The following is a 72,089-nucleotide window of genomic DNA, read 5'->3' on the forward strand; positions in this document are numbered from 1 at the left end:
CATGAGCATGGGTGATTTTTTTCCATCTGAGATCTTTTTCAATTTCTTTCTTCAGAAACTTGAAGTTCTTGTTATACAGATCTTTCACTTGTTTGGTAAGAGTCACACCAAGGTATTTTATATTATTTGTGACTATTGTAAAGGGTGTTGTTTCCCTAATTTCCTTCGAAGCCTGTTTATCCTTTGAGTAGAGGAAGGCTACTGATTTGTTTGAGTTAATTTTATATCCAACCACTTTGCTGAAATTTTTTTATCAGCTGTAGGAGCTCTCTGGTAGAATTTTTGGGGTCACTCATGTATACTATCATAATATCTGCAAATAGTGAAATTTTGACTTCTTCCTTTTCAATTTGTATCCCTTTGATTTCATTTTTGCCTAAGTGCTCTAGCTAGGACTTTGAGTGCTGTATAGGTAGGGAGAGAGTGGGCAGCCTTGTCTAGTCCCTGATTTTAATGGGATTGCTTTGAGTTTCTCCCAACTTAGGTTAATGTTGGCTATTGGTTTGTAGTATATTGCATTTATTATATTTAGGTATGCCCCTTAAATTTCTGATTTCTCCAATAGGTTTAACATTAATGAATGTTGTGTTTTGTCAAAGGCTTTTTCTCTATCTAATGAGATGATTGTGTGTGGTTTTTTTGAGTTTGTTTATATTTTGGATTACATTGATAGATTTCCATATATGAACCATCCCTGCATCCCTGGGATGAAGCCTACTTGATCATGGTGGATGATCATTTTCATATGTTCTTGGATTTGGTTTGCAAGTATTTTATTGAGTATATTTGAATTAATATTCATAAGGGAAATTGGTTTGTAATTCTTTCTTTGTTGGGTCTTTTTGTGGTCTAGATATTAGTGTAACTGTGGTTTCATAGAAAGAATTGGGTAGTGTTTCTTCTGTTTCTCTTTTGTGGAATAGTTTGAAGAGTATTGTTATTAGGTGTTCTTTAAAGATCTGATAGAATTCTGCACTAAACCTATTTGGTCCTGCACTTCTTTTGGTTGGGAGACTTTTAATGACTGCATCTATTTCTTTTGGTGTTATAGGGCTGTTTAGATGGTTTGTCTAATCCTGATTTAACTTTGGAACCTGGTATCTGTCTAGAAATTTATCCAGTTCAAAGGGGTTTTCTAGTTTTGTTGACTATAGACTTTTAAAGTAGGATCTGATTATTTTTTGAATTTCTTCGTTTTCTGTTGTTATTTGAATTTCTCCCCTTTCATTCATGATTTTGTTTGTTTTTTTTCCATTTTTTATTTTATATTTTATTTACATTTCATATGCCATCCCCTTTCCCCATTTCCCCTCCCTAGAAAACCCCTATCCCATGTCCCCTTTTCCTTTTTGCTTTTATACAATTTTCCTGATTTTGTTAATTTGGATACTGTTTCTGTGCCCTCTAATTAGTCTGCCTAAGGGTTTGTCTATCTTGTTGATTTTCTCAAAGAACCAGCTTCTGGTTTTGTTGATTCTTTGTACAGTTCTTTTTGTTTCTACTTGGTTGATTTCAACTCTGAATTTGATTATTTCCTGCCTTCTACTCCTCTTGGATGTATTTGTTTCTTTTTGTTCTAGAGTTTTCAGATGATCTTTTAAGCTGCTAGTTTATGCTCTCTCCAGTTTCTTTTTTGAGGCAGTCAGAGCTACTAGTTTTCCTCTTAGTACTGCTTTCATTGTGTTCCTTAAGTTTGGGTATGTTGTGCCTTCATTTTCATTGTGTTCCTTAAGTTTGGGTATGTTCTGCCTTCATTTTTATTGAATTCTAAAAATTCTCTTAATTCTCTATTTCTTCCCTGACCAAGTAATCATTGAGTAGATAGTTGTTCAGCTTCCATGTGTATGTAGGCTTTCTGTTGTTTTTCTTGCTGTTAAAGACCAGCCTTAATCCATGGTAGAATACATGGGATTAATTCAATGTTCTTATATCTGTTGAAGTTAGTTTTGTGTCCCAGTGTATGAACAATTTTTAAGAAGGTACCATGAGGTGCTGAGAAGAAGGTATATTCTTTTGTTTTAGGGTGAAATATTCTATAGATATCTGTTAAATCCATTTGGTTCATAACTTCTTTTAGTTTAACTGTGTTTTTGTTTCCATCTGTCCTTTGGTGAGAGTGGGGTGTTGAAATCTCCTTCTATTATTATGTGAGGTTCAGTGTGTGTTTTGAGTTTTTGTAGCATTTCATTTACAAATGTGGATGCCCTTTCATTTGGAGCATAGATGTTCAGAATTGAGAGTTCATTCTAGTGGCATTTTTCTTTGATATGTGTGTAGTGACCTTCCCCATCTTTTTTGATAAATTTTGGTTGAAAGTCTATTTTGTTGGATATTAAGATGGCAACTTTAGGTTGTTTCTTGGGACCATTTGCTTGGAAAATTTTTTAACATCCTTTTACTTTGAGGGAATGTCTGTTTTGACTCTGAGGTATGTTTTCTGTATGAAGCAAAATGCTGGATCCTGTTTACATATCCATTCTGTTAGCCTAAGTCTTGTTATTGGGGAATTGAGGTCATTGATGTTGAGAGATATTAGTGTCAAATAATCATTGCTTCTTGTTATTTTTGTTCTTAGAGTTGGAATTACAATTGTGTGTTTCTGTTCTTTTGGGTTTATTATGAAAAGATTGATTTCTTGCTTTTTCTTGGGTGTAATTTCCCATCCTTGTGTTGGATTTTTCCTCCTATTATCCTCTGTACGGATGGATTAGTAGAAAGATAGTATTTAAATTTGGTTTTGTCTTGGAAAACTTTGGCTACTCCAACTATGGTAATTGCGAGGTTTTCTGAGAATAGTAGCCTAGGCTGGCATTTTTTGATCTCTTCAGGTCTGTTTGACATCTGCCCTGCCTCGTCTGGCTTTTATAGTCTCTGGTGAGAGGTCTGGTGTAATTTTGATAGGTCTACCTTTATATGTTACTTGGCATTTTTCCCTTACTGCTTTTAATATTCTTTCTTTGTTTTGGTGTTTTGATTATTATGTGACTGGGGAGAATTTTTTTTTTTCTGGGCCCATCTGTTTGGTGTTCTATAGGCTTCTTGTATGTTCATGGGCATTTCTTTCTTAAGGTTAGGAAAGTTTTCTTCTATAATTATGTTGAAGATGATTGCTGGCTTTTTGAGTTGGGAATCTTTACCCTCTTCTATAACTGTTCTCAGGTTGGGTCTTTTCATTGTGTCCTGGATTTATTGAATATTTTAAGATAGGAGAATTTTGCTTTTTGTATTTTTCTTGACTGTTGTGTCTATGTCTTGAATATTCTGCCATTGAGATTCTCTCGTCTATCTCTTGTATTCTGCTTGCATCTCTGATTCCTGATCTCTCTGAGTTTTCTTTAATGATTCTACTTCCATTTTTAGATCCTGAACAGTTTTTTTTTCAGTTCCTTTACCTGTTTGACTTTGTTGCCCTGTGTTTCTTTAAGGGATTTATGTGTTTCCTCTTTAAGGGCTTCTACTTGGTTACTTGTGTTCTGCATTTCTTAAAGAGAGTTATTTATGTCCTTCTTAAAATCCTCTATCATCTTCATGAAATGATATTTTAGATCTGAATCTTGTTTTATAGGTGTATTTGGGTATCCAGGACTTGCTGTGGTGGGAGACCTGTGTTCTGATGCTGCCAAGTCAAATTGGGTTCTGTTGCTTATGTTCTTAAGCCTGCATCTTGCCATCTGGTTATCTCTGCTGTTATCTGGCCTCCCTGGCTCTGATTGGAGCCTGTCCTTCCTGTGATCCTGTGATTCTGGGGAGTCGAGCTGGGGGGGGGGTTTCAAGCTTCCACTGCTATGTGTGCTGTGTGGGATCAGATCTCTACTCCTGGCAGGCACAGGTGGGAGCTGGAAGGTGCCCTGGTATCTGGCTGGTCAGGAATCTGTTCCTCAGGGTCCCAGTGGTCCTCATATGCCAGGTCTCTGGGAAAAATTTAAGGTCTCACCTGTGAAGCTAAATATGTCTGAATACCTGGGGGGTAGAGCTGCAACCGGGGTTTGTGCTATGAGCAATCTGGTCCAGCACCTGGTCTCTGCCACCAGGTAGTACAGGTGGGAGCCTGAAGGTGCCGGGGTTTCCAGCTGGACAGGGAATCTGCCCAGAATCTCTGGGCAGGGTTTAAGGTCTTACCTGTGAAGATGGATGTGTCTGAATGCCTGGGGGGTTGAGCTGCAACTGGAGTGTGTGCTGTGAGGGATCGGGTCCATCGCCGGGTACTTAAGATACATTTTTATGTTTATGTTTTTTATTGGATATTTTATTTACATTTCAGATGTAATTGCCTTCCCCCCAACCCAGGAACCCCCTATCCCATCCCCCCTCCTCCTGCTTTTATGATGATATTCCCCCACGCTCCCACTCTCACCTCCCCACCCACAATTTCCCCCACACTGAGGCATCCAGCCTTCACTGGACCAAGGTTTTTCTCACCCACCTATGCCTGACACTGTCATCCTCTCCTACATATACAGCTGGAGCCATGGGTTGCTCCCTATGTGTTCCCCGGTTGGTGGTTTAGACCCTGGGATCTCTGGTTGGTTGGTATTGTTGTTCTCCTCATGGGGCCACAAACCCTTTCAGCTCCTTCAGTCTTGTCTCTCATTCCTCCATTGGGAACTCCATGATCATGTCAATGGTCAGCTGTGAGCTTCTGCCTCTGTATATTTCAGGTTCTGTCAGACCTCTAAGGAGACAGCTATACCAGACTCCTGTCACAATGCACTTCCTGGCATCCACATCAGTGTTTATCTTTGGTGAATGCACAAGGGATGGATACCTAGGTGGAGCAGTCTCTGGATGGCTCCTCTTTCAGTTTCTGTCCCACACTTTGTCTCCATATTTGCTCCCATGAGTATTTTGTTACCCCCTTCTAAGAAGGGCCAAAGCACCCACAGTTTGGTCTTCCTTGTTCATGAGCTTCATGTGGTTTGTGGTTTGTATATTGGTTATTACAAACTTTTGGGCTAATATCCAATTATCAGTGAGTAGATAACAAGTGTGTTCTTTTGTGATTGGGTTACCTCACTCAGGATGATATTTTCTAGTTCCATCCATTTACCTAAGAATTTCTCAAATTCGTTGTTTAATGGAATAGAATTGAAAAAATGAACCTACACACCTATGGTCACTTGATCTTTGACAAACTAGCTAAAACCATCCAATGGAAAAAGGACAGCATTTTCAACAAATGGTGCTGGTTCAACTGGAGGTCAGCATGTAGAAGAATGCAAATCGATCTATTCTTAGTTCCTTGTATAAAGCTTAAGTCCAAGTGGATAAAGGACTGTTGGGAGCCGATTTTTAACAGAAAGCAGCTAGAAAGCAGCTATCAACTTTGCAGCTATCTCGAACCATATACCTTGCTAGAGACTTGTTTTTCAACAGCCTACAACAGCTGAAGCACACTCTGACAAACATCTTGTTTATCCCACATAGCTTGTTTTGCTGTTTAGTGACCCCAGCTGCATAGTGCACATGGTAAAATGTCTTCACTTGTGTTCTCCTGCTTGTGCTTATAAATACCCAGGATTTCCTTGTAATAGACTATATAGGAGGTGAATATAGTCTATGGGAAACAGTAAATGAGACTTGACTACAGACCCTCTGGCTTGTCTCTATTCTTCGCATCTCTTCCTGTTCTTCCCCCTACTCTCTCTCTCTCTCTTGCTAGACCCTGACCTGCGGACAGGTGCAGCAGAGCAGTCCATTGTGGGGCAGAGTGGTCCTCAACATTTTGGCTCCCAAGTGTGGGGCAGGGCAGTCTCAACATTCTGACCCCCAGCGTGTGGCAGAGTGATCCTCAACAAAGGACCTTCACATAAAACCAGATATACAGAAACTAATAGAAGAGAAGGTGGGAAAGACCCTCGAATACCTAGGCACAGGGGAAAAGTTCCTGAATAGAACACCAGTGGCTTATGCTCTAAGATCAAGAACTGACAAATTGACCTCATCAAATTGCAAAGCTTCTGTAAGGTAAAGGGCACTGTCAAAAGGACAAAACAGCAACCAACAGATTGGGAAAATATCTTTACCAATTCTACATCCAATAGAGGGCTAATATCCAATATATACAAAGAACTCAAGAAATTAGACTCCAAACAACCAAATAACCCTATTAAAAATGGGATACAGAGCTAAAGAAAGAATTTTCAACTGAGGAAACTCAAATGGCCAAGAAGCACCTAAAGAAATGCTCAGCATCCTAAGTCATCAGGGAAATGCAAATCAAAACAACCCTGAGATTTCACCTCACACCAATCAGAATGGCCAAGATCAAAATCTCAGGTGATAGCAGATGCTGATGAGAATGTGGAGAAAGAGGAACACTCCTCTATTGTTCGTGGGATTGCAAGCTGGTACAACCACTCTGAAAATCAGTCTGGTGGTTTCTCAGAAAATTGGACATTGCATTACCTGTGGACCCAGCTATACCACTCCTGGGTATATGCCCAGAAGATGCTCTAACATATAACAAGAACACATATTCCACTATGTTCATAGCAGCCTTATTTATAATAGCCAGAAGCTGGAAAGAGCCCAGATGTCCTTTAAGAGAGGAATAGATACAGAAAATGTGGTACATTTATACAATGGAATATTATCCAGCTCTATTTGTTTCTTATGCCTTTTATTAAGTTCTTTCCCTTCTATTTTTTGTTGTTGTTGTTGTTGTTGTTGCATCCTCTTCCAGTGTATGTATGTGTGTGTGTTTTCTTGGTATATTATCTTTTATCAATTAGAAATATGTTTTTTTTCTAATGAGACAAAAAGTGGTGAATACAGTTGGGAAAGGAGTTTGTGAAGAACTGAAAGGAACAGGGAGGGAAAACTCATAATCTGTCTTCAACAAAAGAAAAACACATTGGAATTCATTTTGTATAGTATACATTTTGAACAAATATATGTTAAGAATGTTCTGTAACAGTACCATACAAAACAGTTTAAACTGTTTTTTTTTTTTCCCTAAACCTGTTGTGCTGGAATTGAGGATAAACACTGAGGTAATTATTTCTGAGATGTTGTCTTTTTGTAATTAAATAATTGACATTTATAATTTATTTCATCCAATAGTATCATATCACAAACTTGTCTCAAGATTCCAATGGGCTAGTTACCAAAAGTTACCATGTTTTGATAATTTAACAAATTCAAAAGAATAAATATTCATGATGCTTGTTTTTAGATGGAAATGGAATTAAGATTAATTTCAAAAAGCACTATCATAGGGAATGTAAGTACCTAAAAATAACAAAATTATACCAATTCCTCTCTCTTATTTCTAGAAGCATTGTTCTCTCATCATCATCAACAAATTATTTTCTGAGGGATCAACTGGAAATACATATCATAACCTTTTAATTCTTTCAGTATTGAGGCTTTCGTGCAGAGCCTGGCTTATATTAGGCAAATGTCCGGTTGGTTATTCATGTACATACCCATCCCTTATTGGTCTTTGTTGTGGTGGTTGTTCAGTTAGGCTAGGTTAGGTCTGGATTTTGATGCCTTCAAATTCTGTATATAGATAGGAGTCTCTGACCTATATCATTTCCCTATTAAGTTTGGAAAAAATATTCCTTAAAGTTGTTAAAAGTTTGGTTCATACACTGTGACACAATGAAATATAAGAAATGTTAATAAATGGAGCCTAATATAAGATCTTCATGTCATAAGAGATTTGCTCTCATAGGAAATTCTGTGACCTGGAGTCTTTTCTTTCCTTTTTGCTCATTCTGGGTGTTCAGACATGATCTACAGATGGAAGCAACCACACTGCACAGACTTTGAACAATGTGATGGTAGGGGGAGCGGGTGGAAAATGTTCTATACTTGTATGCTTTAGTCTCTCTTTTCTGGTGATCATGAACTTACCCTCATGCACTTATCAAATGTTCATATATGAGCTGAATGGTGAAAATAACTGGTTGACTATTCCTCTCCTCCAGATGATTAAATTCTAAATAAGAAAAATAACCCTGTCTCGAAAAACAAAAAAAAAAAAAAAAAAAAAAAAAAAAAAAGAAAAGAAAAGAAAAAAAGAAAAAAAAAAGAAAGAAAAAAGAAATGAAAAGAAAAAAAGAAAAATAAACAGAAAATATTTATTTAGGCACAAGGAGATGTAGTTTCTTGTGAAGGTTAGACTTAGGAAAAATATTGTGTATATTTCCAAATGTTTACAGTTTCTCCCCATGCAGAAGCACTTAGGTATACTTTTCCCATTATTTGCTGCAAAAACCTGGAGCTTCTAGAGGGCAAGCCTCATAGACTTGTGCTGGATTTCATCAGACAGCAACTCAAGTCCTTTAATTCTAGATGAAATTTTCCAATCCTGGAACTGCTTCCTGGAGAGAGTTGTTTTTGTAGGTGTCTAGCCTGGTTCTCTGCATTCATCTAGCAGCCTATCCAAGTTGGAGGGCGATGTTTTCCTGTAACTACACTTTTGTAGTAGAATCTGAAAACATACTTGATTGGTTTAGCTCATGAAGTTTTGCATTTTGGGGAGTGAGTGGTGAGACCTAAGTTCTAAGCCAAAATTCTCAGTTAAATTTTTAAAACTAGATTTTCCGCCCTTCAAAATTGCATAAAAATCTCAGATTATATTTTAAATACTAAAAATATCAAAAGCTAATAATTTTTTTACTTTACAACTTTATTTTTTAACTTTTTTGTATAGTATTATATATTCTTTGATTTTCATATTGGTTAAAAAAATTTATTTTTGTAATATGTTTTTAATTGAAATAGAATTAGATCACATTCAGGGGATACTTCCATCTCTCCAACTCCTCACAGATAACCCCTTCCTTAAACCTCTTCCATATTCCCCATATCCCCCTAATTCTCAAACTGATAGACTTCATTTGATTATTATGGATATATATATATATATATGTATATATATATGTATATGTATATATATGTGTGTGTGTATGTTTCTGTAGTATATGTATGCACTAATACAGCTTTCTGAGTCCACTTTTGTTGGTGGTAGGTATATGGTTTGAAGGCTGACCACTCTGCCATAGACTATTAATGAAGGACTTGTGTCAGAGAAGGACTAACTTTTCTTCTTCTAGCAGTGATTATTTCTTTTCTAGAGGTAAAATGTGTCCTATTTTAAAACATCCTTATGGGATTAGTCCTTAAAAGGTACGATCTGTTTACAGCTGCTTCAATTAAATTCAGGTTTTAAACCTTCACCTTTCTAAGATTATTTGTTCTTAGTGCTGGGCCTGGTGAAGAAGGATACTAGGACTTCATGGTTATTTTATCATAACTCTCTTTTTGTTCAGGATGTAAAATATCTGTTTCTGCAAAGGATTTCTGTTCATAGAATAACTCTTCTCTTCTTTGGTAATTCATGCCAATTCACTGGTGAAGTCTGTTAGTATTTCCAAACTTATAGTCCTATGAGGTCTTTCAAATATTCTAACTATACTTTGGTCTAATATTCTTTAATCCTATGTGGTTTATGTATAGCATGAAGGTAAATTTAAGCATAACATTCTGAAAGAAAGGGATGTTATGTATTAGGACAGCTTTCTTATATTGCTTGTGCTTTCTGTGTAAAATATTCACCTGGGAGATACTGTAGCACTGTGATCAAGAGCAACTTTTCAGAAAACATACCCTCTGCATGGATGTTTTTACATTTTTAATATCAGATGAGATGCTTGCTACTTTTAAAGAAAGCCGTGTAGTAGTTCTATGAAATTGAATTTCTAAAGTGTTTGGAAGAGTGTATGATATATGCAGGGTAGTCTGTGTTTTTTGTTATTAGCAAAACAATGGTATTATCATAGTTCAGCTGTTAATAAATCACTGATAAATTATTATATATTGTTCTTGGATCTTGAAAGATAATAATTTAACAACTATTTATTATCATTAGACACTATATGCTGGGCAAGTTCTATAAGCAATTATGCAGTAAATTGATTATTTTAAAAGATACACAATTTCCTTGAAGAAATTATGTGGGTATCTGTTAATTGTTCCAATAGAGTAAGAAATAATTCCACAGAAGGAAAAACATTGACGTTTAGAAAGTAGGCCTATTCAGGGATTTGAATGGAAAGAATGAGCATGAACCGAAAAGTGAAAACAAGAAAGAAGGGCAAACTAGAGATTGAGGCATGGGAGTATCTGGTATTTTAAAGGAACAATGAAAAGACATATTATCTATATTGAAGAACACAGAAGAAGAAAGGAAAAACAATAGCAAGGAAGTATCTGTTGAAGACATATTTTGTAGAATTTTAGTGCTATGCAAATAAATTTTTAATATCTTGCAAATGAAGTTTATGCTTATTTAAAAAAAAAAACTTGCCCAATGTGTATGGGAGTCTGGACATTAGGATCATTCCAGTACCAGGAGGAAGAAAGAAGAAAGAAAGGAAGGAAGGGAAGGAATTAGAAAGGGAGGGGGAGGAAGAAGACAGTGGGAGAGGGAGGAAGGAAAAATAATTATGCCGATATAAAAACAATACATTATTAAATGAGATCACCCCGTGGATTCTTGAAGGCACTGGGAACACATTCAGCACACTATATTTCCCTTGCTGCTTTCCATATATTCACAAGTTAATACTTTGGCCTCTATAACTCAAGCTACCATTTTCTCTTCAAAGGGAGTAAGCCCAAGCATGGTGGTGCTATTGTTTGAACTCTATATTTTTTACCCAGGGATAAGCTTTTGGGTTCTGTTTCTTTGTTTTATTGCTGGGTCAATTTGGGGCAGGGAAGTACTTCAATTTGATTGACTGATTATATAGAAAGATAGATTGGGCAGGAGGCTGTAAACCAGACTGATTCTATAAAATCATCCCACTGTCCTTACATATTTTAAACAAACATCTTTATGGTTGGTATTTGTTCTAGAACTTCAGTATTTGATAGAGTTTTAAACATTTTCATTATCTCTCTTTATAGATGCATATTTTTCACTTTATATATGCTTTCCAACTTTTTTCTTTAAAATTATTAGATAAGTACTTGGAGATAACAAACATCCATTAAATATTTCATACAAAACATTACATTTCATTGTCAGTGGAATATTTAAGTCTGCCTTCTTTTCTCCCTTCCTTCCTTTCCTTTCTCTCTTTCTAATTTACTTTTTCCCATCCTCCTTTCCTTATCTTGGCTTCTTGGAGCAAATAATTACATATACTCCAAAATATAAAAACGCACAGGGATAATTGGTATCAGGAAAATACCAGGTAAGTTATGGCCTCTTAGGAAACTAGCTCTCAGGGCGGCTGCAGACCTTTGTGGTTTCCATGAAGAATTGCTGCTGAGCTGATTCATCTGTATGCACCACTAAAAATATTTTTACCATTGATTTTCCTGCAGCATTGATCTACCACCTGACGCCATCAATAATGAGGTTTGTCGGCTGATTTCTCAGCCTGTCTGGAATTTTTCTTATGCTTTATTTTCCCCTCTTCTGTAAGAAGAGGGACTGTTACTTCAGTAGGAAAATTCTCTTACCTTGAACATGGGAGTTTGCAGCCTACCTCTGAGTCTTCCTCCCAGGCCTGCTTCTTCTTTTTGTCTCTCTTCTCACTTTGTTATTTGTTAGAAACTCTTTCATAGTCTTGAGAATTGTGGTGTTCTTTTTTAAGTTTCGTATGCTTTGGCACACAAATTAAATGGAACAATTATCTGTGGTAAGCTACTTTCCTGAGGCTAGAAGAATGCTTTTTCTTTGCTGCTGATAAAAATCCAAAGGCATCGAAAAAGCTGATTCAACTAAGTCCTCAGTGCAAAACCAGTCTGTAAACTTACATGCTCACTTACTGAAGTTATCTTATGTTTGGCCCGAATATGAGAATTTTTTGAAACACAAACCTACTCCACTGCGTTTATAAAGCAAGACTATAGAGTGAAAGCAGAGAGGGGCAAGCCAGTACTCCCAGGTCACTTGTAAAATAAAATGTGTATGCACAGAGCCTTCTGTCAAGGCCCTGATCCTGGACAAAATTATAACCCAAAGTTTGGTGAAGCACTTACAGGGATGTGTATATTCATTATTATTTATGAACTTAACCAAGTATTGCTCACTCTACACAGAACAGATGTAAACAGCCATTTTTTTCTGGATTCAGAATATTGAAATATGACAGGTCATGGAAAAATTCTCACTGATGATTAGGACAGAATTCCTAAAGAAACAATATAAGAAACCAATGAATTTATGTATATCTGGTTTTTTTTTTACTTTTATATGTTTTTAGGAATTTACAAACATCATAAGTTACATCCATTGAAGACTATATATATATATATATATATATATATATATATATATATATATATATGTGTGTGTGTGTGTGTGTGTGTATAATCTTCCTAGTATTTCATCCTTTCATTTAGAATATACATGGCCTTCTATCATAATTAAGTACATGAATTATGTAATTTCTAGACAATACATTTAGTTCATTATTTTGGTTGGTTATAAATGTTACAACATTTATTTGAACTTGGGATATTTTTAGTACTCAGAGAACTTCATACTATGCATCCTTCCTACGCAATGTGTTATTGCATAGGAATGACACATATAACATCATGTGTTATTAACACACATACTTATATGTTATTGTTGTGTAGCTTAGTATTCATATGGGAATCCTAACAGTGAAAGCCAGGGCTGTCTCTGACTCTTTTTTTGTTATTAGATATTTTATTTATTTACATTTCAAATATTATCCTTTTCCTCATTTCCCCTCCAGAAACCCCCATCCTATCTCCTCTCCTCCTGCTTCTATGAGGGTGCTTCCCCACTCACACACTCATTCTCACCTCACCACCCTGGCATTCCCTACACTGGGGTATCGAGCCTTCAGAGGACCAAGGGCCTCTTCTACCATTGATACCAGACAAGGCTATCCTCTGCTACATATACTGCTGGAGTCATTGATATCTCCATGTGTACTCTTTGGTTGGTGGTTTAGTCTCTGGGAGCTCTGGGTTTCTGGTTGGTTGATATTGTTGTTCTTCCTATGGTGTTGCAAACCAATTCAGCTCCTTCATTCTTTTCTCTAACTCTTTTCTTCTTACATGGTTGCCTTAATATAAGGAGACATGCCTATTCTTATTGAAACTTGATATGCTATGTTTGTTTGCTAAACCTGGGAAGCCTGCCCTTTCTCACTGGAATGGAAGGAGTATTAGATAGGAGAGAGGGTTGAGGGAGGACAGGGAGAGAGAACAGAAGGGGAAATTTCAGTTAGAATGTAATATATGACAGAAGAATACACTTTTAAAAAGAGTCAGAGACAGCCCTGGCTTTCACTGTTAGGATTCCCATATGAATACTAAGCTATACAACAACAACATATAAGTATGTGTGTTAATAACACATGATGTTATATGTGTCATTCCTATGCAATAACACATTGAGTAGGAAGGATGCATAGTATGAAGTTCTCTGAGTACTAAAAATAAAGTTCAAATAAATGTTGTAACATTTATAACCAACCAAAATAATAAACTAAATGTATTGTCTAGAAATTACATAATTCATGTACTTAATTATATATATATATGTATGTCTATCAATAGATTATGCACAATAAAATTTGATACATATATACAGCAGACTATCACTCAACTATAAACAAAGATGAAATCATGAGGAAGGGGAAAGGAATTGTGGAATCCTGGTCTCTTCATTGTGAGATGACTGTTGCACCCATGACTCAGAGCAACTGTGCTTACCTGTCCAAAATTTGCATAAAACAAAGCCTGCAAAAAATCTCAGCATAGTAGAGACAGATAATCTCTAGGTTTTCATCATTTACTGGTATAAATTCACCAATTTGCAGTGGATAGTTGTTGGGAAGATATTCTTTTTGGAGGGTGTGGCCTCAGAATGGTCCCAACTATGTACTCATAGCATTACTAACCAGACATGAGTTGTCAAAAAAAAATCAAAATAAATAAGCTTTTAAAATAGATAGGGTAAATACAATTATAGTTCATTGTATGCATGTATAAAATTTAATAATAATAATAGTAATAGCAATAAATAATAATAATAATAATAATAATAATAATAATAATAATCTTCCTGTCCATATCAATATGTTCTTTGATATTACAATTTTTATGGTCTTCTTTATGCAGCCATTTTTATAGGGACTGTTTCAAGGAAGACTTTTTAGTACTCTAGGCCTTATAGTCTTTGTGTCACTCTTTCAAGAAGTTACCTGAGCAATAATGCATGGGCTGAAATATAGATGTTTCACTGGGGCTGGATTTCTCAACATTTGTTAATATCCATGTATATGTCTATTTGTGTTTTTCTGTGATCCCCTGACCAGACAGGAACTAACGGTCAACTACTGATAGTGTAAAAAAGAGAATTATCTTCTCCAAATGATGTGTCCCATTTTTGATTGTCTGCTGCAAAGTAGTATACCTTGAAATTATTTGTTTAACACCAATATAAACAGACTCAGAGACTCAACATATATATATGTATATACATAAATATGTATATATGTGATATAATCATATTTCAATTAAAAACCACAAAACAATTTAAAATTTAAAGTATAATTTTCTTTCTATGCATTGTTCTCCAATTCTACATTATGATAGAATCTTGGAATCTTGGAATTAGCTATAGTAGACACAGTCATACCTTAAAAATCACAAAATACTACAAACAGGGCTTTGATTCATGTTTATTTTCAAAGGTTGTAATGTTAATGTGATATGTATTAGCATATCACTAGGTCAACATATAGGGTGTATCAAGAAGACTAAAACTACCATGCAGAAAACATGAGACAATAAAATAAGGCATTAAGTTAAAAAAAAAAAATAAAGGAGACCACTAACTACTAACAAAATAAGACACAGTTGAGCCCAAGGCCTCACACATGTAAAATACACATTTTGTTACTAAGGCATATCTCCAGGGTGCAACAAATGCATACGGCTAGTTCATGTGTTTCATAATTGGTCCCAGAAGTGACTTGAATTTCTTGAACATGCAGAGTGTAATGGAGTAAAGGTTGTTGAAAAGAAACAACAACAAAAAGGAATGATGTAACAGTAATGTAGCCACTGGGCAGGGCAATGCTGTTGTGGAGCCAAAAATGTTAACAAAGTAGAATTCTACGCATATGAAGAATGTTTCAGAACAAAACTACAAGTGACATGGAACAGGGTTATAGAAATTTCTTAATAACATAATACCATTTCTGCATGCAGATATGATGGTATGTAATCCACTCAAGTTATCTTAGACATATCAGAAGTAGAGAAGAGTATGGCAGGAGTTGAGGTAGAAAACTAAGCTAACAATATGGTTGGAGGAGAGAGCTAACATGAGTTTGATTGAATAACTTGGGAAGTTCTTGTGTTCAAGAGTAATTTTCAGAGTATGGGAGGTGCCATGGGGAAATAAAATGCTTGTGTAGTATAGATAGGCCTGAGGCTTACTCCCTGGTAATACAAAACAAAACAAACTCCAAAATTTTGTGAAGGTCCCTTGCAATGTGTTTAGGTGTTATTGTGCCGTGAGATTTTGTTAGTATAACAAGGCATTAAAATAAAGAAGAAGAAATTAGTGTAAACTTTTTAATGGTTTACCTAATAATCCTAGTTTAACATTTTATAGAATTTCCAATAAACCATTGGATAATTGTGCTAATAGGTTGAGTACAGTTGCAGAAAGTTGCTTTATTGTTTTTCCCAATCTGCTTTTATACAGTTTTAATTACATTCAAGTATTAAGGTCAGTTGTAGGTTGAGGAACTAGCAATACAATAGATGCAAATCATCAAGAAACAAGCAAGACAATAAACACAAATAGTTAAAGAACAAGCAAGGCAATAAACAAAGTCCCATGATAACTCCCGTGATCACTGTTGCTAAGGGTTTACCAGAGTGACCAAAATATCTGAGCCAACTTCCCTGTCCTAGTCCAAAGTCATTTTCATGCCTAAAATTACTTCTTTGTTCTAGCCTTATATCAGATTCCTTCCTGAAGCTCACTTCCTTGTCTTTGGCCCATGTAATATTCCTGCCAAGCAGCCCATTTCCTTGTCCTTGGCCCATGTCAGATTCTTGCCAAGCAGCCCCAAAAGCTCTTCACATCTCCCCCTTTTTTATTTCATAAACAAGACTGAGCCTGTCTTAGGTCATTCTGACAAGGATGCCTTCTTTACCCATCATGGAATATGCATTATCAACAGCAATCAATGCACTTCTGTCTTAGGTTGGTAAGGCTCTGTGCAGAATCTTACCCATCCTTGGCTTGCCAGGCTGTTAAATTAATAACTCTGTCTGGGGGTCCATTTTCAGGTTCAAGCCATGTATTTGGCTGCCAACATGTTGATGTTGTTAAAGACAATCTTTCACACGATTGACAGGAATAAAAGTATTCCCAGTACATTGACAGGAATAAAAGTATTCCCAGGACATTGCTTTCTAGTTCCTCCATATTTGGGCTTACCACAGAGCAGTATGTCTGTCTTTTACATGCTAAAAAGCACCTACAGCAATACTGCTTTGTTTTTTTCAAGTTTAGCTGTATTTTTAAACTCCTGGAATTACATTGTTTTTTTCTAGAATCTAGCTTCTATCACTCCCCTTACAACAAACCCCCTAGATGTCATTATCATTTATACCTTTAGAAAGGTATCATATTGAGCTCTATAAAGAATTCGCTCTCAATTTTGCTGTTTTAAAATGCAAATAGCTGATATACTAATGTTAAAAACCATGATTGCATCTTCTCATAGGTGTTTTTCATCCATTATTTTCTGCCAATGTTTTAAAAGTACACATTAAGCTTATATTTCTTTAAGATGTGTTTTTAAACTGCAGATGGCATAACTGAACATGTGTTTATACCAATAAAATACCCAAACTCTGTTATTGAAATACACTCCTATCAAAATCTCTGATGTTACCTTAGAGAGAAAAATCTTCCAGTACTCTAACATCAGGCTTTTCTTTTTCTATGTTCCCCTATTTGCTAAAAATAAATATATCAGTGGTTTTAATGAGGGTTGATGTCTTAAAGGATTGATCTGGTTAGGTCAATGGATAGAACAGTGATATCCATTCATCAAAAAGCATTTCATACACAAAATTGTGTAAACATGGCCTAGGTAGGGAGTAACATAAAGAGAAGGGAGAAGTAGGCACTGGGCACAGTGGTGCTAGCCTTTAATTCTAAGAGCTTAGGAGACAAAGGCTTAGCACTTAGATTTCAAGGCTAACCCATGCAATGTAAAACGGAGAGGGAAGAAGGGGAGGAAAAGAGAGGAGATGAGAATTTTTAGGAGAAAGGGAGATGATGTGAATGGGAGAAAAAGGAAAGGAGCAAGGCAGGAAGGAAGAGTGAGGAGAGAAGTGGATAATTACATTAATGCACACACACACACACACACACACACACACACACACACATCACTTTCTCTACTCAAATTATATGTTAATATTCATTACCTGAATTAAGCGTTTGCACATTGTTATTATTGTCTCATTATTAAAAAATAAATTCCTGTAATCTTTTGTGATCCGTATCTGCAATGGTTACTAATTTTGTAAACTACCAGAAAACAGAAGTAGACATTTCTGGGGTTCAAGAGATGGTTCTGTTGTTAAGAGTACGTGCTGCTCTTACAGAGAAAGTAGGTTTATTTCCCAGTATTGTAGTAACTTAAGACAATTGGTGACTTCAGGTCCAAGCTATCAGCATTGCTTATGAGCACCAGGCATGGGTGAAGTATACTTACATACATGCATATAAGTATACTTACATATTCTTATGAAGTAAAAACAGACACATCTTTTTTAAAATGTTACAATTTTAAAGTGAATGATGAGTCTGCATGAGTGCTTAGGAAACCCTGGGCTTCACTAAAGGGTCAAATACAAGGAGGTTGGAAAATGAATAGAAGGACAGTTGATATGGGTTTTACAAAACATTAAAACTATGTCTCTTTAGCCATGAATAGTTTTCCAAAGCATCATATCTGTTTCTCTTAGCCATGAACTTTAGCTTGGGATTTGTCTTATTCTGTTATCCTTTGAAAGATACATAACATTTCTGATCTGTGAAGTAAAAGTGACAATTCCTGTTTTAATTTTGAGAAGGATTTTAGGAGATATTTGATTAAAAAGCTTGTCAATACTTGAGGCATTGAGCAGCTCTCTCCAGGTCTCTGCCAAAAGAAAATTGTTTGCTTTGTTATTATTTGCATTTCTTTCATTTTTAGGACTTAAACCTAGCAGTCTACCACTGTGACACTTTGAATTGAATTTTGAATTTTATTTCAGTCAGGGTCTCAGTTGTAATCCTCCTGCTTCAACCTCTGATGTGGCTGAGATTACAGATCTTCATCACATGCTCGAAGCACCATCATCTCTCTATTTGTAAATGTAACTTTTATTTCTCAGATGAAGTAATGAGATAAGAGCCATACCCAAGCTGAGCCCAGAGCATTTTCTTCTGTGTTATAACTATCCCTAGGCCTAGATCTGGAAGATTCTACCCTCTATACAATCTAATATCCAACCTAACTGATCCAGTCCGGCTTCTCTCAGCTGAAATGCTCTGTGTGTCCTCTTACTAACTTTGGTAATATGTTCTAATCTTCTGGCTCCTCATTCTCTGGCTTGTTCTGTCTTTATCTGTGTGTAGCATGTTGCAACCTGTCTTTGCAAAACTGTCCCACTGATACTACCATACAAACATACCAAGCACTGCCACCACACTACTTCTCTCTCCCTCTCCTTCCCCTCCCTCCCCATCTCTCTCTGCTCTCTTTCTTTGCCTAGTGAGAGGTAGACATATTCTATCTGACTCATTCTGTCAAATCTTTCTCTAATTCCAAATTCCATACTTTATCTGCAACTCAATTAAATGTCATTTTCCAGCATAGCTGCTTCCTTCTACAAACTAATCTTACCTCCATTGTTAAGGATAAAAGTCATGTACTAAGAGCACGTCTGTATTCCAGCCAGAAGGATGGAAGATCTGTCATTCGTGCCAGATCACACAGACTGAGAAGGTCTTTGGATGTGATCCCTTGCCAGAGCAGCCATGCTGCTGGATTAAAATTTCTCTACAAATATGGTAAAAGGTTAGATTTCCAATACATTGTCAAGCTTCAGTTTCTTAAACTTGAAATAGTAGTATTTAAATTTAAGTCTGTTTAAAGCATATAAGAGAGTTAGAAATGTCTACACAGGAAACAATAAACTATAATGGAAAAGGTTAAGTTTAAAAATGAGTCTCTTTATATTCAATATGTGAGAGGCAGCATATTAAAAATGCTAATGGTTTTTTGTTTGAATAATCTTCTGCTTTGTCTTTTTCTTTTAGAAAAATATTCTATTAACTTCATGGAATGATTAAACTATAGGTTTTTAGTTTTAAATCTTAGATTATTTTGAAATTGTAAAATGGTTTGCTGCCTTAATATTATCTCTCTTAAACTTAATAACTTGAAAACCTAATAACTATTATTGATTTTACTAAAATATCTTACTTTCCTGCCTGCTATTATTGTTTTCTGCAAGATTAAAATCTTAATGGGGCATAATAAAATATACTCTTTCCTCTTGTTCCAAAGGCCTCTAAAATATTCACTATATATTGTTGGTCAGTTTGTGTAATGTTATTAGAGATGCCTATGCCATGCTGGTTCCAAGGGCCAAGCTGATGGTTACAACCAGAAGCAGATGTCCTTCTGTGCGTCTGCTGAGGACTATGGTGGTGTCCATGACCCATATAACAGTAGAGGGCTGTCTTGATGTTCATTTATTACTTACCTGGAGGACATGCTAAAAGTCAGTGACACATGCTGATGAGAGATCATGTAGCTGTCTGTGTTCATGCTGTTGTCAGAAATAAGGTATAAGTCCATTATCCTTGCTCTTTCTGACTGTAAAGGGCAAGGAAGTTACTTTTGCCATGGTATTGATGATACAGACTTGCAGTTGAGAAGGAGACATAGAAGGCTCCTATGACAATCCCTACCCTATCCACAAAGTAACAGTCTTAACAGAAAGCTATAGAAGAGAACTCTTGAAAATTGTTATAAGGATGGTCAAGTGTAGCTCTCCACAATTGATAGTTTTGGCAGGGGTGTGGGTAAGATGGAATCAGTTTTCATTAAGGAGATGGCCACTGGGACAATACTCCAGTGACTACATGAACAACAAAAATTAGGCTTTCCTCCTCTTCCTCTGCTTCCTCCTCCTCCTCCTCCTCCTCCTCCTCCTCCTCCTCCTCCTCCTCCTCCTCTTCCACCTCCTCTTCTATGTCCCAAGTGTGAGTTAGAAGCATACCTGAGAAGGACTTAAGATGTGAAATTCCCAAAATAATCAATATAAATATTTAAAATAACATGGCTCCATTGTGTATATATGGACAATATATAATATATATTCCTTCATTGTCATTAAATAAATGGATATTCCCAAATGCAGTATTTTAAAAAGAAAAGGGCTGTTTTTTTTTCTACAAGTAAAAATGAACAAGAATAAAAGGCAATTGAGTACGTTTTTTTTTTAATTTGTGAAGAATTTATATTATAGCTTTGCTTAAAGACTGTTAGTTTGTGTTTATGGTGTTTAGAAAGTCTGATATGCTTTTACTGGAAATAGTCTCGTAAAAAAGTACCCAATTGATTATGTCCTTTGCCTTTTAGCTTCAGTGGGTGCCATTTATCAATTCTTGATCTTAGAGCCATTGGAGTTCTGTTTAGGAGATATACCTCACCTCCATGCCAATGAATTTATGAACTTATACTATACAATCTTTAAAGGGTTTTATTTTCTAAAATTTTTATTTTGAGTGTGTATTGGTACACTGATATACATGCATGTATATCCTTGACTGGGTCATGGAACCATGCCATTTGTTTGAACCTCTTTCTGACTGCTTTTGTGAGGACACTGTTAGATGAGCTCAATATCAGACTGATGAAAATAGATTGTCCTCCCTGACAGGAGTAGGCCATCTAACAAGCCAGAGCAAAACAGAATTATTAGTTTCATTTTAGGTCAAAGCCAACTCCTCCAGGCCTCACTACTCTTACTCATAACACCTTTTGTTTGTTTGTTTCTTTCTTTTTTATGTAATGTCTTCAGATTTGAATGGAGTTACCATTTATATTTAATCTTGAGGATATCATTCTCTAGAGAAGAACTAATACTACTAAATCTTTGCATCTTAGGTCTTAGATCCTGGACTGGAAATAGACCATCACCTTCCAGGCTTTGGGCTTGTAGATGGTAGATTATGAGACTTACCAGCCTCTCAATTGTGTGACAGAGTTCCTTATGTAAAATTTCTTCATATGTATGAATAAGTACACAACTCTGTCTAATTTCTATTGTCATATGTTATTTTTTTTAATTCATCTCTAATTTCTTACCCTTCTTATGTATCATCTGAACAACTTCCATCATTATATTTCTTTATGATAGACATCTTTAAGCCTTTTCTATACTTCAAAATTTTCTGTGGCTTCTCATCCATTTCAGGATAAAGCACTGTTGCCAACATTAAGAACCCTAATGATACAAATAATATGTGCTGAGGAAGTTTCTTCTAAAAAAACCTAAATACAATTAGTTTTCTGAACCAGATCTCCTTGGACCCTTTTCCCATCCTGGGGTGCCCTTTCTCCCACTGTGCCCTTGTCAACCTTCCTTTATACTGAGCTAACTCTTATTTTTAATACTTGATTCATGCTGCATTTCTTCATGGAAACGTTTTTGTTTCTTCCCATTTCTCCTGTGTAATATCAGAGCAACATAAGGCTCTGATTTTTACATTTATATCTTCAAGCAAACTGACAAAATCCTCTAGACAAGTAATTTCATTAAATAATTTCACTGATGGCAAACACAGAACACACAGCGGTCATTCTCCAAAGGTCTGTTCAATCTGTGAGTGAACAATTGTTATCTATATTAAATATCGTCACCTTTCTAAACAAATGCTTTAATGCTTAACATAGAAAAGCCATTCAGAAATTTATTTAATTCTGAATTAAATTATCTACTTTGGAATTTATATTCACTGTGGTGATGTGAATATGCTTGGTCCAGGATGTGGCCTTGTTGGAGGAAGTGTGTAACTGTAGGGGTGGACTTTGAGGTTCCTATGCCCATGTGGAAGAGAGCTTACTTCTGGCTGCCTATAGAAGCTAGTCCTCTTTTGCTGCCTGTGGATCAAGACATAGAACTCTTGGCTAGCCCAGTGCCATGTACACCAGCATGCTGCCATATTTCGCACTATGATGACAGTGTACTGCACTTCTGAAATTTTAAGCCAGCCCCAATTAAATGTTTGTTCTTATAAGAGTTGCTGCCTTGGTCACAGTGTCCCTTCACAGAATGAATCCCTAGACATTCACCATTCTGGTTCTATTCTATGCCTTCAGCAATTCATGATTTTATACTCTTGCTTTCTGGCCTCAGAGTTATTTCAATTAATAGTAGGTAAAAATAAATGATTGGAAGATAGAAGTGAATGGTGTTGGAATCTTATTCCATGGCACTGTTTTTGTCAAGCCTTGAATTGTCAAGTAAATACATTATACTTCAAAAGTTCTTTGAAGAACCTTTTCAAAAGTCTGACATTTATTTCCCTTGCCTTTTGTGACAAAGGTGGCAATAGCTCCTCATTGCTACCCTGAGGACACTTGATATCCTATTTCTGGCTTTATTTAGGTTCGTCCACACTTTCTTTTTAATACATTTTTCTTGAAAATAATTCTTATACAATATATTCTGATCCAAGTTCCTCTCTCAACTTACTCTAGATCCCCCCTACATAATTTTGTAATGATCATATTTTTATTGGTAGCCTATAGAACAAAAAATGATTTTTCTCCAACTCCATATCTGACACATAGCTAATATTCAAAATACATGAAAACTCAAGGAACTAGACATCAGCAAGCCAAATAATACAATTTTAAGTGGTGTACAGCTCTAAACAGAGAATTTTCAACAGAGGAATCTCAATGGCTGAGAAACACTTAAATAAATGTTCAATATCTTTAGTCATCAGGGAAACACAAAAATCAAAACTATTTTGAGATTTCATCTTACACCTATCAAAAAGGCTCAGATCAAAAACACAACTGGCAGATCATGCTAGTGAAGATGTATAGCAATGAAAGCATTTTTTCCTTTCTGATGGGAGTGCAAACTTATACAGTTACTATGCAAATCAATATGGAGGCTCCTCAAAAATTTGGAGTTTAATTACCTCAAGACCCAACTACAACACTCTTGGATATATACCCAAAGGACATCCTAAACTACCGTGAGAACACCTGTGTTCTTAGCGGCTTTATTATAATAGCTAGCAATTGGAATCAAGCTAGATGTCTCTCAACTGAAAAAAAAAAATTGATAAAAAAAAAATGTATGGTACATTTACAAAATGGTATATTACTGAGCTGTTAAAAAGAATGACATGAAATTTGCAGGCAACTAAATAGAACTAGAAATAATCCTCCTGAGTAGGTATACCAGACACAGAGACAAATATGATATGTACTCACTTATAAGTGGAAATTAGATTGTACTTATTCTGAGAGAGGCTAACTAACAAAGAGGCTCAACCAGAGATGATCTCCCTGGGAAGGGGAAATAGAATAGATTTTGTGTGTGGACTGGGAGAATCTGGGGCATGGGAACAAGGTGCAAGGGATGGAGTAGAGGAAGAGAGTACTGGAGAGATGACTGGAATTGGGGGACATTTGTAGGTGATATAGAAACCTAATTCAGGGAAACTCCCTGGAAAACATTAAAGCGATCCTTGTAACATTTCCTAATAATGAGTGATACAATGCCCAAAATGGCCATCTTCTATAACCAGACAAAAATTCCAGCAGTATGTCTGGGACATCAGTCAAGCCATAAAACCTTCTACCTACCATCTGTCCTGCCTGCAAGATGCGCTGGAGTAATAGTCATTCAGAACTTATGGGAGTGGCCAGCCAATGATTTGTCCAACTTGATCTGATGCCTGACACTGTATAGATGGCCAGAAACCAGAAGCTGGGCAGTTCAGAGACCCAGGATAGAATGAAAAACAACTGTTAAAACAAAAACATGACAAAAAAAAAAAAAAAAAAAAACCCTCAATGAATTGATACCTAATGATACTTTGCTATACTCATGATGGGTACCTAATCTATAGTTATCAGAGAGCCATTGTCCAGCAAATGAGGGGAGCAGATGCAGGGACCACAAACAAACACTAAGAGAATAAGGGGAGGAAGTATCAGGGAGATAGAGGATGCCACAAATACATGGCTGACAGAATCAACTAAACAATGCTCTTAGAGACTGAAGTGATAATTACTGACCCTTTATGGGTCTGAGGTAGGTCCTCTGCAAATATGGTATAGTTGTATAGCTTGATGTTCTTACAGTATCCCTAAGAGTGGGAGTAGAGGTTATCTCTGATGCTTTTGCCTGCACGAGGGACCCCTTTCTTCATACTCATTTGCCTTGTTCATTATTGATTTAGGATTTGGGACTACTTTATTGTAATTTATTATGCCATGTTCAGTTGATATTCCTGGGGGGCTTGCTTTTTTGTTGTTGGTTTGGTTTAGTTGTTATTGATGGTTTTGAGTTTTTGTTGTTTTTAGGTTTTTGTTTTGTCTTGCGTGTCTTTGGAAGGAAAACAGAAAGAGTTGGTTCATTGGATCTTGGGGAGAGGGAAGGTGGGTCTGGAGAGTCGGAGACAGGAAGAAGTGGAGGTAAGAGAAACTGATCTCAATATAACTTATATAAAGAAAAAAAAATTAAAATATTAAAATAAAGACAGTACTAGGTGCCCCTTCCAGTAATATAGTGAATGCTATGAAGCTTTCTCTCACTCCTTTATATTTTTGTTACAAATCAAACTTTATATTACAATAATGACACAATTTAGATTTTAGGCTAGGATTAATGAAATGCCTGGGCCATGCTAGTAACATTATAGTAGGCAACAATATCATGAAAGACCTAGCACTGTTTTAAGATGATTAAAAGCATCTTTCATCTTTCAAAAGCTTCTCAGTTTAAAAGCTAGATTAAGTTTAAGTGGGGATAGAAACTGCCAATCATGTGTGAGAACATGAGGTTAGTTAGGGCATTGAAGATAAGAAGAGTGGTTAAATTTGTTATCTCATAAAATTCTTTCTGGGAAAACAATAGAAACATGGAAAAGTTCAGAATGCCTCATTGATTTTGTTAATTTGAAAGTTTAGATTACTTGTTCTCTAAAAATTACTCATGATTTCAAAAACTGCTACTAAGAAAATAGAATATTACCTCAATTAACTATGGATCATGTATGCTAGATTGTCTTTGATTCTTTTTTACGTGAAATTTACTCTTTGGTGTTTTATCTTTAAGACGTTCTTGATAGAATTAGATACAAATATGTCTCACTACTCATAGTGAGCTCCTGTGATCCGAAGTGTGTAGCCAAATCTCTTTAGAAATGGGTTGTTTTTAACCAAAATTCTTGCTTTCTAGATAAAGAAAAATAAAATATTATATGTCTCTATGAGAAAAAAAAAAGATCCCTTTAGCTGTAAAATGTGATTCTTTTTTCTAGAAATTTTAAAAGAACTTAGCACATTTAATAATTTTCAAGTCAATTATACTCAAATCGTTACATCCTTGTGGAAAATCACTATGATACTGTATGTATCATATACATGGACTATTCTAGACAGTCCATATGTGGAATAAATTACAAGACATATTTACTAAAAGGGCCAGATAGTAATATATTAGACCTGAGAGCTATACATACAGTATTTGCAATTCTTACTACATTTGACTTCATGACTTAAGATAGCAACCATAGACAATGAAGTAGAATAGTTGTGACTGTGTTTACTAAACTTTTATTTATAAACACATCAAGTAGTTGTATTTGATTTCATAGGTCATCCTTTTTATACTCAGATCAAGATGATGGTTTTGTCTGTTTTTAGATACCAAATGCACTATCCTTTACTTACTAAATTCTGGACAGAAATGTTGTCTTTCCTGGGATAACTTCTTAAGGTATTGTGCTAATGAAACTCACTTGCACAATTTTTTTTTTCAGAATTTCTTCTTCATTTACAATCAAGTTCTGTTGGGATACATAATTAAATAATAAAAGATGTGTCCTGGCCAGCGAATCTCTACTCCCAACAGCTGCAGCTCTCTGGCAGCAAACCAGCAAGGGAGGGCCAGCAGGGAGGACTGCTGTCCCTCTTCCCCGATCTCTAGCACTCAGGTCTGTCCCTACTGTCCAGAGAACAGCATGGAAGCAAAAAAATAAAGTGCAAAGTAAATGTGACAAACAAAAAGTAAATGTGTGGTGCTTCAGACACCCAGACCCCGCGCTCAGACCACGTGCATGAGTGAGCAAGACAGTGAATGCTTCACCAGCCTTCATCATGACCAGCTCCTAGGAAGGTGTCTCTTATCAAACACTACTTTGCATGCAAAGGCAGTGGCTGGACTCACCACTCTCTGCCCCTCCCCTCAGTAAGCACTCAGCCACCTGCTGTGCACTTGCCGGAATGCTGGGTAAAGATGTGCTTCTCACCTTTGATGCAAATTCTACCAGACAGGGAAAGGTTGGCACGGCCCTTTCCTCTCACACACAAAGCTATGCGGAAGTGCTGGCAGGAAGGGAGCTCAGAGTTTTGAAGGCGGCTGAAGATGCAGGTTTCAGCAGCAAGACCAGACACACCAGCTCTGAAAACAGCTCCACCGATCCTTTGCCACGGGAGGACAGGCCCTGATTTGGTTTCCACTGACCCAATGCCTACAGTGAGCCCCCTGGGTAAGTGACCCTACAGAAAGGGGGCATGCATCGGGCTACAACAGACTTTGGAAAGACAGGAAAAGCACAGGGGACCCAATACCCGGTGTGTGGGGTTGTCGTTGGCACTGTGTCCAGTGGGGAGACCCAGCAGGGACCCTGTGCTCCCCATGAGGTATGGAAGGTCAGAGTTAGTAGTATTTCCCACTCAAATGCACTCAAGAATCCGAACCTTTGCTAGGGACATACAGAGTCGGTTTGGTTCAGTGTTGGTTCTTCTCAGCCATTAGACTTTAAGTCAAAGTTCTCAGGAAAGCTACGGCACCACATTGCTTCAGCTCTTCTCTGGGAGGACACATCACTCTCCAAGACGGGCTGTGGGGTCCCACGCTGCACCTCAGGGTGCAGCATCAGGGCTGTGCCCACAGCATAGCTCTGCTTCCTTTGTCCACACTGACAACATGTAAGCCCGAGGGGGCCCACGCCACCGCATTGATAGAAGAGCTGTGCTGTCCTGAAAGAACCTTCTCCACTTTGCCTGTGAGCACACTCCAGACATAAAGAGAACCCTCAGCTGAGCCTGCTGCCACGTAACTGCCATCAGGGCTGAAGACAACCCGGGTCCAGTCAGAGCCACATTTGAATCCAGGTGCACTGAATGTCTGCTTGACAGCATTTGTCTGGAGGTCAATGACTTTTAGCAGGTCATCACGGGAGCAGCTCAGGAGCTCAGTTTTCTCAGGGTTTAAGTCCAGAGCAGTGATCGTCCCTAATAGTTCCATCTCTCGGACCACACTCTCTGATCGGATATCCCCGAAATGAATTTTCTTGTCAAAATGTCCACTCATTACACATTGCTCGGTGCAAACAATGTCACTGCAGCTGGATCCTGCAAACACTGTTTTTATACAGACTTTGCTGCGGAGATCCCAGAGTTTGAGGGTCCGGTCGTGACTTCCTGCGACTATCTGTGCATTGTCCACAGGAATTTGGCAGAGAGGACTTTCCCGCTGTGGCCTCAGCCATTAGACTTTAAGTGTGTGCCTTAATCGATAGTCATCCACAGTCCAGATCCGGCCTGCAAAATCATTTGAAGCTGCTAATAGGTAAGCTCCAGCACTATCAAATTCAATGCTTGTCATTCCTGCATTACTGCCAGACAGGGAACCCTTGAATTCACATTTATCTCAGAATGCTTCCCAAAGTTTAACCCTGCGGTTCATGCCTCCAGTGGCCAGTAACCGAGAGCCTGGACTGAACTGCACTGCATTGACCTCTCTGTCATGTGCATCAAAGACATATGAGGCAGTAGTTGGGACTCTCACATCTTTACCAGAAGCAGGATGAGTGTCCATAACATCCTGGGGGACTGGGATGGAAGAGACAGAGCGTCTCCCAAAGATATTAGTGACAGAATCCAGAAGGCCTCCAGCAGGCTGCGAGAGTCGCTTAGTAGCTGCTCTGCTGATGGCTCGCACGGGAGAAGTCTCTTCTGTGTGATCTGAGGTCTCATCCACAATGACTTCAATGTCATCATCCTGTTCAACAGGTAGAGGTTCCTTTGCTGCTTCTGCAAGCTCCTTCTGCAGCCATGCTTGACGCCTCCTGGAGTCCTTCTCATTCTCCGCATTGAGGCGATTAGCTTCTTGGGCCTTGGATGTGAGGGCGATCTGGCTGCGACATCTGTCACCCCTTTGATCGCCAGGGTTGATTCGGCTGATCTGGCTGGCTAGGCGGGTGTCCCCTTCCTCCCTCACCGCTCCATGTGTGTCCCTCCCGAAGCTGCGCGCTAGGTCGAAGAGGACGATCTTCCCCAACAGAGGAGGACCGGTCTTTGGTCAAGAGTATACGAGTAGCTGCGCTCCCCTGCTAGAACCTCCAAACAAGCTTCTTGGGCCTTCTCAGCCATCCATCTGGTGACCAGTTTCTGGTTCTCTTCACTAGTTTTCTTTGGCTTCTCTTTTATGGTAGTAAAAGTAATCTGCAGGGCATCATACTCATCCTTCAGGGTCTGGTTGGCTACCTCAAGGTCCTGTAGTTTGGTGCGCAGGTCCAGGCAGTCTGTCTCCTGGTCAGAGATGGTCTGTAAACACTCTGCAATCTTTGCTTCATTCATCTGTATTTCCTTGTCCTTCTGCTGCATTTGGTTATCCAGGTCAATCACCAACTGAGCTAACTCCCCACGCTTCTTGTGCAGTTCAGTCAGCTCTTCCTGGTGTTTCATCTTCAGCTGGGCCATTTCTTGTAGCTGACTATCATTCAATGAACTGTCATGTCCAGGACTTATTTCATATCTATTTGGTATGTCATGCTTTTCAGCTTGTAGTTTCTGGGTCAATACTGAATGAAGATCTGACTTTTCTAGCAACTTAGGCAACTTGGTATCTCCTGCTTCCCTGTCGTCCTCTCCTTTGTTGTCTTCCTTCTCCACTGTCTTCCTCCAGTCCTCAAAATTTTTGTTAAAATTTAAGTAACCAGAATTTTGTTTGTTTGTTTCCACACGTTTTTTCTTTTATTGAATGTTTTATTTACATTTCAGATGCCATCCCCTTTCCCCATTTCCCCTCCCTAGAAAACCCCTATCCATACCCCCTTCTCCTTTTTGCTTTTATACAATTTTTTTTTTAATGTTAACCAATGGCTTTATAAATTTGGTAATGCTCAATATCAATCAGAAGTGTAACCTAATACCCAACTTAGATATATCAACTATCTTTGACTGGAGGAGACATGTGAACATTTGCCTCCATGTCTGCCCCCCCCCTTTCTCTCTCATCACCTAGTTCCTCCTCTCCTTCTCCTCCTCCTCTCCTTACTCCTCCTCTCCTTACTCCTCCCACCTTAGCTCCTCCTACATATCACCCTTCCTGTTAAAATAAAACTTTTCTCTCAAAATACAGTTAGAGCATAACTATAGTAATTTATGTCAGTAAGGTGCAAGATGGACCTAATACCCAGTCCATCATTTTGTTGACTAAGCAGAACCTCTGTCATCTCTCCTAAATAAAAGACTTAGTTCTGAACCTGGCTTTTTTTCTTGGCTTTAGAATGAATGTCAGCTGAAAACCATCCTCTCAAATCTTTTCTCTGAAAGTAAATAGCCAGGATTGGCTGTGAGACTATAAGTTTTCAACCCCATCAGAAATCCAGAATGACTGAGTTGACTGAAATTATGGGAAGCACAAAGCATAGCTTCTAAAACACAATCAATTTATAGAGACCGCTGGACACATGGCCAGTCCCTATACTGCAGAACGTTGGAGCATCCGATCTTCAGCCTTCTGGCCCAGGATCATCTGACAGACCGAGTGATGTAGAATTATTAAGGGCTGATTACTCTGTATTGGCAGATATAATCAGTTGACTATTCTGCAAGTGTGTCCTTTTCTGGACAGTGATTTTTCTGTAGATGGAAAGAGACAATTCTTGCCTAGTGGCTGACTCACCACAATTGGAATAACTCCAAAGATGCTCAATTTCTTCTTAGAATCCACGACAGGAAGCTGTCAGGAGCAGACAGGTCTCTAATCAAAATGAACATTAATACAGAAATGTTTGTAACGTCAATTCTGTGGATTTCTGATGTTTTGAAACCCAACTATTTATGTAAGGCAATCTGGACTGTTGTTTGTTAACTCCTCTCAGCTATTTCTAAAGAAAATATAGAAAACACCCTAACAATAAACTCAAAGCCATGAATTTGATATAGGCCCTTAACTCACAGGCTAACCATCTCAAATAAGTTAAGAAAGTTAAAGAAGGACTAGGTCTAAGCCTTGTATTCCTAAATGTGTTATACAGGCACAATACCTATGATAGTAACAATATTCATCTCACTTTTATATTAATAAGAAGCTCTTACCAATGAAAACCTTAAATTTGAAATCAAAGTAAATTTTGTACCATTTAAGAAATTATAACTTCATCTTAATAACAATTATACATATTTCTACCAGTAGGTTATGGCTATACAATAAATCCTGATGTTGGGAAATTTGAAAGCAGGAAGGCAAAAATGGGAGGATGGTGGGAGCACACCCTCATAGAAACTCCCAGAATTATATGGATTAGATGTGACAGAGGCAGGCTGCCAGAAGACTAGATTCCAGAATTCAAACAAACAATTATCTTGATATTAAAATTTGCTTTGAGAATTGTATATTGCAGAATACATAGCCTTGGTGTATGTATTCTCATCAGGCAAGCTGAGCAGACCTGCTCGAACCTCTGATGTCCTGGAATTCCAGCTGGATGCAGTGAAGACACAGTGTCAGAGGCTTATCAATTTACTCTCCCCCCCCCCTTCTAATATCTCAACACCCATAATCAGCTTGAAGAAGTTAATGAAGAGTCAGCACCCCTATTCCCTGGGCTTGGGGACTGAAGTGGTTAATATTGGGCTGTCTTTCTAGGGAAAAGTAGTGGTTTTGTTGGAACAGGGAGGATTAGCTAGGATTTATTGTAACCAGAATTTTTTAAAGATATGATATAAGGCTGTTTTGGTGGATATCTTCATTTACCTTTTTTATTTTTCTTCAACACTTTCTACATACTTTACACTGAGAGGAGTCAGTACCTGTTTTATTGTTCCTCTGTCCATTTGCCTAAGAGAAGTTTGCTCAAGTCTTTTTTTCAAATATTATGAGTATATAATACATGTATTTTGAATAAACAAATAGAGTAAACATGTTAAAACTGCATAACACTTTCTCCAGGATCAATGCCTTCACTCTTTTTTTTGGTCTCTAATTGTCAAATTCAGTCACCTGCTAAGTACTACCATCAGCATACTAGTAAATGCATTATCACTTCATACATGAAAACTAACTTAAATGCAACTGATGCTTGAATATGCACATTCATTTTTTTCTCTTTTTCTCATTTTATTTAATATATAATTTTTAAATGTTTCTGTTTTATAATTCTTAAGTGTATTTCCTTTTAAAAGGGAAATAACATAACCATCTGCTACCACTTCAAATTGCATTTTGTTTGAAATAATAATTTATTATTTAAAATAATAGTTGATATGTATGTATGGCTTTTGTATTTCAAAATATTAACCTTTCACTGAATTGATTCAGAGCATATAATATGACTTTGAAGTATTTTGAAAACCTGGCTATGGAAAATCAATTGAATTATTTTTGTTGTCTGGTAATGTTGCTTCATTTTTCAAAGACCAAGATTATCCTGTGAACCCTGCCAATGAATAGAGTTAGTAGAAACTATAAGCCTCACAGAGGAATCATTAATAAGAAAGAATCAAAAACAAAGGAAAGTAAGTGGGTTAATTATGGCAAATAAGATTTCAACATCTGTTTAGGCTATCAGGAGAATACAAAGGGGAATTTCAGAGAAATTAATTTCTAAACCTACATTAATAAACCCACATAAAGATAAAATTCTGTTTCAGAATGTAAGAATTTATTATATATTATTTTTATTTAAATACAGGCACAAAGATGGATAATAATTAGTTCATAGCTTTTTGTTGTTGTTGTTGTTGTTGTTGTTGTTGTTAAAGATGAGGTACAATGGCTTACCTAAGCCCTCTTACCATAACAGACATTTTAGGATCCAGTCAGACATTATATCGTTATTACTCCTAGAAGCCAAAAATAACCCCCCCCCCCGATTGTCTAAATCATTAAACACAAAATAGGTCCTTTAGGTATAACAATTCTTTATTTATAATTTGTATATCATATGAAATTTTCTCTTCCTTTTATTTTTAAATTTTAAGAAATATCTGTAGTCATAGTGTCAAGGTCAAGATTAGTCTTTATGATTTCTACTCCTTAGTTTGTTTTGACATTTTTTTTGTGGTTGGTTATTAGAGTGCTTTTCTTTTCAGTGTTCTGTAGATATATTACTGTGTCATGGACATTGATTTGATCTATTCATATTTATTTGCTATACAATAAAAGTATAACAGGTCTTTAATTTTACCAATCCTATACTTCCTAAGTTGTTTATTCTTTGTTTTTTTTCTTTTAAATCCTTTGATAGCCTTCCATGTCAACAAGATGAGACTCAGTTTCTCTATATAATGTAGAAAGCCTTCACAACCTCATTTATCTTTGGCCTCCTGTTGTGTCTTCATATCTAACTGTTATGAACTGATTCACACTAAAACCTTTTAGTTTCCTGAACTTCTCATAGTGTCTACATATCTCTGGTTTCTTTTCAATTTTCAAAGTATAATTTTCTAAATGAATTTATTAAATTAGAAATATAGAGCAAAATAAATTGTAAAAGCAAACACCAAGTCTTGCAATGAGTTTATTTTTTGCTGGCAAATATAATGTTAAAGCAATAATAACAATAATGGTAATGAATGGATGAAATATGTTTTGAAATCTATATGTTTTATATCTATACCAAATCCATACATGAATATATTGCTTCATGTGTTTACCTTTTAGTCCTAAATGAGAAAATATGTAGAAACTACTGTCTTAGGAATTTTTAAGAACAGAATATAGTGAAGTATATTTATTATGATGGGCAATAAATTTCTTAAAATTACTCCTTCTAGGAGAAATTTTGTTTCCTTTGATCAACATTTGTCCAACTCTTCCACTCTGCACAGCCCTTGATAACCACCATTCTCTTTTTAACCGCTATGTGTTTAAATTAAATTCTCTATCAAATCACCATGGACTAAGACTGGACTTGAATAACAACAAAAACAATAGAAAGCCCACATATTTGTGGAAGCTGAACAACCCTCTACTCAATGATAATTTGGTCAGGGAAGGAATAAAGAAATAAATTAAGGACTTTATAGAATTCGGTGCAAATGAAGACACTGCATACCCAAAATTATGGGACACAATGAAAGAAGTGTTAAAAGGAAAATTCATAGCACACAGAGTCTTCATTAAAAAATTAGAGAGATCCCATGCAAGCAACTTAACAGCTTGAAAGGTCTAGGAGAGAAAGAAGCAAACACACTCAAAAGGAATAGATGGCAGGAAATTATCATCAAACTCAGGGCAGAAATCAGCCAGTTAGAAAACTCATAATGTAATATATTTATTTTTGGCCTCCTCTTGTGTCTTCATATCTAAACTGTAATGAATTGATTCACACTAAGACCTTTTAGTTTCCTGAACTTCTCATAGTATCTACATAGCTCTGGGCTCTTTTCAATTTTCAAAGCATATTTTTCCAAATGAATCTATTAAATTAGAACTATAAAGTAAAACAAATTGTAAAAGCAAATACCAAGCCCTGAGTTTGTTTTCTGAGTTGTATATAAACAAACTCAAGGAAAAGTGTCACATGATCATCTCATTAGATGGTGAAAAAAACCTTTGACAAAATATAACACCTCTTCATGTTGAAAGTCTTGGAGAGATCAGGAATTTATGGCATATACCTAAACATAAAAAAGTAATATATAGCAAACCTATGGCCAACAACAAATTAGATAGAAACATGACAAGGCTGCCTATTCTCTATTTATTCAATACAGTCCTTGAAGTTCTAGCTAGAGTAATTAGAAAACAAAGATCAAAGTGATACAAATTAGAACGGAAGATATCAAAGTATCAATATTTGTGGATGATATGATAGTATATTATGCAACCCCCAAATTTTTGCCAGATAATTCCTCCAGCAAATAAACTATTTCAGCAATGTGATAGAGTATAAAATTAAACAAATCAGGCAACAGCTTTAAGAACAGCCCCAGCAGCAGTTTTTTTTTGGGGATCTACATGTAGTTTTTTCTGCACTTCTACATAGATGCCAGGGGCCTTCATGTAGCCCATGTATGCTCTTTTGTTGGTGATTCAGTCTCTGAGAGCCTTCAGTGGTCCATGTTATTTGACTCTGTTGGTCTTCCTGTGGAGCTCCTATTCATTTCAATGCCTTCAATTTTTCTCCCAAATCTTCCACAAGGGTTCCCTAAGTCTATCCAGTGTTTGGCTTTGGGTGTCTGAAACTGTTTCACTCAGCTCTCTTAGAGGACAATTATGCTAAGCTTTCATTTGTACGAATAATTATGTATCATTAATAGTGTCAGGGAGTGGTGCTTGCTCATGAGATGGTTCTCAAGTTGGGCCACTTACTGGTTGGCCATTCCTTTAGAGTCTTCACCATATTTGTCCCTGTATTTCTTTTAGTTGGGACAAATTTGGGGTCTAAAATTTTGTGGGTGGGTTGGTGTCCTTATGGCTCAACTGGGGGTCCTGCCTGATTACTGGGGGTGGCCACTTCAAGTTCCATATCCGCACTGTCACACAGGTTGACTCAAGGAGCCTCCCTCATCTCTGGTCTCTGGGACTTTCTAGAGATTCCCCCCACACCCCCACACCCCAGCAGCTGCAGATTTCTATTCATTCTCTTGGCCCTATGACTCTCTTTCCTGTCTTTATTTACACCTGATACTGACCCTCCCATTCTCCTTCCCATCCACTCTCATCCCCTCTCTTGCCCTGTTCCCTCTCTCCCTTTGCCTCCTATGACTATTTTATTCCCCTTTCTGAATGAGATTTAAGCATTGGGCCCTCCCATGGGCCTCCTTCCTTCTTGTTTAGCTCCTTGGGGTCTCTGGAGTGATTATGAATATCCTGTATATTATGGTTAATATCCACTTATCAGTGAGTACATACCATACATGTCGTTTTTGGTCTGGGTTTCCTCATTGAGTGTGATATTTTCTAATTCCACCTATTTACCTGTAAAATTCAAGATGTTTTGATTGTAATAGCTGAATAGTCTTCCAGTGTGTAAATGAACCACATTTTCTGTATCCATTCTTTGGTTGAGTGACATCTGGATTGTTTCTAGTTTCTGACTATTATGAATTAATGTATTTTGCATTTTAACTCCTTTGTATATGTGGTTTTAAATATTTTCTACCATTCCACAAAGCTGTCTTTGTATTTTTGTTCCTTTTACTGTGCAGAAGCTTCACTTTTCAGTCATATTTATGCTTTATTACCTGTTTTACGTTCCTATAACAATTGATTCCTAATCTAATACCAGGTAGCTTGTCTTCTATCATGGTAATGTGAAATTTTCAGGTAATATATTTATCTAGGTGTAATACTCTGCCCTCAGTTTCATATATATTATGAAATGAGTATTCCTTTCACTTGTTAACATGTGGCTAACTAGTTGTCTCTAAGTATGTAGTAAATACAATCATTTCTTCAATTGCATATTTATGGAATGGATTTTTATAAAATACCTAAGTAATAACAAATGTATGAATTTATTTCTGGTCTTTATTCTTAGTTTATGTAGCTGTTTCTAGATGGGCATTATGCTTATCTGATTTTTATGGATTTGATGTATATTTTGTTGTCAGATATCTTCCATTTTGCCTGTGTTTTTGGTTTTTTTTTTTTTTTTTCAAATGTTTTAAATATTCAGGGCATGTTTGTGCTTCATACAAATTAAAGAATTTTATATTTCTCTGAAAAATTGGTGGTCAAATTTGGTGAAATATATATTGACTATGTAAATCTCTAGGTAAATTCTTCTAATTATAATTACAAAATGTCTTTATTTCTTTGTCCGCTTTAAAATCTGACCTCTCTAATGCAATTAACTGCCCTGCAATATCATTCCACCTCTTAGTATATTAACCACAAAATCATATTTAAGTAGATTAATCCTGGAGAGATGAATTCTGCCTATACAACTTGGACCTAAAAATGTTGGCTGAGACTGGACCGTAAGAAACACTTAGGAAAACTGAATGCTCATGTACAGGAATCAGACTATATGATCTTGGTACAATGATGCTTTATTAGTTACGTTAGCATTGCTGTGGCTGTAATACATAACATAAAGTTAGGAGAACCTTTACTTTCCTCATGGTTTCATCCTGTGTTAGTCCACCATTGGAGGGCGAGGCATAATGAAGCAGCTCATCCTGGGAAGAGTGTGGCGAAGGTTGTTCATTTTACAGCACACTAGGAAACCAAGAACAAGACCTAACCAGGGCCAGAGCTGCAGTTGGAATCTTGCTTTTACCAACCTAATATCTCCAGCAAGGACTTACCTAAATCTGGGTCTTCCCTCCCCAGCTTTACTAGACAACACTTTCAGCTGGAGGTTAGCTTTCAAAATGAGTGTGGGAGATATTTTAAAAACAAAACATCATCATCAACAAAAACAACCAAACAATAACAAGACAGACGTCATGTGTATGTCATATTTCTTCAAGAGAAGGATTATTTCAATTGAGTCGGAAAAAAAGTATTGTAAATATTAGTGTGATCAAAAGACACTTTAAAGCCTTAGAAAAGTCATAAAACGTGTTTTGCATAATTTTCCTTAAGGTTGAGTCAAGTAGTTTCTAAATCACCAACATATTTAGTTGAAGCATTTTCTCAAACATGCTAATGCTGTGATCCCTTATTTATGTTCTTCATGTTGTAGTGACACACAACGATTATTTTTGTTGCTATTTCATAACTATAATTTTGTTAATGTTATAAATTACAACCTAAATATTTTTTGGAGATAGAAGTTTGCCAAAGGGATCACGATTCAGTAGTTGAGAACTTCTGCCTAAAGACTTCTTGATTAAATTGTAATACTGTCAATTTTTAATACTTTTTCTGAGTTCCAGAGCTCTCTAAATAGTGCTTCCTTTAGTTGGGTTATGAAGCATAAACAGGAACCTCCCAGTTTTGGTTAGAAGCAATGTGTTGTCACAGGTTGGCACTCATACATGTTTATAGTTCCATCCCAGCAAAAGGCCCTCATCTTTTCCATTTTAAACAGCAGTAGAGATGAATGAAAGGTTTATTAAGAATAAATTTTCTTTATTCTTTAGCCACTTAAGAGAGTTGTTCCTATCAGTTTACAGTAATTCTAAGCATTAGTCTTTGTTAAACACTATAAACATCAACATTTCATTTTTCATTTATTTTTAATACATTCATTTATTTTTAAACTATTTCTCATTTTATTTCTATGTACTAATTTAAAACCATGAGTGGTTCTAGTACTTTCATCATCATTAAGTCAAAGTACATTATCAAACGTCTATAACAACATTGGTTTAACTTAAGGAACCCTATGTCATATCAGAACATTTACAATTACCAGAAATTTATAGGTTTATACTAATCAAGAACAAACAGTAAGAGGTGACATTTGATATAGCAAGAATTCTCTGCCACTGCTTCCCTTCCTTAAAAAAGATCTTTCCAAACATTGTATTGTATTTACAATTTTTAAAAATTAATTTGGCGCTTTACATAGACGAGTTTTGAATGAAGCCTAGTGGTTGTGCTTGTCATGGTGCCCAGAAAGATGCTTCTATTTTGCCAAAAATGTTCTGCCACTAATGTGAAGCCTGTTGACAAACTGCTGTTTATATGTTGTCCCTGTGAAGCCAAGTCAATTGTTTCACTGTGGGAATCTGGCTCAGTACCAGGCACTGTCTGTGTCATTACAGACAGACGAGCTTAGAAAGGGAAGGAAAAAAACAAACTTCATTCTATCTTATTTGGCCCTTTATTTAATCAAAGTTTCAATAATATGAAAAGGACTGGTGACCAGAGGATCTTGTAAGATGCAATTTTGAAGAATTAGACAAATGCTTGAATTTTAGTTTCTTTAATTGTTAACTAAGAGGTAAATGTAAGTGAGGGTTAGGTACATATTAGCTTACAAATTTTATGTTTAATATTACCCGTTATGATTTTAAAATATAAAGTATTTTTATCATTAAAAATTAGCAAAGTAGTAGGGATGTAAGTTATATTTTTTTCTTAAATTGGTGGTGGTTTCTTGGGGAAATTTTGCCTTCTAGAAGTCATTTGGTAATGTCAGAAGGCATGCCTTCTTTCACAGTTGAGGAAAATGCTATAGCATGCAGGTGGTGAACATCAGTGATCCTGTTTGTACATAACGTAGCTCCACAGTATTGGCTGACCTAGCCACAGATGACAGGTTACTGCTGCTGAGAAACTACCTCTCATTGTAAATGGTTGTGGGTCATGAATTATGCACACAAGACAAGTCAAAAATCATTAATACTTATAGAGTCTAGAGATTTTGATGGGAAATTAAGGAGGCACTAAGCTAATGAATGATAATGTAGTAACTGCAGTAGTTGCAGAAGAAAAATTAAAGGCAGAAAAGGTCTTTTTTTTTTTACGAACAATCAAGATAACAGAAAGAATGAAGATGTGAAAGGAAACAAAGAAAAATTAGTACAAATACAAACCACAACTATTATATAAAGAAAATATTCCTATTAGTGATAAAAATATTTGTAAAAACCTTGATTTAAAAGGCAAAAGAGTCTCTCTCTCTCTCTCTCTCTCTCTCTCTCTCTCTCTCTCTGTGTGTGTGTGTGTGTGTGTGTGTGTGTGTGTGGTGTATACTTACATGCATGCATGCCTATGTGTGTGTGCACGCGCTTTTGTATAATTAATATTGGGTAACGTAAAAATAGCTTTTACTTGCCATATGTAATTGTTGTCTCAGAGGCTTCCTGGTGGATAATTGTTCTAGTTCTTTCTGAACTCTGGCTGGCAGGTTCAATTCAACTGTTCTGGCTCAAATTTCTCTCCAAGCTGACTGATTCAATCTGGCTTCTCTCAGCTTCTCAATGGACTGCTCTGCTTGGCTTCAAACTAACTCTGGCAATCAATCTGTTCTAGTCTTCTGGCTCGTTCATATTCTCTGGCTTCAACTGCACTGCACTCTCTGCCTGGACTCCCAACTGACCTAAACTCACTCTCTCTCTCTCTCTCTCTCTCTCTCTCTCTCTCTCTCTCTCTCTCTCTGTCTCTCTCTCTCTCTCTCTCCCCTTTCTCTCTGTCTGTCTGTCTGTCTTGGTCTCTGTGATGTTTTTAAATAGTTTCTTTCCTGTGCTGTTCATGTGACAGTTGAGCATATACTATCTCTGATTAATTCTGTCAAATCCTTCTGTGATTCATCACCTTGTCTGCCCCTTAACTAGATGTCACTTTCAAACATGGCTGTTTCCTTCTACAAACTAATTTTACCTTAAAGATGTGTAATCAGTTCATTTATGTATTCCAACCAGAGGGAATAAAGGTATTTTGTATGTCTACATTCCAGCTGGGTCATACAGTCCTAGGTCTTTGAATGTGATACCTTGCTAGAGCAACTGTACCACTGGATTAAAACTTCTCTACAGAGTAATACAGGATTTAAGACCAACATATAATCAGATCTAAAAGAATCATTGTAAATCACTCAAAAAACCAATTCACATAAGTAAAATAAAAATAAGTTGTCCATGAATAATCAAAGAACCTTGAAATGTACATTTGAGATCTTGAAAAAAGTAGGAGAGAGGGACAAATCAGCTAACATAATCTATCAAATATTCTCTTGTTAAAATACTATAGATCACTTACCAAATCCATAGAATATTTAACACCAAGAATGAGCTTCAACTTAAGAACTGTGAACTGAGGGCACTCCTACATCAATGTGGGCTCATTGCTTTGAAATAAATGTGCTACTCTGTCAGTTTTGATAATAAGACTAAACCTGAGAGGTATATAAAAATACCATACCCTCCAGTGAATTCTGCTATTAAAATAAAACTATTCTAAAAGACATTTTATTTTTAAAAAAGGAAACTTCAATAAGATCTCATCTCTGAAACAATATCAATGATTTAAAGTATATAATTTATTTTGAAATATGTAATTCATCATAGATATTAAATAATGTCACAATAGTTTTTTTAGTATTAAATAGATGTATTCGTCATACTACAAATTCAGTGGGTCTATAGTCAGTATTTCTATTAGAAATTCATACTCAAGTATTGGTTGTAGAACACCAGGAGAAGTGACATCTAAAATTCACTCAAATACCCTTATCTGCCATTAATGCTGTAGACTTTGCTCATTATTCCAGTTTTTACTTATAATAAACACAGCTTGTGAATTAGCATTCTGTTAGCTAGTCATTCTCATTGATGAAATTAGTGGTGGTTGGAATAGATGGATAAGCTAAAATATATACAGGATATTTCTCATGCATAAGCAACATATAAAAAGCTAATGTTATCACACCTCCACACCTTTACAAATGTACACTTGGATAGCAGATGAAGTGAGCAGAATTCTGCAATGACCTTTGGTCATATATTTATTTGTAATATATTAAATAAGACAGCTGAAATGTCAGCTATATATAAAGTTTTGTACGTAGACATGATGAGTAGTAATCATGTGTGAATGAAAAGATCACCAGCATCATATGACCAATTGTGGTGATAATTTACAAAAATAAATAATAAATTCCATTTATCTTGAACCCAACAAACACTATGTGTACAATTTTTATAAGTCCATAATATAAGATTTGAGAAAGCATTAACCACTAAGTATATCAAAAAGGAATTCTCAACAAACGTAAGGGACTTAAGTTTTATGAGCCATGTTTTCCTGTACAAATACAAGCATAAAATGTTTAATGCACAAAATGAATGGAAAAAATCAAAACCACTAAACTCATGGTTAAAATTAATTCACTAGTTAAAAGAAAATTTTTTAAATATCATGGAATTATATTTAAAATCAAATTCAAAATCTCTGCCTATCAAAACTTGCAACTTAAGTAGTGTAAAAATATTTACATGTAGATAGACAATAAATTTCTTAAAATATTAAATAGATTCAGATGAATTTTATAATATTGTTGTATTCTCATTAGGATGAGAATAATTAGGGAGTTTTAGCATTATTTTATTTATCTGTGAGTTTATAACTTAAAAGCAAATTAAAGGAAGGATTAATTATATTTTAAGTGACTTTTTAGTGGCATGTCATATATCTTTTGTGTTCTTCATTTCAAAATGCCCAGTAGTAAAATGTATTAAAGTATCAGTATAAATCATTTTTACCTAGGTACTTTGCTGTAGCAGGAGACATTGAAATTTGTATTGAATTATTCTTGAAAAAATAAAAATTAAGACTATAAATATTTTATGACACAAATGTGATTTCTGTAAAACAAGATTCCTGTCCTTAAGTGAGATTTACTTAAATCAGAAAATATAGTTATAGTTTTTGTTTACCAGCTGAGAAATCTAGTCAAATGTTCAGATTTTATATACACATTTAATATTTGACATTTTTCATTGACAATTGAATCATCTTAAATGAAAACCAATACTAGGTAAGATTTACTGATGTTATAGACAAAGCAACATTATAATTCACATGCAATAGTGATTCTTTTAATCATCATGAGCTGCTTAAGTGTTTGTGGATTTGAAGGAGTGTATTCAGGGTAAACAAATAAGCAATTAAAACAAAGTAGGCAGCTTGGATTCCATAGACATTCCAAGAGTCTTCAAATGGTTTGCCCCTCACAAGTACACTGAAGAGTGAAATTTATTCATCTAAGTTAAAAATGTCCTTAAAATTAAATAAAAATGATAATAGAACTCTCCAAGGGAAATAAAGCATATTTCACTTATTTCAAAGCAATAATGATGAAGTTATAAGATGCTTTATGCTCATTTTGTTCATTTTTAAAAATAAGAAAATCTGGACTGATGAGTTGCCTTAGCAGATACAGGCATCTGAGGCCAAGTCTTAGTACCTAAATTTTACTCCCCAGAGCTACATGGTGGGAATGGAGACCCTGCTCCTGAAAGCTATCCTCCAACTCCCAGTAGCATCTGGCCTGTGAAAACAGAAACTACACACAGAAGTAATCAACACACCAATAAGTAAATTAATATAACCAAAATAGTAAATTGTATGGTATATAAGTGTCAAATAGTTATAAAATTATGATGATTAAAGTCAATAAATAACTCTTCCTAGCTGATAAAATGACTTAATATAATTGATATAAATAAATAGGCCATGTCTGTTTTAAAGCTTTAATTGTGTATGTGTTTGTGTGTGCATTGGTATGTGTGCGTGTATGTGAGTATGTGAATGTGAGTTTGTATGTGTATGTGTTTGTATGTATTTGTATTTGTGTGTATGTGAGTGTGTGATTATGTTTGTGTGTGGATGTAAATGTGTTTGCAGGTTTGTGTGTATATTTGCATATGTGCATGCAGGTGAGTGTTTGTATGAGTGTGTATTTGTGTGTATCTGTGTTTGTATGTGAGTGTGCTTGTGTGAGTATGCTTGTATGTATATATTAGTATGTGTCTTTTGTAAATTTGTGTGTGTATGCAAATATGTGTGTTACTGTATATGTGCATTTGCATGTATGTGTGTGTATATGTGAGTGTTTTTATGACAGTGTGTTTTTTTGTGTATGTGTGTATGCGCATGTATGTGAATGGGTATATGTGAGTGTTTGTATGTGTGTGTGTTTATAGTTGTGTGCGTTTGTGTGTGTGTGTCTGTACAGGGACTACATATGTCAGATAGTATGTGTGTAAAGGTCAGAGGAAATATGCAGTAACTGGTTTTTTTCCCTCTACCATGCTAGTTTGTAAGATAGAACTGAGTCACAAAGTTTGGCAGAGTACTAATTTTCTTTCTGTTTCTGTGACTTAAAAAAAGAAAATAAGCTCTTTCCTGTGGCAGGGGGCAATTCAAGAAAGAAAGGGTTCATTCTGACTTCCAGTCTTTCCAGAGGGATAGAGTCTCATGGGTGGGAAAACATGGTGGTAGAAATGTGGGATGATCTCTTCAAATTCCTTTCCAAGTTCAGAAGCAGAGAGCCACCAGGAGGTGGGGTTTGGCTGGAAAATCACAAAGTTCATCCCAGTTGGACATACTTTCTTCAAAGCTCCACCTCCTAGTGTCTCCACAATCTTTCCTAACCTGCTGCCAGGTGGGGACCAGGCTCTGAAACACAGGAGGCTTTGCAGGACATTTCATATTCAAATCACAACAGAGAGCAAGTTCTCTTACCTTATGCCATTTCAAGAGTTCCTAATACATAGCTTTTTAAAAATGAACTTTTCAGTATTTAGCCTTCTGTATGTTTATTAAATAAAACTGTAAGAAGAGAACAAAACAGTGTCATGAGTTGATAGGGTAGATGTTTGTTTGTATTTGTTTAACAGGCAATTTTGGCATTTACTAAATTGTCTTTTTAATGTAAACATTACTTCAGAGTAAGTGTCCAAAGCATAGGCAGTAAAAAACCCATGCTTTCTTTTTCCACTCCAAGTACAGATTTGAAGACAAATTGGACACACCATTAAATATTTATTAAAAACCAACCAACAAACACCAAAACAAACCAAGACAATGGTTGGTTATTTTATGTGAAACTACTTACTTTATAAGTAGAAGACATAATCAACAAGGAAGCTCTGAAGGCTTCAGAAAAGTAGTGGTATTTCACAAATTTTCCTGCCAGAGATGCATGTTACTCAGTAGGGATTAACTCTGCAAACAGTAATCCATTCACCCCTGCTACTTATGAGACTATTATAATGCTGTAAGAACTTCCTAATGATGTCTTTTAAATAAAATTAATTATTTGTAATTACTTTATAAATATTCAGTTTCTCCACTTTATTCCAGGGGCATCAATTTTCACTATCAACTATAATTTTAATCCACTCTTATTTTTTCCTTAAAATATTCTCTAGAATTTGATTTTAAAGTAGTTTCTCCTGGTATATTTTTTCTTCACACTCTTATTTATCCTTTATACATATTTATTATTTTCACTCCCTTAATTATAATTGCTATATGAATTTATATAACCAGAATATAGATTTTCATATAAATTAAGACTATAGAAACTTAGTACTATTTTTTTATTTGAAAGGCAAAATTCAAAGATCTGAATGTAGGTTGCAATGACATAGACTATTACTCTGGAATAATCTTAATATTTATCTTAATACTGAACACAATTATTCTTAATATGATTTTAAGATGATGATGTAGCTGCTCAGATCGTTTAGTTAAAAATAGTGGTATAATTGTGTTGTGTCTTCTGAGTACAGGCCACCCTGAAAAATTTCCTTGAAATGGTGGCTATACTCCCAGGGTGCACGAGGGTAGTGAGTTAATGGAAGGAGATGCAAAGAAAAAGGAAATTAGGAAGACTTCTTATTTTTCTTCAACCCATTTTCTAAACAGAGCCTTTCTAACTCAGTTCCCAGATCTTGTGTGGTACATTATTCGCAAAGTGGATGAGGAGAGATAGATCAGTAGAAATCTGAGGACAAGGTGAAAAATGAATAGGGGGCTAATGTAACCTGGGAGGAAAGCTTGCTGGTGAAGAATGTCTGACAGGATTATAGAAAGAGACTAGAAAATGGCCAATGGGGAAGAAGTTTCTGGATTTTTTTGACACCTTAATAAATTTGAATTGTGGGTTCCTTCTAATGTTGTTTGAGAAATCTTCAAACATCAAACATCCTGTTCAATTATTATTTTGAGTTGAGATTCAATATTTATTAGTTACTGGTGAAATCATACTTCAGTGACCAATGTAAACTTTAATACCCTCTGAACAGTCATGAATTCACATGTCATATGAATAAAACACAAATAACTAGATATAAATAAAGCCTCTTGTACATATATGTATATGATTAAAAATTGAAATTTGGAATCTATTCTGTTCAAATGAATGGATCAAGCTTAAAACTACATAGGATTATGTTCTAATTAGCATTGTCTACTTGATACAGTCTAGCATCATCAGGAAGGAAAGTCTTGACTGAGGAATTTTCTGAATCAAATTGCATCTCTATAGGAGAAGTCTATTGATTATTAGTTGATGGAGAATAGACAAGTCCACTGTAGAAAGTATCCATGGTCAGGCAGTCCTATATACGCAAAAGCTAACCGAACAGGAGTTGGTGAGTGAGTCAGAGAGTAAGCAGAATAGTTTTTCCATGTCTTCTGCTCCAGGTTCTTGCCTTAAATTTTCTCTTTTTTTCCTCAAGGACAGATTAACACCTGGAAGTTTAAGCCAAACAAAACTATTCCCATCCAAATTGCTTTAGATAAGATGAGGCAGTCCTTGGTCCAGTGAAGGCTGGATACCCCAGTGTGGGGCGAATCCTGGGTGGAGAAGGGAGAGTAGGAGGATGGGTGGGGGGCATATCCTCGTAGAAGCAGGAGGAGGAGGGATGGGATCTGAAATGTAAATAAAATATCCAACAAAATTAAAAAAAAAAGAGTGTTTAGTTCTATCAAAAGAAAGAAAGCTATAACCACATTTAAAGAATACAGTAACAGGGCAGTGGTGGTGCCTGCCTTTAATCCCAGCGCTTGGGAGACAGAGGCAGGTGGATTTCTGAGTTCAAGATCAGCCTAGTCTACAGCATGAGTTCCAGGACAGCCACGTTTACACAGAGAAACCCTGTCTCCAAAAACAAAAACAAAAACAAAACAAAACAAAAATACAGTCTATAGAAAGAGTTGTATGGCCAGGTTTTCTTATTGTGACCCTAGACATTAACTAATGATTTGTGATTTATTTATAGGCAGAAAGCTGTGTTGGTTATATTGTTGCATGTGGTTATTACAAATGTCTTTGTAGTTAGCATCTTTGAACATACTTATAATATTTAAAATTTAATTGGTAAAAGCTATAATCTTATCTTTTGTTTTGTATGTTAACAAAGTTACAAGTAACTCTGAGATTATGTGAAGAAAGAAAAGGGTCTTTCAGTCTTTATTTTTAATAAAGATACTTGAGAAATATTTTGGAGCTAAATTTTATTTATTCTGTGTTTAAAATATATATTATATTAAGAGATGTAATTTTTGAATGGTTGCATATTACACATATTTGCAATGGTTACATGTTACCACATATTTGTATACTTGTTTCAGGACTGATAGTTTACTCTAGTTTCATTCTTGGTCATTAATTTTTTTTTCAAATAAAAATGTCAGATGTCCTATTATTAGGCAAGAAAGGGAGAGATCAACTTAGAGAGTGTTGTTAAATAAACAGTGTTATTTATAGAGATAAGTAATAGGGAGGTTTTAATGAAACCTGAAGAAACTCTGTTAGCTCTAAGACCTATTAAAAGCAACTTGATTTTAATTCGAGGAAGCCACGAAGTGCCAAATTGTATTTTCACAATGATCCATTCAGTAACGCACTCATAAAGACTGTAAGCATCTGATGGAGCATTTTGCAGACATACTTAAATGGAGCAAAGAAAAAGACATGTGCTTTGTTTTATTTGATCTCCAGTTCACAAGGTAGTGAGGTTGATGGTTAATGTTTAAGTTTTGTTCATAAATCATTAGTATACTTTATAGTTAATAGATATATTGCATCTATTTGCTTTGGTAATTAAATAACAGTTGGATAGAGCAGTGCTCTCCATGACTACCAAGTTATTTTTACTTAAATTACTGAAACTTACAGGTATTAATTAGTCTGTAGACTGTTGAGACTGACTTGAGAAACTGACTACTTTGATCTTAAGTTGAAGAAAAAAACATAATCATAGCAGAGGTTTTCTAAATAAAATGTCATACTTTAAGCATCTATTTAAACTACTGATTAGAGTATACTCCAAGGTTGTTGAGACACTGTAGATGTTAACGACTCGAGTTTCAGAGATTTCTTTGGCAAAGCTTTGCCAGAAAGCATGAGTCAACTAAACAGAGGAACAAGGTAGACACCACTGTTGGGCTTTCTGGGTTCACTAATAAACTTGCTATTTCTCATCATCTTTTTGTCTTGTGTAGATTTTTAAGACTTTCAGAATTGAAACTTATTTTTTTTTCTATTCATCAGTATTTCTTTGCTTATAGTTGATATTTGGTGATTAGCTAACAAGTTTTAAGTAATTTTTTACTGTTAACTTGGCATTTTGCAAACTCTCAATCCCATGGAAAATTAAAGATATAACAATTCCAGAGGATATTGATTACCATATTTTGAAGTCTTTCCCAAAAATATTAAAAATTACTATTATTGTTATGTGTAGATGTTTGTATGCCTGAGGCCCAGGATCAATACTGGATATCTTTTCTCAATTCTTCCACACCTTTCTATTCTTTTAAAAAAATTTTCTCAATTATTTTTAATTTTATACATTATTATTATTATTATTATTATTATTATTATTATTATTATTATTAATTTTTTTACAGTCCAGTCGTTATCCTCCTCCTGGTCCACTCTCTGACCTCTGAGTGTTCTTCATCCCATTCCTCCTACCCCCTCCATTTCCAAGAGGATATCTCCACCCACTGCACCCCCACCCCAACAAACCTCCCCATTCCCCGGGGCCCCAAGTCTCTCGAAAGTTAGGTGCTTTTTCTCTGAGGCCTAAACTAGGCAGTCCTCTACTGTATATGTGTCGGGAGTCTCAGACCAGCTCCTGTATGCTGCCTGTTGGCTCAGTATCTGAGAGATCTCAGGAGTCCAGGTTAGTTGAGTCTGCTGGTCTTCCTATTGGGTAGCCCTTCTCCTCTGCTTCTTCCAGCTTTTCCCTAATTCAACCACAAGGTTTCCCGGCTTTTGTCCATTGATTGGGAGGAAGTATCTGAAACTGACAGCTTGTTGATCTTCTCAAAGGGCAGCGATGTTAGGCTCCTGTCTGTAAGCACACTATAGCATCAGTAATAGTGTCAGGCCTTGGAGCCTCCCCTTGAGCTGGATCCCAATTTGGGCCTGCCACTGGACCTCCTTTCCCTCTGGCTTTTCTCCATTTTTGTCCCAGCAGTTCTTTTAGACAGAAACAATTCTGGGTCAAAGAAGTTTTTAACTGTGGAATGACAACCCTATTCCTCTACCAATGCCCTGTCTTTCTACTGGAGATGTGCTCTACAAGTTCCTTCTTCCCACTGTAAGACATTTCTTCTAAGGTCCCTCCCTTTGAGTCCTAAACGTTTCTCACTTCCCAGGTCTCTGGTACAACCTAGAGGGTCCCCTGACCCATTCTACCTCTAGAGGTTGCCTGTTTCCATTCTTTTTGCTGGCCCTCAGGGCTTCACTCCTGTTTCCCCTGACTCCAATACCTGATCATGTTCCCCGTTTCCCCTCCTCTCCCATCTCCCACCCAGGAGGCATACCTTTGTTTTCTGAGTCAGGAGTTCTCAATAAAATTGTGGCTCTTCAATTTGGCTAATTGTCTAGCCAATGAGCTTCAGAGAATAGAATTAGCATTCAATTTCTCATGCTTTTGATGCAGGCATTTTCTTTTTATTTATTTTTTACAATTTCATTTTGTAATTAAAAATATATTTTTCTCTCATAAAATATTTCCTAAGCACAAGTTTCCTTTCTTCTACTCTTCTTTGTCCCCAGCCCTCATTCTCTCCCCAGATCCGCTCTCCCTATGTTTCCTCTTTAGAAAATAACAGGTCCCCAAGAGGTGACAATCAGAAAATTTAAAAAGAAAAAAACAAAACAAAACAGACAAACAAAACAAAATACATTAAGACAAGGTAGAAGGCCCAGTAAGAGAAAAAAATAGTCTCAAGAGTAGGCAAAAGAGTCAGAAATTTACCCATTCCCACTATTAGGAATCTCACAAGAACAGCAAATAAGACAAACACAGAAGAGCTGATACAGATCAGTCCAGTCCTCAGGCTTGACATTTTGGTCTCTGTGGGGCCATATGAGCCCTGCTCAGTTGATTCAATGGAACACAGTCTCCTGGGGTCCATCCCCTATGACTCCTAAAGTCTTTTCCACAGGGTCCTCATCTCCAAGGGAAGGACCTGATGGAGGATAGAGAACTTCAGTTTAGACTCCTTTTCTGACTGCAGGTCTCTGTACCTACTCCAATTTGCTGCTGAAAGCAGGAAGCCTCTCTGATGACAACTGAGCAAGGTACTAATCTAGTATAGCAGAATACAATTAGGAACCATTGACTTTTTTGTTCCCTACTCTAAGTCTCTAAGATATCCAGCCTCTGGTTCTTGGCTATCAAGTCAGGGTAGAGCATGGGCTTCATCTCATGGAGTGAGCCTCAAGTTAAACCAAACATTGGTTAGCCACTTCCCCATGTTCTGTGATACCATTATCCCAGCACATATTGCAGGTAGGTCTGATTGTAGGTGCACAGTTTATGGCTGGATTAGTATGCAGGTTCTTCTTTCCATAGCCTTCAGAAGGCACTCCATACATCAAAGAGAGTAGAATATAAGGGTGGATGCTCAAAGCTCATATCAGCTCAACCGTTCTATGTTCAATGCACTGAGCAGAAGTTGACCTTCCCGCTGTCAGTTTTCAAAGGGAAACCTTCAGTCTAGGTTATTCGGGGATCTCCATGGGCCTCTTGGCCAAGCACTCAATTGAATGTAACTCAGTCCCATCACTGGAACCTTTGGCTGGCTACAAAAGATGGCCACTTCAGACACGAGGAAGGGCTCCGTAACTAAGAGTCTTTACTGGTGTCATCCTCATAGATTCCAGGAAGTTTCCACTGCAATAGGTTTCCACCCCATCCCTCAAATACTGTCTCCCTGAATATCAGCTGTCTCTTTCCCTCACCTCCCACAAGCTCCTGTCACCACCCTCCCCTAGTTCACTCACAGAATCTATTCTATTTCCCCTTCCCAGGGAGAATCATAATTCCTCTTTACCTAGCCTCTCTGGGTTTATGGTTGTGTAGCTTCATTATTATTTACTTAATAGCTAATATCCACTTAAAAGTGAATACATACTATATTTATCTTTCTAGGTCTGGGTTAGCAGACTCAGGATGATTTTTCTAGTTCCACCCATTACAGTCAGGCATTTTCCTAATTGAGTGAAAGTATCTGCCTTTAGAAATTATTTTTCTTAAAAAATTTAAAATGAAACTTGCTTTCCCTAATTCATTATTAATTGGGTTATCTTAATTTTTTAAGGTTTATGCTTATGTTATGTGTATTAGAGTTTTGCTATTACTATGTTTGTTTACCATGTGTGTGTCTGGTGCTGACAAATGTCAGCAAAACATTTCATGTTCTCTGGAACTGGAGTTACCTGAGGTTGTAACTAACCAACATGGATGCTGGGAACTGAAACGAACTTGGTTCAATCACAAGATCAGAATGAGCTCTTAACCACTGAGCCACTTCTCCAAACTCAGATCATTTTAATTTAAGGTCAGATACTGTCACCTCCCGAACCGACCAGCAGACAGAAGACAACGGACAAAGGATCTTCTTCCCAACACGGTTTATTCAGGAACCTTGAAGTACCTCAAAAAGCCCCCGAGCTCTTGCTCCCAGCTCTTAAATCTCTGTGCCCTCCAATCAGAACCTGCCACGAAGTCATTCTCGATTGGTGCTGATCACATGGCCCGATCTTATGTAAAGATGAACAAGCAAAATGCAAAAAAGCTTAGCCTACGTGCCACCCAGGCTTCCTGAAATGGTGAGCCAACACACCAGTGGCATCTGGCACCCAGTCAGGTGCCATCTTGAGTTCTGCTTCCCCACATCTCCCCCCTTTTTATTGATTTGCTGAGAAGTCTTACTGACCTCAGACAAAAAGAGGATAGAGTACTCATTACCATTTTCTAACGGGGGGGGGGGGGAGAGACCTGATCCCCATCAGGATGACAAGTGTGGGACATTGTAATGATTTTCAGCCCTCTGTCGTTGTGCAGTAGGTTTACTAATCATACCCGTCCTGACGCCTTTTCATGGGGGAAGGATTTCGGTGTCAACCTCCATGCAATCAGGCGTATCCCTCAGGGAATCTGCCTTGAGATAATTCAAGGACATCCCTTGCAGTGCCACCTGACACCCTGTGAATCTAGGTACATAGAGCCCTCCTCAAACTGTTGGGTAGTGGTCCCTCTTATCAAACCAAATCTCCATAATAATTTTTAATTTTTTCCCATCATAGTCAGCCATACTTGTCGCGACTGTCCCAGCTCCACTGCTGCAAATGCCTGTACCATCAGGGCTTGATCATGGGCATGTCTAACTCTCATTCGACACAGACACCAGAATGCTAGGCAACTGATAAGTAGAAGACACAGAGCCAAGGCCCCCAAGCCTGTCATTCCCGTAGATGAGAAACTGTCCGTAGAATCCAATCAGCCATGCCTGATGTGAAGGATACATCCACTCGAGTAGAATTGATGGTAACAATGGACTGCCATAGTTTTCAAAGATCATCCACCGCCCCGGACGAATTCCCCGTAAGATACTGAGAAAAACTTCTTGACAATTATGCTGCATAGCTAACATTCTCAAACTTGACTGTGGTCACACACAACCCAGAATACTTCCATTGTCACCCTAGCTGAGCCAATTCCATTAAGACATCCACCTGTTCTTGCACCAGATCAACTCTCTGGTTGGGTATTTATAAGCACAAGCAGGAGAACACAGGTGAAGACATTTTACCACGTGCCCCATGCAGCTGGGGTCACTAAACAGCAAAACAAGCTATGTGGGATAAACAAGATATTCATCAGAGTGTACTCAGCTGTTGTAGGCTGTTGAAAAAACAAGTCTATCAGGGTATATGGTTCCAGATGGCTGCAAAGTTGATAGCTGCTTTCTGCTTAAAGTCGGCTCCCAACAAGATACATCATTTGCCCCCACATCCCAGAACTGTAATGAATGTGATTTCTAAAGCTTTTTTCTTAGCCACAGTGATACTACATCTAAAGAAGCTTAGGTACACACAGCCACAGCCTGCTCCACAGTTGTGGTTGTTTGAATGAGAATGGCCCCAAGAGTTTCTATATTTAAATGACTAGTTCACAGGTGGACTATTTGAATAGGATTAGAAGGTACAGGAGGTGTGGCCTTGTTGGAGCAGGTGTGTCATTGGGGGCAGGTTTGGAGGTTTCTAAAGTCTTCACTAGGCCCAGTCTTTCTCTCTGTCTCTCTATCTATGTCTCTCTGTCTGTTCATCTCTGTCTGTCTGTCTGTCTCTCTTTGCCTGCTGCCTGAGGAAAAGAATGTAAGCTCTTAGCTACTGCCCCAGCACCATGCCTTCCTGCATATAACCATGTGCCCTGTGGTGGTGATAGTGGACAAAGCTTATGAAACAAAGTCCCACACTGACATATTATTAGCCACAAAATTAATAACATAGTTTAGAGCTCACTCTTAGACTTGTATCTTTATTTTAAATTTTTATGCAATATACTTAGATCATTTTTTATCCTCCTCAACTCCTTTCATATCTTCTTGATGTCTTCATCCATGTAACTTCATGATATCTTCTGTACACATATTCTTTCATTCTCTCCAAAAATAAAATAACAAAGATCAAAACACCAATAAAACAAAAGATATCAATTTAACCCCCCTCCAAAAAAAAAAAAAGACAAGCAAATAAACAAAAACCATTTAGTCCATTTGAACTAATCAGTTACTCTCAATCCTGGGGTCTAACCTGGTGTATGGTTGATATACCTAGTGATATTCCACTGGAAAAAAACTAATTTTTTTTTCCAGTGGAAAAAAAAAATTTCAATTTCCCAGTAAGTATCAAATGAAAATAGGTTCTTGTTTAGGGGTGGGATTTTTGTGTCAACGTCTCCTCTGTGTTGGTAATCTATCTGGTTTAAATGTATGTGGATCTTGTTTCTTATTTTGTATGTGCATCAGGTTTTTTGTGTCTGGAAATGAATCTTTTCTTGAAATCATCCACTACATATGGCTTTTGCAATCTTTCTGCCTCCTTTTCACACAGATCCCTGAGCCTTGAGAATTGAAAGAACTGATGAAATTTACTTAGTCTACAAAATACATACACATAGATCTAGATCTCCTCATTGTATTTTGTGCTGTTGTTTTATGTCCATGAAGTATATGTTGATGCTCTCATTTTTGAAGTTGGTAATTCATGTTGTTTTGTCTTGCTTTGGTCTTTGATTAGCTAGTGTTATAATTTGACCTATATTTCTGTACACAAGGGTTTTTCATTTTTACTATTATTTCCTTTTTAAAACTTGATTGCCTGTTGCTGCATATTGATGATGATCATGGCTATGTGTTTTCTGTGTATTTCTTTTTCTACAGCTTATGAATTGAAAGGTTCTATGTATGAGTAATTTTTTATATATATTCAATGCTATAGATATATTTTTAAGCCCCATTTTAATTCTATGACCCCAAATTTGTTAGCTTGTGCCTTTATTTGCATTAAGCTTGAAATAATTTTGGAGTTCTGTTGACGTTTCTTCTTTTACACTTGTGTTATTTAAAACATTGCTATTTGATACTTAAGTTTTTGAGGATTTTCCTGTTGCTAATTTCTACATATAGTCTAAAAGTATAGACAAGGCAAATTTTACTTTTGTATATTGTTACCATGTGTTGTATGACCTAGAATATGACCTATCTTAATGAATTTTCTAGTGATCCTGAGGAAAGTACATCTACTATTGTTGGGTGAAATAATCTATAGATGTCAGTTCTACACAGTTGCTAGGTGGTAATGTTTAATGAAGAGCTACAAGCATTTTCTGCCTTTTGGATTTTTCTAGTTCTGATTTAAAATTAATTTACATCCCCAACTGTAATGCATGTAAAATTTATTTACAAATAAACATTTGTAAATACTGAAATGTGCATACTGAAATTTGTTTTCTTTACTTTTATTCTTGTATATAATTACAGTTTTTTTTAAAAAACAATATTCTGTTATTTTATCTTCTGTGAATGAGTGTTTTACCTGCATGTATGTCTGTGTACCAAATGAATTCCTGTTGCCAAAAGGGACAGAAGAGAGCATCAGATCCCTTGGAACTGGACTTACAGACAGTTGTTAGCTGCCATGTGAGTGCTGGGAATCAAATATGAGTGATCTGGAAGGTCAGCCAAAACACTAAGCCACCTCTCTAGCTCCCGGTTTATAATTATTGATATGGACATTGGCTCCTTAAAAATTATGCCTTGACCTTCTTATCTGTGATAATTTTTCTTCTTGTTACAGTAATATGAGGAATATTCTACCAGAAGACCTGGTAGAATTTTTGGAAGCAAAAATACATAAACATGTGTTCTTTATTCTAGCTCAAGACTGGCTATCCCTTTGTGAGAATAGAGGAATCCCTGAGGGCACAATGTTATAAGCAAATATATTTTGTTGACATGAGCAAGGCATAGGAATGACCAAAGCCCTAGACACATGGGAAATTGTCAAAGTCTTCAACTAAAGACTCATAGTGATAACAGAGCTTTCGTTTGTGTCCACCTGTTTTTAGTTCCAGCAGAAAATGTCCACCATAGCTTTTTTCCCTTACATATTTATAAACTAAAGACTATTCTCCTGTATAGGTTACCCTTACAAGATTTGGTAATCCTGCATCCTTAATTTAGGTATATACCATCAACCCTGCAAATTTTGTTCAGCTAAATGAAATAGACCACTTCTCTTTTTAACTGTATATAACATACATGATGAGCTTTCAGACTGCAGAAGCTTCTCCATCAGAGAGCCCACACTTGATCCCAGCTGCTTGTCCAAATATCCATGTGCTTATCTTTTTTTTTTTTATTTTCTTACTACTGCTCATCTGAGTTCAGGAACCAAAGTCATGCTGGAATGTAGAACCCGTTTAGGTTTAACTTTTAGTCTTGTTAGCAAAAAATATCTTCGAATTTACCACTTATCTTTCCACCAGAACTAAATAACACACACACACACACACACACACACACACACAAATAAATTTTACTCACCAAATATAATTGTCATCTAAGAGGCTTACTGCTGCATAAACTCTCACTTTCTAGCTCCTTCTGAACTCTGGCTGGCTGGTTCAATTTAACTGTTCTGGCCCAAACTCCTCTTCAAGCTGAATTGATTCAAATTGACTTCTCTCAGCTTCTGTGTTTGGAAAATCTGCCTCTGAATTACACAGACTGAAATACACTGACTGTAGGAACTGAACAGAGAGAACAAACTGAACTCAACTGCATTCCACTGAACTGCACAGAACTACATTGAACTGAACTCAACTGAACTATACTCACTGAATTGTCTTCCATCCCTGACTCACTCTGCTTTGCTCTTAAGGAGCCTCTTTCTTCACATCTGAGAGTTGGGCTTATCCTATCTCTGATTCAATCTGTCAAATCTCTCTCTGCTTTGTCATTTCATTTGCCCCTCAATTAGATGCCACTTTCAAACATGACTGCTTCTTTCTACAAAATAAATTTGAGATTATAGATATGTACTAAGGGCATATCTTTATTCTAGCCAGAGGGATTAAAAGTATATCTGTATTTCAGCCAGAAGTCTTAAAGATGTGTACAGAAGGCATGTCTGTATTGCAGCCAGGTTACATAGACCTAGAAGGTGTTTGAATTAGTCATGTTTCTGGATTCAATTTCCTCTATACACATTTCTGCTTATAAGGATGAGGTAGTCTTCCATAGACACCTATTTTTCTCTTCAGTTTTGGTGATAGAAGTCTGACCTATGGCAGCACTTTTCTGTTATTTCCAAGAAGAATTGCTGATTTTTCAGGCTGTTGAGTTTGCACTTGTTAGATCTTGCATGATGACCTGGAAACTAGAAACTTTGATAGTACAGTAGGGTTTTTAAAAGATAGTGTATTTAAAAAAAAAAAACCAAACAAACAGAAAATGGTTAAAAATGGGAAGATTATCTTTTTTAAAATTCCATTAAGTATACTATTCTAGTAACATTACAGTTGAAAAAACAGATAATGAGTGATTGGAAAAGCTGAGTCTTATTACATGACTTGTAGGGAATAGTTATATAAAATTAAAACCTCTCTGTCAAGTTCTGTAATTGAACTAATTCTATCAAATCTTGAAAAATGCCACTGGACGAGGACCCAGTTACTATAAACACAAATCAAAAATAAATATGTTAAATAATAATAAAGGCATTGAGTGTCTCCTTTTGTTGTTGCTTTTTGTTCCTTTCAAACTTAATTTCATCAGGAATCTTCATCAATCCTGCATTAATAAAAGGTTACTACTCAAAGCTCAGAAATGCACCTTTTCTGATGGCTAGTAGCATGACATATACATTAATATGGTATTGAATCCTAGAGACAATGCATTGAAGGTATTTTGTACATTTTGATATATTACAATGGAAAATATTCTAGAAAATGTTTCCTTCAATTATTACAGCAACCTTGTGCTAAATGCATTTTTTAAATATCACCTCCCCGGCTCTTCCAGATTTCACATAAAATTATTAAGACAAATATTAATGCAATCTGTTTCAATGATCTCAACAATATTAGAGTATTGGTTCCTTAATAATCCTTGCTGTTAGGAAAGATTAACACTTGGCAAAAATAAGATATTGTTACTCAGTTGATAGCAGACTCCTATAAATACAGAATTTCTATCCTTTCAAACAATGTAAAGAACTGTTGACAATAAGAAGAACTTTAATTTTCAAAACACACAAATTGATTCAGGAAATTTCTCTGTAAGTAGTTATATTATCTTAGGCTCAAATCCACACTTTTCTTCCTTTCAAATTATGTCACCATAAATAAATGTATAAAGTCTCATAGCCAGAAATCCCTCACTTGAAAGATGAAGATAATTCCAAACTTTAAAGACTGTTATGGAATGCATGGGAAAACAGAAGTGTAAGTGTCTGGTAAGTATCTGAAATAATTAAGCACTCTTAAACATGCTCACTGGTGTGGTTTTATTTATTATTTGTAATTTACTTATCTCTTATTTTTTAAAATATTGATTATGTACTATATTAACCAGAGATTTTTAACAGAACAGAACTAATAGAATGTATGTGCTTATACCTAAATCCTTCTCATTTTATATGATTTATTCATGTCTATATCTATAAATATACTAGAGTGGATTATGCACTGAGATTCAGAAAGTCCAACAATCATCTCGTGACAAAAAGATGAAGAATCTAGTAATTGTTCTGTGACTGAGGCTGTATATCTCAGAATCGAAGTTTGGTGCTGGAGTCCCAGGGAATTGCTACAGAGAAGCTAGTCTTAGATTTACATTAGGGTCCTGAGGAAATAGGTTCTAATATCGGGGAAGGTGTGCTCCAGAAACCATGAATTTGTCAAAGGGACAAAGAACAAACAGAAAAAAAAACAAAAGCTTCCTTCCATGTCCTTTTACGAGGGCTGCCACTAAAGATGTGGCCCCTATTAGGGTGGGTCCTTGCACGTCTAATAATCCAATCAAGAAAAATCCCTCATCATAGTGCAAGCTCCTTGGTTTAGTCTATTACAGATTTAATCAAGTTGACAGCCAAGGTTAGCCATGATATATGTCCCTTTAATTTTATATTCATTGTGTTTATTGCTTATTGCTATCTTATACCAATTTAGGTTAAAGAAACGCTAGTTTATTCTTTATATAAAACAAACAAAAAACCAAAAACAAACAAACAAAACCCCCCAAAAATAAACCAAGATAGTTCAGTGGGTAAAAGAGCTTGTGGGCAAACTTGATGAGTGTGATTCTTAGAACCTAGATGGAGAGAACAGACTCTTACAAAGTATGTCCACACATGTACCATGGTACATATGTGAAGAAAAAAAACACGAAACTTTACAATATGTCTGGTTTTATTTTATTTTATTTTACTTTGGTTTTTCGAGACAGGGTTTCTCTGTTTAGACCTAGCTGTCCTGGAACTCACTCTCTAGACCAGGCTGGCCTCGAACTCAGAAATCTGCCTGCCTCTGCCTCCCAAGTGCTGGGATTAAAGGCATGTGCCACCACTGCCCGGCTTTATTTCCTTTTTTAAAGATTTATTTATTTATCTATATGAGTACATTGTCACTCTCTTCAGACACACCATCAGAGGGCTACAGATCCCATTACAGATGGGTGTGAGCCACCATGTGGTTGCTGGGAATTGAACTTAGGACTTCTAAGAGCTGTCAGTGCTCTTATCTGCTGAGCCATCTCTCCAGCCGGTGTCTTGTTTTATAACAGTATTTTTCAACCGCATGCCCCACACATTACTAAATTTATGAATATGTCAGTTTATCATGAGTTGCTATTGAATTACTATTTCAAATTTGCTGTTGTTATTTCTGTCTGTGACTGGCTTTTATAGGCAAGCCTGGGAGAGTTTATTTTCCCTCAGCCTTGGGAGGGGTGAAAGTGCAGTTGTGGCCTCTATGGCCCTCATAAAAGCAACATTGTTTTTAACCTTCTTTTACACTACATGAAATACATTGTCTTGGTTTGGTAGGAAACATGTGTTCTTTGATCTCAGATAGGGTGGTTTTCTCTTCTAGCTTGGCTGATTCCTCTTCCATAGGATAGCAGCCTCTCTCTGAGTGTTACTTTCTTCTGTTTTTCCAGATGCCATTACAATTTCTAAGAATCCCTGAGTCCTATATAAGATAATATTGCCTATTTTAGCACCCAGTGCTGAATTAATCCTCCATAAATGAGTTACTGTTTTTAGTGAAATTACTTAAAAGAAGACATTGTAATTAATAAAAATGGAATTTCTTTTATATTTAAAAAAATTCCATTAGAATCTTATTTAAATACTTTCCGCAATTTAATTTTTTTTTAAATAAATTGCCTATTAGAAGAACAGCATACTACATAACCTTAAAGGTTTGCAGGGAAGATGAAGACTGCTTGAAACTATTTAAGAAAATATTTTAATGGCAATCAGGTGTTAAAAGTTTAATTAGAAAATTCATCCTGTGCACATGGGCTAATGCAGACTATGGCAAGCTGCTTAATTTTAAATTCTCGGGCTATTTTACATTGTCAACATTCTATTTAGTAATCTTGGGGGAAATAGCATCAAAAGCAGACAAAGAAAAATGTTTCACTTTCCTGCAGCTGACTCCCTGATTGCCTGACGTTTAGTTACATTTGGGCATCTGTCTCAGGAACTCCCATTGTCTGTAACCATATGCAAACTGAAGTGTGCTTTGGGGTATAGACATGAGGACAGAATTGGCACTTGGATTCACCATCCAACTGCAGTGGGAGAAGCTGGACAAGCCTAAGATACTTCATACAGTTCATTTAATGAACTGTTACTTTATTATTTTGTAAAGCTTCTGTAATGCACATTTATGATATAAAAAATGCTTTGCATACTGCTTCATCGGAAGAGGACCTCATTTAGATTAACCTGTGACTTCAACAGCAGGTGGTAGAATGAACCAACTGCTTCAATTACTGCTTTTGCGCATGACTTTCATGTGTTGCTAAGATTATCAGAGGAACCTGATTACATCCCCTTAGACACTATTGTTGGCACGATGATTAAGCTGTTATTTTTTTTTTTTAAGACTGGGAAACTAAAAGGCTTTTTGGCATGAGGCAAAAGCACTGTGTATAGAGATCAGTAAGATAGTGTGTATCATTGCCCTGTAGCTTATCTGCACATATACAGCTCCCTGGTGGATCCCTATGATAAACATTATTGGAACAATTAGCTGCTGCTGACACAGAATCCAGACACAATAGCCATGGCCAGCAGCACAGAGCCAAAAATTATGGAGCCAAAAACCATAAAAAGCAACACCAAGCTAGTCTCCCCATTCAACTGCTGTCATAAAACCCTCCCAGTGCTATGTTTGCATAGCTGGCTTCACCGATATGGCACTGTTAACACAAAGGAAGGAGCTGCAGCACTTGCCTTTGTTTAGCCGAAATTACAAGTCATTGAATTAGTATGTCATCTTTATTGTGCTGTCATGCAGCGGAGGTGAGGAAGGCTCTGTAATGGATGGGAGAGTTTGATGGCCTGAAAGACAGGCTCACAGATGGTTGTCGATATAAAGCAGTTTTCCCCCTTTATAAAAGAGCAAGAAAGAAGGGGGCAGAAAAGGGAAAATTCTGCTTGGAATGGCTTGGTACGGATTTTTGGTGTAATGCAGAGGTATCTATACAAGTCTCATATTTAAGAACTTTGTGAACCTGGAGTATAAGACAATGGTAACCAATGCACACATTTATTAAACATATAACAGCATTTCACATTCATTGGATGCTGAAATGATTATTGTTTTTCTTCTTGGGGGAATTTCTTATAACATTTCTAAATAATTATGAATGACTAAATAGACAACAAGAGAAGAATACACTATGAAAAGTTTAAAATGAGTGCTTTGAATATTGCAAGAAATATTCAATTCTGTGCTAATAGTATTAAATGGTTTCATACAGATTCTAGACTGTGACTAAAAGTTCAGAGCTAATAAAATACATGTTTTAAATTCAGTGATGTATTGCTTTTACTAACTTTTTTTATCCATAGTTTCATTCATATTTTAACAGACTATTGGGTCATTTTAGGTCTGTGTATTTAGAATCAATGAGATGCAGAATTGAATCTCATTTTTAAAATATGAAAAATATGTTTCCGTTGTAATAATTCTTTAAATGGCTGATCCAGCCCAAAGGAGATTATTTTTAATCCAACCATTAAGCAGAAAGAACACCCTTTATTTCTAGTAGGGATCTTGTCACCAAGCATGCAAGGCAGTGCTTGCAAACTAGTTATACCTAAGACTTCAAAGAGTTTTCATTGTGTTAGTATTTGTTGTGGGTCTTTCAACTTGTACAAGAAAAGCAGGAAGATCAATGTTGTAATTTGCTAAGGTGCGAGATAGATGTATAGGTATACAGAAACTTTTCATGGACATATGACTGTATTTTGAAACACATTTGGTCATGGCTTAGAGATAACTTAACAGTTAAAAGCACTTCCTGCTCCTGAATAGGACTAGGGTTAGGGTTCATATCCAGGACCCTTGTGGCAGCTTACAACTACCTTAACTCCAGTGTCAGTAGGGTCCCAATGTCCTTGACAGGCATTCCATTCTTGTGGTGCATTCCATGAAGTCAAACACTCTTACATGTTAAAATTTTTTAATACATTCAGAGATACATTTGGCCACATGTGAAACAATTCTAAGACATAAAATGCAGGGGTGTCAGATTGCAGAAATTGGCACTGCTTGTGAATGTCCTCAAGGGTGAAAAGTACATCCTTATTTTTGTTTTTTTTGTTTGGCAGCTTTCTGGTTCCTTCCAAAGTTCCTTCCAAAAGCACTTCAGAAATCTGGATGAAGTAGAAGGTATGTGCTTAGTTCAGGGTCTGTGAGTTAGCTTTCTGTTCAGCAACATTATTACATTTTGCTTCCATTTTATGATTATTTTCTATTTATTTAATGATGATTATGCTGACTTGCAATTTATTATGAAAAGCAACTTGGGTGAGGTAGACACAGGTAATGATTTGAGCCTATGAAATGGAAGGAAAACACGAATTTACAGCTAATCAGATTCACTTTGAAACTTCACTGTGACACTTGTTAACTGAATAATCTTGAACCAGTGTAAGTGAGCCTGATGTTTTCATTATTAAATATATGGGAGAAAGTGGCTGAAATGAATGGATGATGACAGCAAATGACTTTTGACCATGGCTTAGAGGTAAGTTTCCCAGGCTTCAAGGTTACAAATTGCTATTCTCTTTTCCAGTGTTTTCAGCATTATCAAGGCAAAGCGGGGAACCAACAGATCCAGATCCTGGAAGAGGACCAGGAACTTTTGGCACAGAACATTAGACGATAACACAGACTTTATAGCCAGGTGTTTTAGTTTGCCTACCAAAACTAAGTAAGAAGACTTTCCAATGTCAGAGCATAAGTATGTCCAGTGAGCAGACTTTGTGCCTAGCTCTGCAAGGTCTGACCTACAGGTAGAAGAGATTTATATACACAAAGCCAAGGGAGTCATTAGAGTTATCATCACTTAAAAAATTAGTATAGCTGAGTCTGTCACATTTACTCTGAACAAGAGACAAGTGACTGTTATACATTATTATAATAACAAAAATGGACATGACCATGATAGGTCTACTTATGAACTGGTGTTGGGAGAAGATAGGTTTAAAAGAGGAAAATCACAAAATTACTCAACGGTTATGGGCACCCAAATATTTTATTAAATACTGTTTTTTCTTTTGTCTTCGATTTTATTCTTCCTCATAAAATCTTAATTAATTTTTTGGGTGAGAAAAAGAATAAAGCCAACCAACAAGAAAGACACACATAGCCTTTGTATTTACAATAAGCCTTAAACAGCAGAAGAGCTGGGCACATATCTGCCCTTCATGTTATTAGAATCTACTTTCCTATACATAACCCCAAATTAATGCTTACTAGGGCCCATCCAAGCTGCTCTGAACTCTAATTGGCCATCAGGGCCATATTTTCCTTACTCCTAACTGATGGTGGCTTTCTCCCCCTGTACCTTCTTCTTCCCTCATGGTCCTCTTCCAACCCCAAGTTCACAAAACCTAAACCCTGCCTATGTCACTTCTTTTCAGGTACTGACTTTTGGAATCTTTATTTGTCAAGAAGAAATAACTTAGGACCCGTTCACTTAGCATCTATGTGCAGACTCTCTGATGCAACCATTCTTGGTGTGTCCAATATTAGTATTAGCATACAAGCTCTAACAGGACAACCCACTACATGACCAACAGCTCTCTAGTGGTACTTAAAACCTGCTCAAGAAGAATTAACATGCCTATTACTGTAAACCTAGCTAACTACTTAGTGTTAGTGAAGTCATGGTTATTAAAAGAGAATCTACAACCAATTTACTGTATTATGTTGCTAGGCTGTGATGGTTTAAATAAAAAGAGCTCCCATTGGCTTATAGAGAGTAGCATTATTTGACATAGGCCTTGTTAGAGTAGGGATGACCTTGTTAGAGGCAAGGTATTAGATTTCAAATTTGAGAAGCTCAAATCAGCCCAAGTGTCTCTCTTTGCCTGTCTGTCTGTCTCTCTGCCTGCCTGCTGATTTATACATAGAAATCTTGGTTCTTTTCTCCAGCACTATGTCAGCCTGTGCACCACCATGCTTTCTGCCATAATGATGACAGACAAAACCTCTGAACCTGTAAGCCAATCCCATTTAATGTTTTTCTTATAAAAATTCACATGGTCATGGTGTTTCTTCAGAGCAATAGAAACCCTAGCTAAAACATAGGCTATGTTAGCATAATCCCTAACAACAATCTATTATGATCTGTCCTTGTACATACAGATAAGTGTAGTCTTCACTACCCACCCACTTTTCAGAAGTCTGTACATGCACATACAGGCAACACAGATGTCATCGCTTCTCTTTTCTTCTAATTGTCTCACACTGTCCTTTGTTCTCTCTGTGACTTTCACCAGCAAGCAGTTTTTGCCCCATAGTTTCTCCAGAAACTTTGTCCCCATTTAACTTTACACTCTTTGTGAGCCAGATATGATTATATTTTTATTACATTTTCAAAATACAAAACTGTGATTTATCAGCAATATTTAATAATTATTATATTAATACAAAGTATTATCAAACATCAATGTTTGTCTTAGTAAATGTTTTCTGCAATTCAATGGTCAATTATAATGAACAGAATTAAAAGCTGGATGAAATGAAGGACTGTGAGTTCTCAAAAGTATGAAACCAATGACTGTTTACAATTTACACTGTTTATTGAGACTTATATTCTAAATGCTGTTCTTTAGATTCATATTTTGTAACCTCAGATAGTTATCTCTATGAATGAATTATACAGTGCTAGGGAAATGGATTTCAAAATTAGCAGGTGAGTTTTCAGTAGACATATGTTCAGCTATAATTATTGAATTATAGAGGCAGCCTAACATTTTACGAGCGCAATTGGCAAAATAGTTAATGGCATTGACACCAAGAAAATGTAAGTTGTTTAATTGAAAGCAAGTGAACAAAGACTAAATCTCTATCAGGAAGTGCAGCCCGAATATACCTTTGTTTAAACTGCTGTGTGGCAACATCACGGACTTGCTGTAGACATGGGAGGGGCAAAGGAATAGAAAGTACTTGAGGAGGTCTGATTCACCCCCTGACTTCACACTCAGATAAACTTGCAAATGCAATTGGTTTATTTTGTATAAATAAGCAAGAACGCTGCAAGAAGCTAAACATCTTCATAAGATAAAACATTATGATACCAGAAACCCTTAGGAATAGCACTAATGCTTTTAAATGAAGGTTTTATTTGTCTCTGAGCTGCAAAAAGGAGTCACTAATGAGATGTCATTTAAATTCTAACACCTGTTTAATGGCAGTTTCTCTCTATCCCCAAAGAGTAGCTGTTTATGAATGTTTGCAGCTTTCCAAGTGTATCTACAAGAATTGTTTTTCATAAACAATGTGTGCTCCTTCCTCACACGCTCCAGCTGCATTACAACATATGATGAAAATGGTTGGCAGGGCCATTCTTGTATTAGATGGGAATCTAAGATGCTATTTATTCCAGACACTGAAAGTTAAAATTTAAAATTTTGGAATTCCTACAGTAACTATGTATCAGAACCTTCATGTTTTACAGATATATGAGTACTCTGTGATATAAGACAAATAGGATCTATAGGTGTATTCTTCCTATATACAATATGAAGTACCATGGTGGAAGATGTCCCCCCATATTTCCTGCTCTGGGAACATTTATGAATGAGCAGGCATGCTCAGAGGTTTCTAAGAGTTGCAGAGAGGAAATGCTTCTTGACTTTTTCTGTTCAACAAGTTAAAAATGGAAATGCCAGAATGAGACTATCATATTTTTCTGTTGTTTTGTGATTTTCTCATATAAACAATTTACTTGTTAAGAATACATTTTTTAAGTAGCCTACAATAATTTTTGAAATGTTCCTGTATTGCTTCTCTAGAAAGTCATCAGAAGGAATAGCTGATATTCTACGGGAAAATGTGGAAAACATTTTACAATTAGAAGTTTTTTCCTTCAGGGTCTATCTCTTTTGTGGTCTCATTATTTTGTACAGGCCACTTTCACGGATTATGTTCCTAATGAATCCTCTTATAATTCTGTCACTTCTATCTTGAGAAATGCAAGTGTAAATTTTTGAAGCAGCATTTTTATGAAAATGGGAATATGAAATCTCCAATGTGATGCCTTCTAGGAACTCTATGGGACATTGTTCTAAGAATGTGCTTCTTTGTAAATAAATAAAATAAACAATAAAAAAAGACATATACTTTGCTTGAAGGACATAAAGAAATCAATCTTGAAAAAAGAAAAAAAAAAAAGAATGTTCACCTTATACCTGATGGGACTATAGTTTTGTTTTTCTGTCTCATGCTAGACCCGTTGTAAAGCAACCCTTGTATGAGGAAAGCAGAGTCATGTCTTGGGGAATGGTGAGACTAGTCCTGTAGAGGAAATCTTCAGAGATGAGGATTTAAGCAGAGTTCACTAAGCCTACTTAGAAGAGACTAGCTAAGTCACGAGGAGCTCCATATGTGGACACAGACAGTTCTAGAAAACTAAGTACTCTGTATGTTAAAGGAAGTAAGAAGGAATTTGTTGCAGATGTGTCTGGAGTTTTCCATTATGTTTGAAACTATTCTATATCTCTACCACAATTTCTTAAAATTCTTAGTGTCAAATCAGTTCCTCTCAACTCTGAAGATTCAGCCCTTTTTGAGTTTCTAGTCACTTAAGGTATTCTTTTGGATAAGCAGAACATTTGTATCTTTCTTTTTTGGTGTTTAAATATTCCCTCTCTTCTCTTTCTCTCTGACTCTCTGTACGCATACATATATACATAAACATGTGTTGAAGAACACATGAGTCCTGCATTTATACAAATTTTATTTGTAGGAGGAATCTCACTGTTTAATCCATGTTCTAATTACTCACAGGATTATTCACAATTGTTTGACATACCCATCATGCTGAGCCTAGGAAAATAAGCATATTCTTTTTTCCTTTGCAGCTCTTTTCCTGACTTATGAAAGCTAAATATCCATTCTGTATGGAGAGATGAATCAGCAATCCATATAATATCTATTCATCATACATATTTCACAAGGAGGATATTATGGTGACTGCAAAGTTCTTACAAAAATATTATGGAAATCCGGAACTTGATGTGGAGTGTCAGAGAGCCTCTTACTATTATTTACCTTATCAGCTTTTGCTTTCTGAAATCAATGGAAGGGCATCAAGTTCAGCTAATCCATATTTCTGAGTATGAAATTGAATTTATAGTCTGTAGTATGTTGACTACCGCTCGCGTTTAAGGCATAATTGATTTTTATTGAAAAGCCAGCAGGCACATCAAAAATTTCCACAAACCACAAGGATGTTAAATTTTACCCTGTTTAGATAATAGTGTAGCTTTATTTATCCTTTAAAATGAAGCTTTTATATTTATATCAGCAAATGCCATGGAAGTGTGACAGATACCTTGTGAAACCATAAATTCATGGTTCTGTAAAACTGTGCTTCACAGAAATAGCAACTTTATATTTCAAAGGTAAATATCTATGGTTGGTTTGTTTTAAGGATAAATGGATAAATGGAATAATAAATCTAGCACCATATCATGTCTTATTGCAACATTGTTTCCTCTAAAACAACAGCTTGTACCAGTTTTTTTCCTTTACTTATACTTTCTGAATTTTATTTTATTTATGCTTTATACATTATATAGTTTGTTTCTACATATATGCATATGGCATGCTATTCCTACAAAAGTCTATTATTTCTTTTTAACCTTAATAGTGACTTCTAGGATTGTGGTATGTGGGTCAATTTCACCCAAATGATTCCAGCATATATGATTAGACCATGTGCTCAACCTCTACATGTTTAAAAGTTAGAACAAAAACATTTGTGAATACCTTTATCATAGAATTTATGAACATAACATTAGGAGTTATGTGGTCTTGAACATTGGTTTTGGTCTCTGATTGATATGACATCATAAATGACATGTATTTGGGTTTTTTTTTTCCAGCCCTCTAAGACTACAGAATTTCCATGGAGGTAGCAGGATACATTGTAGAGTTTGATAAATATATAGAATATATTAGGCCCTTTTAGGAAATAGATTGTCTGTAGGCAAACACTGACTTGGTCTGTCCAAGAAAAGCTATGTTTATGGACTGCAGGAAAGTGTAACTCATTGAAAGATCAGTTGTCGAATGCCTGAGGACTTTTGAGCATCTTAGGAGACAGACATACATTTAATTGAAACAGCCATTTATCATTATCTAATCTTATACCCCATTTCCATTTTATATATAAGATTTTTAAATTATATGTTGTTTTTAGTTATGTTGAGTGTATGTGTGTGTGTGTCTGTGTGTGTGTGTGTGTCTGTGTATATTTGAACGTAAGTACGCACATATTCAAGAAGAAGGTATGGGATACCCTGAGCTGGAGTTACATGCAGTTGTAGGCAGGCCAATGTTGAGCCTTGAAACCAAATTTAGATCCCCTAAGAAAACAACATATACTCTTAACTGCTGAGTCATTTCTCCAACCCCATAATTATAAGCTTTTAATACTGTTGAATACATTCTTAATTTTCTAGGAATCAAACTAACATGTAAATTTAACGAAAATTATTTTGAACTTCATCAATTATTGCTCACAAAGGTAAATGTTTACAGTATTGTTGCAACAAAATAATGATCTTACTTCAGTTTAATTAGTAACTGATGTTTTCAACAAACCGATTCTTGCTTATATACAAGGGCTAGATAGCATATTTTCTTCTTTACACAGAAGGGCTTACATGTTCATATTACAAAATATACACTATTTTTCTCTGATGTGCTTTGTTTTTATATCGACTCCTTTATTTTATTGTTTGAACACAGGCATGGAATTGAATCTTTTAATGATAGCATCAACATGACTGTAGCATCTGCGAATTTCATTTCACAGTAGTACATGAATTGTAAAATACTTGTTGAAAGAAGGTACAGGATCTGTTAAGGTTACAAACAATCGCCTTATGGTATCACAGTACAAATGCATTAATTGTAAAGTTGTAATAATATATCTAGAGATTATTTTGATGGAACAATTTTTCCAATGAAGAAAATAGTGCCGGGCGGTGGTGGCGCACGCCTTTAATCCCAGCACTTGGGAGGCAGAGGCAGGTGGATTTCTGAGTTCGAGGCCAGCCTGGTCTACAGAGTGAGGTTCAGGACAGCCAGGGCTACACAGAGAAACCCTGTCTCGAAAACACCCCCCCCCCCAAAAAAAAAGAAAGAAAGAAAGAAAGAAAGAAAATAGCGTCTCTTGGGGTTTAAATATGTACCAATAAGCACTTAGTGCCTATATTCTTCTGTGTATGTATGGAGAGTGTTCTAAACAATTTGTCATATGCACAGAAATGAAAAGACGAGTCCTAAAGAGATTATACATTAATCTCTCAGGAATAAACCTGGCAGGGAAAGGCAGTATAACTTTCACAAAAGCAGGTACTTTCAAAGCAATGTTTGACAGGCACAGGGACAAATCTTGTTAATAAGTAAGAGGATTTGTGCTTGGCTCTGTCACATGCCACTTTAAAAACCTACCCACAGACTGTCTATAAATTTTATGCCCATCTTCCCCTTGGTGCTTTTCCCCAGTGTTTCCCCCACCATGTCTTTCTCCCTTTGCTCATGGTATTCTTTAACATCTTTTACAATGGTGTTGTATATATGATGACTTGGTATTGCTTTTATAGTACACACATATTTGCTGTATTTTTCATTATTACTTGATCCTTTGTCATTGTCTATTTTTATATGTCTATAAGTATTAAGTATGTAAAGTGATCCTCATTGAAACTAAGAAAAAGCAAACTTTATTTTATTGTTGTTTTTAATAGTTATATTTTCAAAAGTATATTAAAATGTAAGTAAGGAGTGATGTTAAAATGTGATGTTCTTTAACTTTAGATATGAATTTTTATTACTAAATTGTAATACTTGAAGTAATTCAAGAGATTTCTAAGGTGTTTGCAAATGAGACTTAGTTCTAAAGAGTGGACCATTTCTGCTGCCAGAATTGATCTGGGTGTCTCATGGCATTTCATTTACTGGTGTTAGAGAAGGGGCAGGCAGGTCTACAGAACATCTTCCAGTCTATCAGTTAGTGGGATACAATGCTCCTTGCATTCCTCCAATTAGTTTCTGTGTCCTACAACATGTGTTTTGAAAGGAGCAGCTCCAAGTGAAAGGCATTGTGAAGTGAAATTTGTTCTTGTCACTCACAAATATTAATCAAGTCAGAACCTATAGAATTAATTCAACTAAAAAACTTAAAGTTAACTGAAACAGGGTTTAGAGAATGATGGAGTTTCATAGGAATTTTATTCTAAACAATATTAATAAATTAAAATATATGATACTGCATAAATTTGTAAGATATACTATAAGATATAACAGAGGATCATAGGAAATAATAAAATAAATAAAGAAAGATAATCTTATTCCATTAAAGACTCTACGTGCCTTATTAACTGAGTAGAACTTTGTGATTAAAGATAGTTGGAATGCTAAGGCCAGAAAGTCGAATTATCTTTCCATCACATCAATTACCATAACCACTATGTGTTGTTTGTTTGTGTTTATGTGCCTCTGTGTGTGTGTGTGTGTGAGAGAAAGAGAGAGAGAGACAGAGAGAGACAGAGAGAGACAGAGAGAGACAGAGAGACAGAGAGAGACAGAGAGAGACAGAGAGACCTGATATCTCATGACTCTCACACAAAACTTTTATGGATATAATAACAGATATATATCATCAATTACATGTAAAACTTGTAGGTGATACTTCTGCTAGGTAATAGTTAGCCATGTACTAATAAAAGAAGAATTCTATAGAGGCACAAGTTTAAAAAACACTAATAAATCATAGAAATTGTTTTGGCATGGTCATTCACAACTTGCTTATAGTGTCTATCATGTACTTCCAAGGGGGAAATAGTGTGATATTATACTACAGTCTATGTAGCCATAAAACCTTTATGATTTATATTTTCTGCCATCAGGATCTTATGAAAATTTCTATTATATTATTGTTGTTGTTGTCTGTCCTACATGCTATTCAATTTTCTATTGAAATTGTAAGTAACCTTGCCTCTCAGTTCTAAATGATCCATATGAAACTCCAATGGGATAATTTACCCAATGCCTAAAGACCATATGAACCAGGTAAGTTAGACAGCTATGCACTGGGGTTGTCACTAAATACTGGTAGTGATAGTAGCTGTTTTCTAATTTGTCAAAGGAAAATGTTGATGTTTCTTTTAATGGCCTGTACCTCTCTTGACTTACTGGCATTTTTAGGAGAACAAAGGCAGAGAGTAGTGAGATAAGAGGAGTTTGTAGATTAGACAGTAGATTGGGCCATCAGCCCCTGACCATTAACATATCAGTAGATGTCATGACCAGGTTTCTCATGAATTCATCCAAAAAGGCTCAGAATTTCCTCTCAGATGAGAACAGTTTTAAGGAGTCTTAAGTGAGATATTACACTTGTCAAAGAAAAATAAGAAATTGTTCCAGATGGTTGACATTGTAACAAGGAAGTGGAGAGGTTAGAAGAGGTGATGTCTGCAGAGAACGAGAGACTAGAAAAGTAGTGAACACCTTTAGGGACTTGGACAGGTAACTTTCACTGCATTGGAAAGACAGCGACATTCCCAGAGAGAAAGTCAAAAAATGAAAAAAGGTTCTTTATCATGCAAAGCCAATCTTTTAGAGATATCATTCACAAGTGGCTAGAAGTTTCTCAGGGTGAAAGTTTGCAATACAATGGAGTGTTTAAAAGAAGGGATCTAAGCCTGTTACATAAACCAAAACTGGTCATATTCCTTTTTGCCTGGTTATAACTGTTATGCTGCTAAGTGTACTAACAGTTCCCTCTGCTGTCTACTAGCAGATGCTGATAGAGCAGACAGCTCTGCTTGCTTCATTGTTAAGCACTTCACGTATCCTAGAGGAACGCTGAACTAAGGCACAGGGCTTTCAGGAACCACTCTATACTTGGAAGCCAGACAAGGCTTTAATGTATGGGTTTTTGAAAAATCAAAATATACACTATGAGAAATCTTTTTTAAAAATCATATTTAGTTCCACCTAAGTTTGATTTCTTTATCTGCTAGAACAAAAACAGGTTTGTGTACTTCTGTACCCACAATTCATTTGAAAGTTTAAAAAAAAAAAGTACTAAAAGATGGCTTAATGGCAGAGTCAACAACCTACATTTTGTAAGGTCCATTTTAATGTCCTGTGCCAGCACACTCCTATTGGACATCAGCTACATTTTTGTTGTTGTTGTTATTTGTTTGTTTGTTTTTAAATCTCTACAATGTTATATTTATTTATACTGTAAGGTTATTGTTAGAATAGAATAGCTCTGAAGTTCAAAGTCTGCTACTTTAGCTTATTTATTTATTTTTCTTTACTTATTTATTTATACTCATTCATCTAGAGCTGGAATATTAATAATTGTCAATGTAAAGATAGGGTAGTCTACAAAACAGAAAACACTCCCACTCTTATTGAATTTATATTGTAGTTATCAACAAAGTACATACAGAATGCCAGCCCATGATAAATATTATGGTATTAGAACTTGTTGGGTACACAGATCAA

The 72,089-nt window shown here is 36.2% G+C and overlaps 1 pseudogene; it reads right to left on the reverse strand.

The window, feature by feature from the left end:
* Positions 1-26,508: 26,508 nt before the first annotated feature.
* On the reverse strand, positions 26,509-29,072 carry LOC143438476 (autophagy-related protein 16-1-like; annotated as a pseudogene).
* Between the last annotated feature and the right edge of the window lie 43,017 nt (positions 29,073-72,089).

The sequence above is a fragment of the Arvicanthis niloticus genome, chromosome 25 (assembly GCF_011762505.2).
Source record: "Arvicanthis niloticus isolate mArvNil1 chromosome 25, mArvNil1.pat.X, whole genome shotgun sequence".
NCBI classification, from domain to species: domain Eukaryota; kingdom Metazoa; phylum Chordata; class Mammalia; order Rodentia; family Muridae; genus Arvicanthis; species Arvicanthis niloticus.